Source organism: Nymphaea colorata, chromosome 1 (assembly GCF_008831285.2).
Source record: "Nymphaea colorata isolate Beijing-Zhang1983 chromosome 1, ASM883128v2, whole genome shotgun sequence".
NCBI classification, from domain to species: Eukaryota; Viridiplantae; Streptophyta; class Magnoliopsida; order Nymphaeales; family Nymphaeaceae; genus Nymphaea; species Nymphaea colorata.
The window spans coordinates 43876081-43948169 of record NC_045138.2 but is presented as its reverse complement, the minus strand read 5'-3'; the positions used below and the strand labels follow the sequence as shown (position 1 = coordinate 43948169).

Sequence of the window (72089 nt, the reverse complement as noted above, 5' to 3'; positions counted from 1 at the left end):
TTTCTACATATTGTGGGTCATTTAAATCATATGGTTGCACATTTCTCTATAACTTCCTTATTAAGGACATCACTTTCCAAGAATGTGGCATCACAAGAGTCTATCTTATTGACACTCTCATCTACATTTTATCATAAGAATACATTAACCATGGGGCTATATGCAGTGTCAAATAATGATATGCTTCTTCCCTCTTGGTTCCAAATTAGCGTACTGGTGAGAAGGATCATTAACATATGTTGCAGATGCTAAAGTTCTTGAGTGGCTTAGGTCAAGCCCCGTGCTTATCCACAGTTCATAAAAAGTTGATGAGACAGATTTAGTGGGTACATAGTTAATGATATATATCACGTTTAACAAGCAGTCTCCCAAAAGGAAATCATTATTGTACTTGCACAATCATAGTGCTAACTATATTCATCATGGTTCTATTTCTCCTTTTAGTGGCACCATTTTGTTACCATTTATGGGGAGTTGTCATTTATTTATTGTACCTTTTTGGTCACATAATTTATTGAATTGTTAAGAGAAATATTCTCTACCTCGATCTATATGAAGAATTTTAATCTTTCAAGGAAGCTCGAGGGGCAAACATAGGTTTAAGCACTGTAGAAATAATAGATGCACAAGAAACGAAGATCGAACATAGATATAACGTGGAAAACCCTCAACTAGAGGGAAAAAACGACGAGTGAGGAGATCTGGTGCCCACTAGCCACCAGACTCTCTCTCTCTTAGAAAACTTCATTAACATGCAAGATTAGAGTTTACAATGGTATAAGTATGCCCAAACCAGGACTCACTAGATCGGGTCCAGACCCGGACCCATACATCAAGATCTGTCAACACTCCCCCTCAAGTTGGCCATACATATCAAACATGTCCAACTTGGATACATTTCTCTCAAATGGAGTTACATGTAAAGCTTTAGTCAAAATATCAGCAGTTTGATCTTCAGACTTCATGTATGGTAATGTTAACTCCCTGGCATCAATTCTTTCTCTGATGAATCTCAACATGCTTTGTTCGTACATGAAGCGTTGGATTATTAGCCAAGTTAATCGTAGACTTGTTATCACAATATATCTTTATAGGACCTTCAGTCTTTATCCCAATATCAGTCAGCAAGATCTTTAGCCATAACATCTCTGATACTCCAGTAGCAACAGCCCTACATTCAGCCTCTGCATTTGAGCGGAAAGAAACGTCTTGTCTCTTGCTTCTCCAAACAACTAGATTTCTTCCCAAGTAGACGCAGTACCCTGAAGTAGATTTTCTGGTGTCAACACAGTCTACCGAGTCTGCATCAGAATACCCTTTAATTTCAATGGACCTTTGTTTCACATATAAAAGTCATTTGTCGAGATTCTTCTTCAAGTAACACAGGATTCTATCTACAGCCTTCAATTGTGCATCCGTAGGTGCATGCATAAACTGGCTCATCACATTTACGGCAAAGGTGATATCCAGTTTAGTCAGATTGAGGTATATCAGTCTACCAACTAGATGTTGATATCTCCTTTAGCTTCTTCACACAAAGGTTCTCCATCCTTGCTACCGAGTTTGTGCCCAGCATCCAGAGGAGTAGAAGCTGGTCTGCATCTCAGTTTTCCTGTCTCCTTCAGTAGATCCAAGGTATACTTCCTTTGATTAAGTACAAGAGTCGTACCTGATCTGGCAATTTCAATACCAAGGAAATACTTTAGCTTGCCAAGGTCCTTGAGATCAAATTCAACAAATAGTAAACACTTTAATCTTGCTATCTCTTTTTCATCATCACCTGTAACAATCATATCATCAACATAGACCAACAGTAGAGTAACTTTACCCTCCATCCTCTTTATAAATAGGGTATGATCTCTATTTCCTTGTTTATAGCCATGCTTCTTCATAACAAGTCTGAGACGTTCAAACCATGCTCGGGGAGACTGCTTGAGCCCATACAAGGCCTTCTTCAGTTTACAGCATTTTCTAGGTCTCTCAAAACCTGGGGGCATACACATATAAACTTTCTCTTCAAGATCTCTGTTGAGAAATGTATTTTTAACATAGAGTTGGCACATCTCCCAACCCTTCAGCACAGTTAAAGAAATAATAACTCTAACGGTCTTCATCTTCGCGACAGGAGCAAACGTCTCTAAGTAGTCGATCCCATATTTTTGACTGAACCCCTTGACCACCAAACGTGTTTTGTACCTCTCAACATTCCCATCTGGTTTGTACTTAATGGTGTAGACCCACTTTGACCCAACCAAATGAGCTTCTTCAAGAATCTCTACTACTTCCCATGTCTGATTTCTATCTAAGGCTTCCATCTCTTCTTGCATAGCATGAGTCCACTTGGGGTCACTCTGAGCCATTGTAACATTCGTAGGAATCACAGCCACAGACAAGGAAGATACAAAACATTTGTAGTCAGTGCTCAATCTAGAATAAGACACAAAGTAATCAATAGGGTGTTGAGTACATGACCTAACACCCTTTCTCAGGGCCATGGGAAGATCCTCCTTTTCATTTTCTGTCTGACTCTCTCAACAGGTTGCTTCTGAGCATGACTTGGGTCATCCAAGGAATAAGTAGGATTGGGTCATCCAAGGAAGAAGTAGGATTGGGATTCGGAGTGGACTTCTCCCCATCAATCACATTGTCAATACAAAATCTTCTCCTAGAATACACCTGCCCAAACAGACGATTGCATTCTCTTTCTGTCTCCATAGAACACTCTCCCTCCTTTTCCTGTTCTTGTACCTCAATAGACGTCTTATCTTCTTCTTTTCCAAGAACGTCAACCGATGGATTTTCTTCGCGCCTGTAATCCAAAAAATCTGTAAACTAAATTTCCTGACTTGGAGAAGAATACTCTTCCTTAGACATTGACTTCTCCCCCTGAAGAGAATTCTCACCAAAATAAGACACATGTTCCATGAATGTGACATGCTTGGTAATGTGAACTCGACCAGTGGTGGGATCTAGACATTTATACCCCTTTTGAGTAGGAGAATACCCAATAAATATTCCCTTAATTGATTTGGGGTCAAGTTTTTTCACATTCGGGCTGTGGTCATGAATGAAACACACACATCCAAAGACACGAGGAGCAAGGTGAAAAGGTTGGCTATTCGCTGGAAGCATGGAGTAGGGTGTATGACCATTTAGCACTCGGCTAGGCATGCGATTAATCAAATAGGCACTAGTAATAACCGCATCTCCCCAATAATATTTTGGAAAATTCCTTTGGAACAATAAAGCTCTTGTGACATTAAGTAACTGACGGTTTTTCCTCTCAGCAACTCCATTTTGAGGGGGTGTATAACTACATGATGTCTCATGAACAATCCCCCTCTTTCGAAGGAATTCCTCGACAGTGAGATACATATACTCACGAGCATTATCGGGCCGAAATGTCTTGACATACCCAGCATACTAGTTTTCCATTAGGAGGATGAAGGTTTCTATAATATGAGGCACTTCGCTACGGTCTTTCAACAGATAAACAAAAGTATACCTTGAATAGTCATCTATGAAAGTCATAAAATACTGAAAACCACCACGAGAATGAATGCCTGAGGGCCCCCACACATCAGAATGAATCAAGGAGAAAGCTTTATTAGCACGACTATTTGAAATTGGATATGAAGCTCTAACATGCTTCGCAAACTGACACACATCACAAGATAACATGGAAATGTTCAAACTGGAACATAATTCAAGGAACAATTGTTTCAAAATCCCAAAAGGAAAATGACCAAGGCGTTCATGCCAATACAAAAATAACTGACGACACTCTTCCTTCTTCTTCTCTGTCCTGCTAACTGCTGACATAAGAGTTGTGGCAACGTGTATAGGAAGCTGATACAAACCATCAGACACCAAACCAATCCCAATCTTCTTCCCTGTCACAAAGTCCTGCAAAACACATTTTTTAGAAAATATAAGTTCACAGTTCAGTTCCTTGGTAATCTTGCTAACAGATAAAAGATTTAAGGGAAGATGGGGAACATGCAAGGCTCCATGCACTAAAAAATTGTTCAACAAAGAAAGACTCCATTTTCCTGCCACGGAGGTAAAGGAACCATCGGCAAATGATACACGTTCCTTTCTCGAGGATAGCTTGTAGTCATAAAAGAGTTTGGGGTTGCGAGTCATGTGATGAGTGGCACCGCTATCAACAATCCACTCCCCCATGCAAGAAGTACCTTTTTCACCCGAAACGGCTAGTGCCTGATTGACCTTCACCTCATCTGACGTGTCTGCCTGACCAACATCAATCTGGCTCAAATATGCTCGCAGCTCACGAATCTGTTCCACAGAAATAAAAATTTTACCGTCACTAAGGTTCATTTCATTCAAAATAGGTTTCTTCCCACCATAAGACCTCCCCCTACTATTCTTCTTCTCTGGTTGTAGGTCCCAACAAAACTCTATAGTGTGACCTAGTTTTTTGCAGTGAGTACATTTACGGGAAGAACGAGCAGTTCTCATAGAGGCACGACTAACAAAGGCTAACCGTTCATTGTGAGACATGTGATCCCCCTTTCTCCCATTTATGATCAGCCACCTTTGCTCTTCAGCTCCAACACGGGAATAAACATCTTCAATATTGAATGATTCTTCAGAGTTAAGAATATGACCCCTTATATTTTCGAAGTTATCGTTTAGTCTGGCTAAGAAAAGGAATATCCTATTCTCCCACTCCTTGGTTATATAATGCATCTGGTCTTGAGGACAACTCCAGATATCATCAGAATGGTAGTCAAGATCCTCCCACTTAGATTTTAATGCGACGTAGAAATCAGCGACCGAGAGATCCCCTTATCGAAGAGCATACAAGTCCTTCAATAGTTGATACACACGAACTTTTCCCTTCTTTTGACAATACATCTGTTCCAAAATAATCCACATATCTCTCACAGTCTTCTTACGAAGAATGAGAGGTTGAATGTCCGAGGATACTGAATTAACAATCCACGTTTTTACTTGGTTGTCCTCAAGATCGAACACAGATGTAATGTGGAAAACCCTCAACTAGAGGGAAAAAACCACGGGTGAGGAGATATGGTGCCCACTAGCCACCATACTCTCTCTCTCTTAGAAAACTTCATTAACATGCAAGATTAGGGTTTACAATGGTATAAGTATGCCCAAACCAAGACTCACTGGATCGGGTCCAGACCCGGACCCATACATCAAGATCTGTCAACAAGCACAAAAAAAGGTAGGGGGTCTTTAAGGGGTTGGTGTAATATGAGTGGCTATGGTGGTGAAAATGATTATTGTTATAGGTAAGTGTTCATTGCTATAGCTCAGCATTTACCAAGAGTAGTTGTCCCTACTATATACATGCTGATGTATCTCTCTCTCTCTCTCTCTCTCTCTCTCTTTGGTATCACTGCTAGACTAGGAAACACATGTCTATACAAAACACCCTCCTATATAGTGTGATGTAATTCTTGTCTTTGAAGTGTCAATTGCACCTCCTATTTGTTCCATGAACACAAGCATCACACTTTGCCATTTTGAGGGGCTGAGATATGCATGTGATCACCACAAGCATGGGTTTACTAGAGCATCTATTTTGCTTAGTGCTTGACCTTGAACTCAATATCAATTGCTGTTTTTATAAAAGTTATCTCATCTTCATGCATCTATGAACATTCTTTCTCGAACAAAGCCCACTCATTATCAGAAAGGAAGCACAACAGTAAGATTTTACACTCCGTCTCCTCCTTTAGACATATGTCATATATGAATCTTGTTTCTCATATATATTCATACACATGCTAAATATGGTCATAAATGCTATGAGCTGGTTTTTTTTTGCAGTTTAGAAACTCACTGACTTTTGGTCAGAATATGCATTGCCTACGATCTCAATTGGCTCACCTATGCCATCCATAGAATGCATAAGTCTAATGGGCTGGGACCATCATCACTAAAATCAACATAATGGTGCAATTGATCTCCTTGATTAGACATGATCTATAGTGGATACACAAAAATATTAGATATAAGTCCAAGAATATTGGATCATGCTACATATATCAACTCATGCTTCTCATAACATGAATATGTATAATAAAATTTAATACTATACAAAGTATAGGATCCCACTTATGCATTATAAATCCAATCATATGTAACATAAATTTATATTATCAAAATGAAACAATGGATTCATACCATGATGTTAAATATTTCTACATGTGTTGCATATAAGCATGAGAACCGATAATAAACATGGACATAGATGGATCCTACATGAGATCTGAATAACCAACTCATGATGAAGCATTCAACCAAATCCTATTTATGCAAAAATAAACTTTAACACCTATAAAATAAAACCATCTCTCATCAATATGGATCCAAAATATGGCGTCAAATATGCATCACATGAGTTCCAATTAGAAATTAAAATCCATTGAGGCATATTATATTTATAAGCATGGATGCCAATGTGATATAAGCATGGACCTGACTATAAATACGACATGCAATCAGTTCTGGATTAAAATACTATGAGACCTGAAATTTAAGTCTAGTAACTACCTTTAATTTTTAATTATATAAAGTTAAATCAGCATGACCTAATATCTGAATCTATATCAAATAATACAAATCAGACATAAAGAATTAGTGGAACCATATCCGACATGCATGTCAGATCCAAGATTTAAGATAAGGACCCAAACAATATTATAATTTATATGTTCAAATCTAAAAAAAATGTACCAAAAGAGTTGTACAAAATAGCCTCATTCAAAACATTATGGATCATGCATGAATAGTTCATACCCATGGTATACCATTGTCAGAAAATCAAATTGCATGGCATAGCTATATGGACATGAAAGATGCGTGCTGACTTTTAAAACACTTGTACGTTTAAAAAAATAACAGAAACTTTGAGAAAGTTAATGACCCTTCATGGTGCCTGTTACAACAGCAAAGAGGAAGGGCTACCCCAGTTGCCCTTGATCTCGCTGCTCGTCTTCTCTGTGTCCACATCCTTAGAGGGCAGAAAGAGGAGCAGAAGAGCAGGGTTTACGGTCGGCCTCCGATCAGACATTGATGGTCAACCAGGAAAGGAGGAACACTTCCCTCTTTGCATATGCTCAATCATCTTCTCCTTGTGAGAAGATTGGCACTCACGTTTTGATTAAAATCGGGCCATTTTGATTTTTAGCACCACAACATTTGCCACTACCCCGACAGCATAACAACTGCTCTTTTTCAATCACTACCTTGTGTGCTCAGAAAGGAGACATTTCCGATCTTGAAGGACTCAGCCGTGGCTGTGAGTCCAGGTGGTTGTGCATAGTTTCATATCTAAACCCTTCTCCTATTTTATTTATGTATTTTTTAATTGAAAAAAAATGAATATACACAATGGCATAGTTTCTATCCTTGCAAGCCAGAGGCACAGCAATAGGGTGCTTACCAGCCATTGCAGGTGCTCTACAGGACACCAAACTCAAGCCAAAACCTTTTTTTGGTTGTAGGGAAAATCATACCTGATACATACATGCATCTTAAACCAAAAACATAAGTTTAGCATTCATTACCTTTGATGTGTCAACAATCTTTGTTTACAACAAAAGATGAAGGCTGAATTTGACGACTTCGGCAACTCAGTGGGGATAGCCTTCTCACATGAGAAGTAAAGTAGAGTTCCACAATCCTTTTCACTGAAATAACACATGGAGAGATGAAGTAATAATTTTACTTTTTTATATACCCCATCCATTCGAATCATTTTCATTTTGTAGGTTCATGCTCATATGATCTACATCTTGTTTTAGATGAACATCATAGGTGGATGGACCAAATATGTATTGGTAGTTGCCAATTGCCTCTCTCATTTGGATTTTATTTAGATTATACCTCGCTCCAACTCAATTTGAGTGGGATTTATCTATATCCAACAACATTTTTAATTTTGATTCAGATGTGTTAGTTGAAGCCTCCATCAATTTCGGTTATTAAAAGAAGCCACTTCCAACATATTACTTCGGCTTCTCCTTAACCACCCATATCCACAATCCAGCATTTGGACATTGATGGTTTTTGCCATTCAAGACGAAATCCAATCTTGGAAGTCTCACTATTTATCTCTGGCGGGCAAAGTTATGAAGATAACACACGTTCTATCAACCACATAAGGTCATTATATTTACTTTTTGAGAATGTCATCCTCTATTCAAAAGAAGATCGACATGACATTTAAATCATTACTTTAGAAAGGCTTTCTAGAACTAGCAAAAAACATCTTTCTAATAATATATCGCTTGCCTACTATGCTCTATAGAAGACCAGGAAGAACATTGCTGCCGAGGATCTTGCTTGCTTACCAAAGTGGGTCGTCCTCCTCCTTCAATTCAATGAGCCATGGGCTTATTTCTTCAAGGTGAAATATGAAGTTTCTATCTCTAACCTGGCTTTAGGTGATAAGGGTCCCCTCTCATATTTGCAAAGCATGGAACTTTGCACTCAAACACTATTCTGCATGATCAGGTTGGTGTATGAATTTGCATGGAACCATCTCTACTCAGAAAATATATAGAGCTTTGTGCCCCTTTCACCAAATTTGATTCCTTTGAAAGCAATTTGTGACACAACTCCACACACATCACACACCTAGGCTGGCTTGCTTGATGTACCTTCATCATGGCAAGGCACAAGATGTCCTCAAGCAATCTGGTTTTTTACCTATCCAATAGGAGCCTACTATGTTTATCAACTAAAGAATCCATTAAACTTATTTTTTTTTTCTGAATCTGCCCATTTACTCGGATGCACATGAGTGGGGGAGGAAGAGAGAGATTTTTCTTGGATGTCTCCTTTTTTAATCTGCTTCTTGATCGTGGGGCCGCTAGGCCTGTTGTGGGTCACAGGAGCATGGGGGAAATGATGAGCTGGATGTGGAGATGGAAAACTAGATGGGTGAGGGATTGGTTTAAAAAGAAGAGGGGAACAACTGGACTTGGAAGTGAGAGCTTCGGTTAGAGAGATGTCAAAGGATGCTACTAAACCACATGGATATCTATTGTAAATGGGCATGAAGTGCCATAATGGAACAATAATGACATTCTTGAGTTGTAGATGACAAAAATAATTGGGCAAAAAAGATTGTTCATCACCAAACATGTGCATGAGATGATGAAGAAGCCCTTCTAGTTTTTTGCAATTGCTGCATTAGCTAGTGGTTTGGGAAATAATCGTTTGGACTGCGTATATTTTCTAGTCCCTTCATTTGCTTTGTTTATGAATTCAAGGATGGAAATTATAGCTATAGGGAGGGGTTACTTTTCATTCATGCAACTAATGCGGAAGACATTAAAATGATAACCACCCTTAGAAAATGAACGGTGCGGGCATATATTCATGGCTAACATATGGGAACTTGGTTCCCCCACCAAAATTGAATCCTCTAACCATATATGTAATTAGGTGAGACTGCCTAAACTTCCCACCTTGCTCTTGAATAATTTGGTGTTTAAGGATGTCATGTGTATGCATGGTTCCAAATTCATTGAAGCCAATGCCTTGGCACGTGAAGTTGCAAGGAATGTATACACAAATATCACGTCTAGTGTCAAAACTTTAAGGACATGATTTTCACGTCTTTAAAAAGAACAAACAGAAAACGTCAAAACTAAATTTTAGTGACATTTAATCTTTCACGTTAGTAAAAATCAATTTATTGTTGTGGAATGAAATAATTAGTAAAAATATCAGTGACACTACTTTTACTAATGTTCATATGAAAACATCAGTAAAGACTTTATTGATGTTTTTCTTATTTTTACTGGCATTTTTCTCACATCAGTAACAACCACTTTTTGTAGTGATACCCTTGGATTTTAAACCAGTTGCAGAAATAGAGATAGAAATTAAAGAAGGACTAGTTAATTGGTCCAGTGTGTGGAACATGAGGTGTAAATTATTGTTGCCTTCATGTAGAACTATGTGGTACTAACAAAATTTCATCAAAGGTTGCCACTGAGCAAAATGAATGGGAGATGATCAAGACCACTAGGGAAAGAGCTTGGCCTATTGGAAACGGTCAATCATTGAGTGCAATGCAAATAGATTTCAGTCCCTACAAAGATAGTTGGGTGCAGAACCAAATGTTGAAGACGAAGTTGATTTGGAGAATGGCACCATGATGAGGATCATTTGTAAATGTATGGAGAGACTCAAGAACAACCTTTTCCTAGCTAGGTGGATCCTTCTCTAGAGGGAGCAAAGCAGCATGAGGATTGCATGAGCCTGGATGGAATAGGTTTGTTTGACTGGAACAAATGGCAGAGAAGTAGAGGCTGCTCCTAACCCACCAAACTTGTATGTATGCTTGAGCATGAGAGAGCATAAATATGCTCCCAAACTTCAAGAAAGAAAGAACATGCTGAAATGTAAGGCAGTTAGTGGAAAGAAGAAAAAGGCAAATCATAGTATATCCTATAGCTAAAGAAATGGTGATTATCATTCCAAAGGGGGAAGCTTTGGACAGCCAAAATGGTGTTGGAATGCCTAGCCAAAGAAATCTAGTCTCTTGTCTAGTGGTGAGAAGAAACCCCTTGCAACAAGTAGTAAAAAGTTTTCATACTCAGAAAGGCCTTGCAAATAGAGGTAAGGAGAATTGTAAGAATCAAGTCAACCCCAGCCTCGGTTATGAGGTTGATTTCTCTCATGCTAAATGAAGATCAATGTATAGAATGCTCATGGGATAATAGGTAAACCAGCTCAAAGCATCCACATGGGCATAGTTAATCAAGTGAAGCCTAAGATTACTACAATGGTTGACTCTAAACTTTCTTTTCTAAATCTTAGGAGTTTATACTAAAGTTTATGAACCTAGAAATGCTCTCTAATATTAATTGTGGTGGAGTTTGGGTTTCGGAACCTAGAGCAATTGGAATTGATTAATTGGGAGACTCACCTTATTGGATTAGCTGCAAGTCAAAAATCTTGATTCTAGTTAGATCAACGAAGTTAGGAGTTTATCTTGATCCACACTTCGGGATAAGATTGGGATTGTTCCATAAAGTCTCAATGATGCTAAGAAACATGATAGTTCCTGCAGCATAACTTAGAGATTTCAAATCTCTCCACAATCCCAGTAAAAGGACTGGTAGACCCCTGTGAGTTAGTGCTTCTGTCTTGCTTTTTCTGTCTTCACTGAAGGAAGGGAACTCAAAGATTTCTAACCCTAAATGTAAATTCACATGTATTAATTGTCGGATTGATGAGGCAAATGTCATGTGCAAGCTAGATCATTGTTTCATGCCCAATGATTGGGCAGATGATTACAATATTGAATTGAGGCTGACTGTGCTTTTTAAAGTGGTCTTGGATCATAACTCCATTATTTTTTAGTCAATCAGGCATCATTCTTACACAATGGTAATGTATGTTTTCTACTTCTTTAACTATTGGGATCAATTGGCAAGACATAAAGATATTGTTAGTAAGTAGTTGAAATCAAAGAGTCATAGGTTTTGCTATGATCAAGCTCATTACCAAGCTTAATCTATAGAGATCAGGTTTCAATGAATGGAGCACAAAAGGCCCCAACAATGTGTGCACCTTGATTAAGAATGTGAAGAATGATATATGGGAGATTCAATTGGTGAGTAAAGATAGTCATGTACATGACGTCATGAGAGAAAGAAGTGTCCAAAATGAGATGAGGAGGCTTCTCTGTATTGAAGAAGACCTATGCCACCAGAATGAAGGATCACTTGGCTCCAAGAGGGAGATCTCAACACCAAGTTCTACTATGCAATGGTACAAGGTAGAAGGAGAAAAAATTGCATTACCTCCATTATAGAGGGTACTCATGTCATCTCTGACTTGGAAGAAGCATTTGAAGTGGCCAAAAATGAATTTTATGACTTGTTTGGCCAAGATAATGCCTCATGTATGATACCCCAAGAGATTGTACATGTACCCACGATTTCTCAATAGGCAAATGAATTGCTTTGTAGCTCTTTGTAGCTCCATATTGGAGTGTTGACAATACCTCACATGGGCTTAGAAAGCAAGAACTTTTTTCTTTGTTTACTATGATGTCATTATGTTCTTTGGGGATGGCAGGAAGAAGTTTTTAAGAAACCTTGATTTCTATTGGAAAGATCATCTCAAAAGTGCTGTCAAACTTAAGTGAATTCTCAAAAGAGTTCCATGTATGTTTTCAACATAACTGGTGAGGAGATGGACAATCAAGTAAGGGAAACTATTGATGTGTATTAGTGGACGGTTCTTTGTCCGGGTCTGGGTCTGGACTCAATCCAGTTTGTGTTACAGTTGAGGCTCTACTTAAGTCTTTGTAATTCCTACTTTCTGTGTGAATGAAATTTTAAAAGTGACAGAGAGAGAGTCTAGCTGCTAGTGGGCGCCAGATTCCCTCTATCATGGTTTTTCCCTCAAGTTGAGGGTTTTCCATATTAAGTTTGTCTTCTTGCTTGTTTCTCTCCTTTCTACATGGTATCAGAGCCGACTGGTTCTGATTTTACTGTTCGGTTTGGACGAAGAATTTTCTACCACCATTTGGATAAAGAATCACTATCGCCAAAGTCCCCCAACGTCTTCCATCATTGCAGTGTGTATCGTTATTACGATTGAGGTCCAACGTAAAGCCTGTCATGAAGTTTCAGCGGAGATCAGGTTTTTCTATTTGTGGTGGTATGTTTGCCTACAACCACTTCACCACTGCTGTTGTATGCGCCTCTGCTAGATTCCCGACAGTGCTTTCCACAGTCGTGACTCCCTTTTCCATCGTTGCTCTCTGCCCTTAGGGTACTGTCTACTGCGGTGCTTCGTCTGATTCTAATGATCTACTGGCTGCCGCTGATAGAGTCCTCTTTCGTTGGCGACCTTGCGGGAACATGTTTGACCGTGCCTGAGCTCCCTATCACCAGGAACCTGTTGCCGCTGCCTGAACTTCTGTCGTCAATAGTACTCACCATCGCCAGTACTGCACGTCTCTCTTTCAGTTGTCGCTTCCGCCTTCTACACAGCGTTTCAGCCTAAGCCTCCGCCTGTCTTCTAGCATCCCAGATCATCTACCTTTCTGCTGCATCACCTCCCAATTCTCTTATTGGTATTATCCTCTGCTGCAGTTGTTGTTTGTTCTGTTGTTGGACTGTTGTGTGTCATAGGCGTATCCTCTACGTGTTTTATTGTTGGGTTACTGCATTGGGATGGCAGAATCAACCTCCTGTGCTGTTAGTAATGATCAAGTAGATGCTGGGGTCTCTAGAACTAAAAATATCCGTGTTCAAGTCACCACTATCCGTCTCACCAAGTTCAATTATCTTCAATAGTCTGCTGCCACCACTATGGGGATCGTTGGTCGGGGGCAAATTGCCTATGTCAATGGGAAGAAGGTTGAACCACCTGAGACTAGCCCAGCATGGGATACATGGTTTCTTGAAGACATTCAAGTACAAACTTAGATAGTTAACTCTGTATAGTGTGATATTCAACCTCTTATTCTTCGTAAGAGGACTGTTAGGGACATGTGGGACATTTTAGAACAAATGTATGGCCAAAAGAAAATGGATGTTCATGTGTATCAATTAATGAAGGATGTCTATGCCTTACGACAAGGAGAACTCTCTGTGGCTGATTTTTATGTGATGTTGAAATCAAAATGGAAAAAACTTGACTACTACTCCGATGATGCTTGGAGTTGTCCTCAAGACTAGATGCGTTATTGGACCAAAGAATGGAAGAACAAAGTGTTTGTATTCTTAGCAGGGCTCAACGATGATTTCAAAGGAATAAGGAGTCAAATTCTTAATTCAGAGGGATTGTGTAACATTAAAGATGTTTGCTCTCGTGTTGAAGCTGAAGAGCAAAGACGCCTTGTAATTACAGGGAGAAAAGAGGCCCATATCTCATACACTGAGAGGTCTGCCCTTGTTAGCCGAGCTCCTATGGGAGCCACTCGATCTTCCCGAAAATGTTCTCACTGCAAGAAATTAGGTCACACCATGGAGTTTTGCTAAGATTTGCATCCTAAAAAGAAGAATGGTCGTGGAAGGTCTTCTAGTGGGAAGAAGTCTAGTTCTGGTGTGACTGAACCTAATGGAGGAAAAATGTCATTTTTTGCTGAACAGATTCGTGAGCTCCATGCGTACTTGAGCCAGATTGAAACTTGCCAAGCTGAGACATCAGATGATGTGAAAATTAATCGTGCCCTTTCCATTTCTGGAGAAAAAAGTAATTCTTGTATGGGAGAATGGATAATTGACAGTGGTGCCACCCACCACATGACTAACAATCCTAAGTTTTTTCATGCGTATAAGCTCTCATCAGGAAAGGAACGTGTTTCTCGTGCCGATGGTTCTTCTCTCTCTGTGGTCGGAAAAGGGAGCCTCTCACTTTTAAACAAATTTTTAGTACATGATGCTTTACATGTTCCGCATCTTCTCTTGAATCTCTTGTTAGTCAGCAAAATTACAAAAGAGTTGAATTGTGAACTTTTTTTTTTCTGCCAATCGGTGTGCTTTGCATGACTTGGTGACAAGGAAGAAGATTGGGATTGGTTTGGCGTCTGAAGGCCTATATCGATTACCCATGCGTGTTGCCACAACTCTCATGACAGCAGTCAGCAAAATGAAGAAGAAGAGAGAGGACTTCCTTCAGTTGTTTTTGTATTGGCATGAACGTCTTGGGCATCTTCCTTTTGGAGTTTTGAAACAATTATTCCCTAATTTTTGTTCCAATTTGGATATGAATATGAGATCTTGTGATATATGTCAGTTTACTAAACATGTTAGGGTTTCATACCCTATTTCCACCACTCGTACTAATGAAGTTTTTTCTTGATTCATTCCGATGTGTGGGAGCCTTCGAGAATCCATTCACGCCATGGTTTTCAGTACTTTATAACCTTTATAGATGATTGCTCTCGTAATACTTTTGTATACTTACTGAAAGACCGGAGTGAAGTGCCTAATATAATGGAGACTTTCATTAGTCTTGTGGAAACTCAATATGGTGGATCTGTTAAGACCTTTCCATCTGACAATGTTCATGAGTATGTGTGTCAATTCGTTGATGATTTCTTTCAAAAAAGGAGGATTGTTAATGAAACGTCTTGTAGTTATACTCCCCCCCCCCCCCAAAATAGGGTTACTGAGAGAAAAAATCGCCAGTTACTTAATGTCACCAGGGCCCTCTTATTTCAAAGGAATCTTCCAAAACAATATTGGGGTGATGTTGTTCTCACTAGTACATATTTGATTAATCGTTTGTCTAGTCGTGTGCAAAATGGATGGACCCCCCATTCTATGCTACTAGGGAGTCGTCAACCCTTTCCTCTTCCACCTCGTGTCTTTGGATATATCTGCTTTATCCATAATTACAATCCTAATGTTAAAAAACTTGATCCAAGGTCGATTAAGGGTGTATTTGTTGGCTATTATCCACTCAAAAGGGGTATAAGTGCTTTGATCCCTCCACTAGTCGTGTCTATGTTACCAAGGATGTCACTTTCCTATAATATGTCTCCTATTTTGGTGAGAATTCTCTTTAGGGGGAGAAGTCTATGTCAAGAGGAGAGTATTCTCCGAGTCAAGAAATTAAATTCACATATTTTCTGGAATACAAAAGGGAAGAGAGTCAAGTTGCAGTTATAGTTACATATGTGCTTGAGCATGAGAAGTATGAAGATTGTTCTAGAGGAGGAACATAGCCACTTGTTTGGGCAGGTTTATTCAAGGCGAAGATTGCCTACAGATGAAGTGATGGGTGGAAAGAATTCTACTCCCAATCCCAATGATACACCCTCCCTGGATGATCCAAGTCGTGCTTGTGAGGAGTCAGTTGAAAAAGAGTTTCAAACAAAGGTTTCTAATGAAGAGCTACCCATCGCCCTGAGAAAGGGTGTCAGGTCATGTACTCAACACCCTATTGGTAACTTCATATCATATTCTAAACTAAGCAACAACTGCAAATGTTTTACATCATCAATTTCTTTGGCTGTGATTCTCAGGACTGTCATTGAGGCTCAGAGTGATTCCAAGTGAGACTCTTGCAATGCAAGAAGTGATAGAAGCTTTGAACAGAAACAAGACGTGGGAGATGGTAAAGATCCCTGAAGTGGCTCATCTGGTTGGATCCAAGTGGGTTTACACCATCAAGTATAAACCAAATGAGAGTGTTGATAGGTACAAAGCTCGCCTTGTTGCCAAGGGGTTCAGTTAGAAATGTGGAATTAATTATTTAGAGACTTTTGCTCTTGTTGCAATGATGAAGATTGTTAGAGTTATTATCTCTTTAGCAGTGATAAAGAAGTAAGGCTGGGCATCGGGCCGGGCCGGCCCGGCCCGTTAAAAATGTAAAAAATGAGGCCCGACATTATAAACGGGCCAGCCCGAGGCCCGGCACGTTTAGAAATGGGCTGGGCTGGGCCCACCTAATATTAGGCCTCGGGCTTCAACTTATGCCCGAGGCCCGGCCCGGCCCGATTATTAACGGGCCGGGCCGGGCTTTTTCAGGTTAAAAGAGTTGAAGAACATGGGGAGGGAGACAAGTGAGCTTGGCACTGGCGACCCATAGAAATAGAGGCTTAACTTGTAGCGGTTTTCAGATGACAGAGGTGGAGAGATATAGGGGAATGGTCATGTTCTGGTAGACCTCGGGCAATGCGCGTCGCTCGGCTACCTCAACATTCAGTTTTTTGAAAAAAAAAAAAAATGATGTCGGGCTTCTCGGGCCGCCGACGATCACAACGGCAGGCCCGAGCCCGACTCGTTAATTACCGGGCCGGGCTGAGCCCGTTAACCTCAACCCGGAAATCATTATTTCAAGGCCCGGGCCCAGGCCCGTAACGGGCCGGGTACCGGGTACCCGGCGGTGGCCCGGCCCATTGCCCAGGCTTATAAAGAAGTGAAAGATATATCAATTTGACGTTAAGAATGTTTTTCTCAATGGAGACCTTGAAGAAGGTATGAGGAACAAAAAAAATGCTGCAAACTAATGAAAGTTTTATATGGGCTCAAGCAATCTCCCCGAGCATGGTTTGAATGTCCTAGACTAGTTATGAGACAACATGGTTATAATCAAGGAAATGGAAATCATACTCTCTTTGTGAAGATGAAGGAGCATAAAGTTACTCTTTTGTTAGTTTATGTTGATGATATAATTGTTACAGGTAATGATGAAGATGAAATAACAAAATTAAAGGAGTCATTGGCTGTCGAGTTTGATCTCAAGGATCTTGGTAAGCTAAGATATTTTCTTGGAATTGAAATCGCTAGGTCTGGCACGAGCCTTATGTTGAATCAATGAAAGTACACTTTAGATTTACTAAAGGAGACTAGAAAACTGGGATGTAGACCTGCCTCTATTCCTTTGAATGTTGGACACAAGCTCAGTATTAGAGATTGAGAACCTCTTTATCTTTATGAATAGGCCAAGGGAAGGTATCAATGTCTGGTTGAAAAGTTGATCTATCTTATTCTCACTAGACCTGATATTACCTTTGTTGTGAACATGATGAGTCAGTTCATGCATGTTCCAACGGACGTTGGCTTGAAGGCAGTTGATAAGATCTTGTGTTACTTGAAGAGGAATCCTGGCAAGGGGCTCCTATATGTTCGGCAAGGCCCTTTCGAGATTGAAGGGTATTCTTGTCACATCCCAACCCTTTGACCCTCATTTTTTTCTGTCAAAACATAAAACATTGAGGTGCGACAACACAACGATTTAAAAGAGAATGAGCTATGCAATTCAAAGATAGTGGGGAAACTTTCCATTAGATGATAAACTCAGTTCATACAAAATCACAACATATTTTTCCAATAATACATATGACAAAAATGTCTCAAACCACATGATGCTTAAAAAAAACAAGACATCAGTAAGACCAAAACATGACACGCCGACACTACAATCGACCCAAAATCTCCCCTGTAGGATGTGAGTAGAGCCATCTGATCAACCTGCTGCCTCGGGTCTGCCAAAACCTGAGAAAGAAAAACAACAGAAGGCTTAGCCTTTGCAGTATGGCAACACTCTGGATAATTCCCTAACCCTCTTAAGCAAGGGCTCAAATCTAGGATAAACAATTACGAAAGCAAATCACTATCATGTCATGATAATACATATAGTCACATGACTTGTCAAGAAGGCCCCTCACATATACCATAACATGTAAGTGATACTCAATGGCCACAATAACACATTCAAAAGTCACATGCAATTCATGCATAAACGCATCATTCACATTCACTTCATTCACATTCTTTTCATTTACATTAGCTTTAGTGAATTGACAGTTTTTGTGAGTGCAAACACAATTACGTGCACACCACAGGTGACTAGGAGACAAACCCCATTGTGGCCTGAAACGATATATATTCATTCACGCTGTAGTGATAGAGCACTCGTCCATGAATGTTTGAATTCCAAGGAGAGATGCTCAGCCTTCCCTATGACACCCAGGATGGGAAGGAGGGAGCTCAACGCTCCAAGCACATCACACAACGATATCCTGGGGCTTTGCACCGCCTATGCTCCGAACACACGAGACCAGTGGCGAAGGCGGGACATCTCCCATACACATTGCCACAACCCACTGACCTCTCATCTATTATTCTTTTTTACTTATCATTATGAAAATACATTCACAAAATGACCGGCAAGCTCATGAGGTTGGTTCACTTCATGAGTGCTCCCATACCTCCAAATGCCTCCACTCGAGGGCTACACATATACTTAACATTCTTAGCTAGCCATCATAACATTACGAGTACAACTACCCTTCAATGTCATCCATTTGCATTATGCCCACGACAATGCATATGAAACATATTACAACACTTACATTAATCAAACACATCAATCACATCTTTCAAAACTTAGCCAAACCATAGAGAGTAGTCTCGATCCGTGATTGGCTCGTAGCTGTCTTATGCAATTATCATTCTACTATGTTTTTTAATGCACAATCGGGGTCAATGAGATACTCGACTCGATACCTCACCTCATATGTCCTAAGCAGTTATCATTTTTAGCAAACACATGCAATTGCGTAGTAATTTTTAAAACAAAACTTATCTCATAATGATTTAATTACATGCATATGTTCATTCAATCACATCACAATCATAGGATCCAATGATCTTAAAAACACACATTCAAAAGTTGGCCCCAGGCAGGAATTTGTCTGGAACGCCGCCTTACCTATCGCGTGTCGCCAAAATTTTCAAAATGAATCGAGCTTCAAGTCTTGCTGCTCAAGGTCTATTCGACATGCCCACTGTACCTACAAACATAAGCAAGTAATAAGCTCTCTACTCGCTTTGCTTTACATTCCATACAAGTATGAAATATAATCACTGAGGCAAAGGTCAGGCCTGAAGAGTGTGTTGATGGGTAGTATCGACCCAAAGCCCTCCAATAGGTCTCTTCCCAACTCTTTGAGGTTGTCACCAAACGATTTAAGTTTCGCGCTTTTGATTTGAACCAATCACTAATATGTTTCTCCCTTACTTCCTTAGTTGAGGCATCTTCCTTATATACATACTCTTTCCCAACAAACGACGTGCATGCACATCAATAAAAGTGTACTTCATGAGTTCGCTAAAATGGTTCTAAACCTTCTCCACATTATCACAATCTCTACCATGCTTTGTAATTGCTTTGAATATTAACTCATCATGCTAAAAAGTTCATTGTATATATGAACCATCGCCCCCTCTAAAATAGTACTAGACTTTCCCTAAAATAGCAATGTCGCTAATATGCATTCTAAATCTTCCAATCTTAAGTCTAGCATGCTCAATCAATAATTATACATGCGATGACATAAAATATTAAATAATTTAGGCTCGATTAGGCCTCGCTCACCCCAATCTTAGAGTCGAAACTGTCATAGTGTTCCCAGCAGCCACCTCAAGTGTTCGACCAAGCACCAACGCCAATGATTGCTCGTTACCGTCGCCACCAACACCTTCAATTCGCTGTTACAAGGGGAAAAACACGTCCCCAAGCTGCAATCTTATCCCACGGCCACAAAAGAGTGAAAATCAATGAAAAGGGATTTTAAGGGAGGGGTTTGTCATTAGAAGGAGGCAGTCGACTGTGAGTTAGGTGGTGATCCGGTTGAGGGAGACATGCTCACGACATAAAGACCGCAATGGGGAGAGAGAGTGGAGGAGACAAAAGAGATGGGGAGAGAAAGCAACAGCAGAAAGAGAGAGTGTGTGGGCAGAGAGGGATGCGAGAGTGAGAAGGGGGCTGTGAGTGGGAGAAGCAGCACACGGGGGAGTGAGAGCTTGCAGGAGAGAGGGAGTGTAGACCAAGAGGGGTGGGCGGTGAGAGAATGTAGACAGAGAGGGGAAACGGACGGAGAGTGCCGAGGGAGAGAGGGCAGAAGACTCGGGTCAAGGGAAAAAGCAACAAAAACAATGAGAGAGGGAGGAGGAAAAGAAAGAAAAGAGAAGAAGGAAGAGGAGAGACCTATATGACCTAATACAACACGAATAAAAAAGGCACAAATGTGATATCAAATGTGAAAACGGAAAACCCCAAATCAAATGCAAGCTCATCAAAAGTCCAAAATCAAAACAAGAAAAGGGGGAGAGAGTAAGAGAGGGAGAGAGAGAGAGAAAGAAACACTGACCTTGTGAAATCCCAATGGCCAATGGGCAAAGCGCCACTCAGAAACTTAGAAATGGCCTGGGCCCTGGGCCTTTGAGTCGCTGCTTCACAGTTGTCGCTGCTTCGCAGTTCATCCCCACCCTTCCCCTTTCTGGTGAATGTTTGGGCACAACAATGGGCAGGGAAACATTTTTTCGGTTTCGCGGCTATCGCATGGGGCTGGACCAGTGTTCACTGTGGGGCCTGATCTAATTCTGGCATGGGCAACACTGGCGTGAAGCTCCATTTTACACAAAACTTTATTGGGCTGGCATGGGCCCCTCCGCTACTGGCTATGGTTGTTCACTCTATTCTCTCAAGTTATCAGCAAGCTATGGATCTAAAATGGAAACTACTAATGCAAGTGCAGATGGATGCATTGATGTCCAAGAGCACATGGAAGTTGGTGGATCCACCTCCTTCGTAATGTTGTATGGTCCAAGTGGGCATTCATAGTCATGTATCACTCAGATGGGCCAAGTGAGCGATATAAAGCTTGTCTAGTAGCCAGAGGGTTTACTCAAACATATGGGGTCGACTTCTTCTTTGAGGGTTTGTCATCAGTGGCCAGGCTTGGGACCATTAGACTTATTATCTTCATTATCGTGCAGCGCAAGTGGGCCATGTATCAACTAGATGTGAAAAATGCATTTCTTTATGGAGATCTATACTGGTTGTCTATATGCAGCAACCATCTGGCTTCGAGAAGTTATGGAGAGTGTTCGAAGGTGTGCGGGTTAAAAAGGCTTTCTAGGAACTCAAACAGAGCCCTACTATTTGAGCTTATGTAGAAATTTGGGTTTCAGAGGTCTTCATTGGAGGTATTGTTCTATCGCGAAGACAGTATGTACAAAATTTGTTGCTATGAATGCTTTGAGCAAAAGCTGCTAATCTCCCTATGAATCATCATCTACACTTCTATGAAGATCAATATGAAATTATAGACTTGTGATCATGTAGATCTCTCATTGGTAAACTATTATATGTCACTATTACTCGACGACATGAGTTTTGAAGTAGGATGTGTGAGCCAATTTAGAGAGAAATCGAGGAAAGTATATTGGAAAGCAGCATTGATGATTCACAAGCATTTAAAGTAATCTCTAAATAAAGGGTTGTGGTTTAAAAAGGGGTTGAACCTCTGAAATTGAAACATTTAGTGACGCTGATTATGCCGGCTTAGTAGAAGATAGGAAGTCCACTACATGCATCTTTGTGGGATATAATATTATATCCTGGTGAAGCAAAACCTAGAATATGATGGCTAGTTTTAGTGTTGAATCTGAGTATAAGTTTATGGTCCAAGCCATTCAAAAATGACTTGAGTTCGATCTATGCTCACTAATTTAGGGATTCCGGTCTTCCTTCCCATGAAAATGTATTGTGATAACATGGCGACTACGTACATAACTAACAACCCTGTATTTTATGAGTGGGTGAAGTATATCGAGGCTGATTGTCACTTTATTAGGAACTTGGTGCAAGAATGAGTTATATCCACAATGCATGTATTTTCAGAGAACCAGGCGACAGACCTACTCATCAAGGCACTTCCTATTGGTGAGTTTATTAGAGGTTATGACAAGTTGAGCATGTTTGAAATTTATGCTCCAGCTTGAGGAGTGTTATAAAATTATGTTATTGGTCTTAGGTAGCTTTATGAAATTATAAGAAATTCCATAAGTCATATTTTCACATTTTATTTTTCATGTGGACTTTCTGTGTTTTTTTTTTTTTGCAACCCCTAATCTCTTTTAATTGGAGGTTAGGGTTAATGAAGTTAACTAAGTTCTCCCTCTATCATGGGCTGAAACAGGTCACAAGGCACATCAGTCAATGTTCATATTGTATCCTAGCAAATAAATTCAAAAGTTGGTGTTGCAAGACTTCCAAGAGATGATGAAGGCATGCATAGATTAGGAGTAGCTGGGTGGTAAGGGTGGAGCTAGGGGGTTTGGCAGGGGTGATGGCCTCCCCTTAAATTTTGAGAACATAAAATTTTGTACTCAAATTTTGAAATTGGGTGCTTATGAAATGTCTTGTGATGAGGAAGGCTGATGGAAGTAAAGCAGGGAAGATTGTTCTTCAAACTAATGTTGGCAAACTGCCGGACAGGATCGGGAATGCATCAGAAGTCGCTTGCAGCCTTGCTGGATTTCAGCCTCTGCTGGACACCTGTTTTTCAGCATTTTGTGATCAAAGGTTGGCCTGCTGTTGAAGCCAGGCATTTGCTTAGTCTTGTGCCTAAAAACTCAGGTTTTAATTGTCAGAAGCGAGGCAAAATCCCTTTGATGAACATTATGTGTAGATTCAGGATCAGACAGGATCCCATTTTTGTGATGTACAACCTTTAATTTTTGGTTGAATAAAGGTAGGGGGCCTCGTCCCCCAGCAGCCGTTCTCCAGAACCTGCCCATTCAGTCAGCAAGTAATCTCCAGCATGCGGAATAAACCGCAGCCTATACTTTGTTCCCCAATCCAAGTTGCAAAGAGCCTCACGTGGCATACTCTGCGCGTATCAAATTTTCCTGAAATTGACCAGTGCAAAACGTTTGCTGTCTACCCTTTCTCCAAGCTGATTTCTTTCTAATCTATTTCAAGCTGATCTGTACCGTTTGCCCGTTTTGTTTCTTTTCACAACGATCTCTGCAGGGGTAGAGATCGTAGCTAGGTAAAGAACAGCAAAATCACATGCTTACGAATTGATGAAAAGGGAAATAAAATTATCAAAGTTTTCACGAATACAAGTAATACATATGAATAGCAACTTTAAAAAAGATTTTCGTCAGTAGGTATGATCACCCATTGCATTAAATAATCAAAATTGGGTTTTCACAACTACAAGACCAATATGTTACATGAAGCTTCACTCTTCCTGGGCAATGAACAGAGAAACCAATCTTGTGAAGTTTCACCAGCCTCTACGAATATGAGTTATGTACACAACCTGAAATTCGCCAAGGGAGGAGTGACAAAGAATAACTGCTACCAGCACCAAGTTAACTCTATTTTTCATTCAGTGTTATCGTTCACCACCTTCATTCTCGTCTTGATCTTCTAATTGGACGTCCTTCATATTTGTTTCCACTGCATGTGCTGACATTCTGGCCTGCTGAAAAAATTTGCTAGATATGTCATCAGATTCTTCCAAATCCTCTTCCTCATAACTTTCTAAATGTGACACTTTGCTGCCATTCATCCCTTCCGGGCATCTGTACTCAACTCCCATCGCAATATTGTCCCGAATATTTGTTGCATTTGAAGAACTATTTTGAGATAAGTGTGAGGACCTCCTAATGCATAGACATTCGGGAACAGGATGGGACAAGAAGGATAACGGTTTTGAGTTTGCTGCAGCTTCTGTCAAACCTTTGATCAAAGAGTCCGTGAGGTGCTTTCTTACTGATGCTACCCAAGTCCGATTCGCTTGATACAGATGGCTGCGAACTTCCTCCAAAAGCAAGGCAATTGTTTTCCTAAGTTCAAAGATAGGAATGAAATGTTAACTTTGCCAGACAGCAAATATCCACGTAAAAAGAACCCAAAGGTCATTTCCCCGTGCTTAGAAAGGCTGAGTATAATCTTGAAAGCTTAAACCAAGAAAGAGAAAATGATTATAACTAAAACGCAAAATAATGAGTGAAATTCTTAAATTCAACTAGCATACGATGGTAGTACTCATAAATATTAAATGAGAATTATAAGATGCATGGACTTTCAACAACTAACAGCAGATATATGTGCCTATCAAATAAGAAAAAGAAAGATGACATGTTGGTCATTGTCGGAACCCGACAACAAAATGAACACTTCAAAGGTATAACATGTGTGAGCTTTCACCTACATGGCCCGTGCCCAGTGTCAATATAGATGAGGAATAAAATTTTTTTATTTAACACCTACCTCTGCAATGATATGGAAAATACCTCATCCCAGTGCTTGCCGATATTTATTACACAAACTAAAGAAAAGTAGAGAATATGGTGGGATCCTATATGGGGTCCAATGGACTTACTCAATTATAGAGGTTTTAACATTTTGGGCTCTACCATGTTGCAAGTATCACACATATTGTAGAATATGTTATGATTCATACCATGAATATAAAGGAAGGAATACCAATTTTGACATGCCTATGTGACATACTCTAGAAGCAAGTTGGAGAGGTGTAAATATATTGTAGCATGTATAATCGACAATTATATCTTATGGCATCATATGGAGTACATTTTACACCTTTAAAAACACAAGAGACAGAAGAAATGCTGTCACACACCCCTCCTAAGGAGGAGTACCGGCACGGAACTGGTACGACACCGGTACCGGTACGGGTACGTTGGTGGGTACGCCAGAAGTGCGGCGTTGACCGTACCGGGTGCGGTCAATGCACCTAGGGTCATATTCGACCGTTTTCAGACTCAGTCAACGTTGTCTGAGTCTAAGGTTGTCCATTTTCATTTTAACGTTTTTTTAATATTTTCACATTTTAAACCATTTTAACGTTAAATATATCAAAACCCTAAAACCTTTTTTGTTTCATTTCGTTTGTTTCTTCCTCTCTCATGAATGGCGTTCCTCTCTCACCAACGACCACGCACGGCGATGGGCGAAGGCAGGGGCAGAGACCGGCGGCTGCAGGCGACGAGCAGCGATGGCAGGCGGCGACCAGCGACGGTAGGCGGTGACCGGCAACGGCAAACGATCTCCGGCGACGGTAGGCAGCGACCAGCGACGGCAGACGATCTCCGGCGACGGCGGGCGGCGAACAGTGATGGTATTTGCTTTTTTTCATCGTTTTCTCTTTTTTTGTCGATGGGCTGAGCCTTCCATAGTCTCCTGTGTCAGCAGACGGCGCTTTTCACTGGCGGAGCCTTCCATCGTCTCTAGTGCCAGCAGACGGCACTGAATCCTTTTTCTATTCGTCGCCTCCAGACGGTTCCTTCTTTTTTGTTCATTGCCTGCAGTCAGTTCCCTTTTTTTTGTTCCTTTTTTTTTTCTGTTCCGTGTTCCCGCTTTTCTAGTCGGTTCCCTTTTTTTTGTTCCTTTTTTTTCTCTGTTCGGTGTTCCCTCTTTTGTTTGTTCTGTTACTTATGTAAAAGTGTATGTTATTTTGTTTGTGCTTCTGCCGTGATTGCCATTGCCATTGTCATCAGTTAATTTTTATAAACTTGAGGATGTTGTAGACACCTTCCCTTTGATGAAACTGATTGCTATGTAGTTCATGGATTGTTTTTCACTCCAAACTGAAAATTTTCACTGCTTGTAATAAGCACATTAAGCAAATTTCTGCAGCCACTTGACCGTACTTACTTTTGTAGAGCTTCTGTATCTAGTTCCTTGTTCGCCCCTTAGTCTCTCGTCAATTCATTCCTACATCTTATTATTCAGGTGGTACTTTATGTGACTGAGGAGAATGAGAATCAAGACTCATAAATTTTGGATTATGAATTATAAATAATTTCTGTTTGTATATATGTATATGTGCATGTGTGTGTACGGCCGTACCCCCCCGCACCCAAGTTTTTTAAAAATGGTCCGTACCCGCACCGGCACCCGTACCCGTACCTATGTGACATATGTAGAAACACACACCAAGATGGAGAGAAAGAGAAGGAACACACAATATACGTGGAAAACCTCAAAGAGAGGTGAAAAACCACGGAGAAGCTCTAACCTAGGTGCACAACCGCAACCCTAGGAGAGAGAAAATGTTATTCCACTTAATCAACAATTACACTATAAGTGGGATTAAATAAGAGGAAAAAACGCCTAGGGTACCGAGCCACTCTCGGTACCCGTGCCCATGGGACCGGGTCTGGATCCAGACCCGGTTCCCTACACATGATATGTTAACACTCCCCCTCAAGCTTGGCATACATGTCAAACATGCCTAGCTTGCTTACATTTTTCTCGAATTGAGATGTACATAAGGCTTTGGTTAGAACATCTGCAATTTGATCTTCAGACTTCTTATAAGGTAGGATCAACTCCTTTGAATCTATGCGTTCCCGTATGAAGTGGCGATCAATCTCCACATGTTTAGTTCTGTCATGCAAAACGGGATTATTCGCAAGATTAATTGCAGACTTGTTGTCGCAGTACATCCTCATCTTCTCTTCTGTTTCAACACCAATATCTGCTAGGAGAATCTTTAACCATAACATTTCTGTAACTCCCATAGCCACAGCCCTGTATTCAGCCTCAGCACTGGATCTAGAGCAAACTTTATGCCTCTTACTTCTCCATACAACCAGGTTACCTCCCAGAAAGATGCAGTACCCTGTGGTAGACCTCCTAGTATCAGTACATCCGGCCCAATCTGCGTCAGAGTATCCTTCAATATTAAGTTGGTCTTGCTGAGTATAGAGTAATCCTTTTCCTGGGTCATTCTTTAGGTACCCTAACACTCTTTCTGCACTCTTCCAGTGACAATCAGTAGGAGCATGCATAAACTGACTCAACACATTCACAGCATAAGTAATATCAGGGCGAGTAAGAGTAAGATAGATGAGCTTACCAACCAGCCTCTGATACCGCCCTTTTCCTTCCTCATCTAGGATGTTGTCAGTTTTGATGCTTATCTTTGTACCAGACTCCATTGGAGTTTGAAAGGGTCTGCATCCAAGTTTGTCTGTCTCCTTTAGAAGATCCAGAGTGTATTTCCTTTGGCCCATAACCAGCCCTGTCTCTGACCGAGCAATCTCTATCCCCAGAAAGTACCTTAGTTTACCTAAATCTTTAAGATCAAATTCAGCAGCTAACCTCTCCTTCATCTTCTTTTTCTCTTCTTCATCGTCACCTGTGACTATCATATCATCAACATACACAAGAAGAAGACTCACCAGACCATCTCTCTGCTTAATGAATAGGGTGTGATCACCATTTCCCTGTTTGTATCCATTTGTCTTCATCACTATCCTCAGTCTTTCAAACCATGCTCTAGGAGACTGCTTTAATCCATACAAGGCTTTCTTAAGATGACAGCATTTTCCGCTTTGAACATATCCAGGAGGCATACTCATATAGACCTCTTCTTCTAGATTGCCATTCAAGAATGCGTTCTTAACATCAAGTTGATCCATGCTCCACCCCTTTTTCACGGCAAGTGCTAATATGACCCTCACAGTTTTCAGTTTGGCAACAGGGGCAAAGGTTTCAAGATAATCAATACTATATTTCTGACTGAACCCCTTTGCAACAAACCGAGCCTTATACCTTTCCACAGTACCATCTGGTTTGTACTTCACATTGAACACCCACTTTGAACCAACTAAATGAGTCCCTTTGGGAATATCCACAACTTCCCAAGTGTCATTCTTTGCCAAGGCATTCATCTCCTCTGTCATGGCCTGTAGCCATTTAGGATCCTCTCTAGCATCTTCCACACACCTGGGAATAACAGACTTAGACAAGGATGTTATAAAGCATTTGTAATTCTTACTCAATTTCGCATAAGAGACAAATCTCTGAATAGGATGAGAAGTGCAAGACCTGGTGCCCTTGCGCAGGGCTATAGGAAGCTCTTCATTGATTAGACTTGGGTCATCCGGGGAGCTCACAGGATTGGGATTGGTTACATCAACATTTTCAATCACATCTGTCTTCTTCCTTCTGTACACCTGGCCAAACAAATGATCACGGGCTGTAGGCTGATTATCAACAAGACCCTCGTCCATGTGACGGTCTCTATCATCTCTGACTGTGTCTGCCACACTGTCACTGGCCTTGTAATCCAAGAAATCCGTAAACTGAATCAACTGATTTGAGGAATACTCTTCACTACTGTGTCCTAGATACTCCCCCTGAAGAGGATTCACATGAAAGTATGCCTCATGTTCATGGAAGGTGACGTCCCGGGAAACATAGACTATAAAGGTGGTAGGATCAACACATTTGTATCCCTTCTGAGTGGAGGAATACCCCAAGAAGGCAGCCTTGACAGACCGATGATCAAGTTTCTTGAGGGTGGGACTATGGTCATGAACAAAACAGACACACCCGAACACCCGAGGAGTAAGAGGCCAGGGATTCTGAGTAGGCCAAAGCATAGAGTACGGGGAATGGCCCTGCAACACACGGGTAGGCATACGGTTGATAAGGTGGGCACTAGTGAGAAGCGCATCACCCCAGTAGCGCTTGGGAACCTGTCGATGGAACAGAAGAGCCCGGGTAACATCAAGCAAATGGCGATTCTTCCGTTCAGCCACGCCATTTTGGGGAGGTGTGTAACTACATGACGTTTCATGGACAATACCCTTGCTCTTCAAGAAATCATCTAGGGATTGAGAAACATACTCTCTAGCATTATCGGTGCGAAAAGCTTGGACAGACGTCTGAAACTGAGTCTCAACAAAGACCACAAAATTTTTGACAATAACGGGAACTTCACTACGTTCTTTCAACAGATACACGAACGTACAACGGGAGTAATCATCAATAAGGGTCATAAAGTAATGAAAACCACGACAAGTGGGTACTCCCGAAGGACCCCAAACATCAGAATGAACCAAAGCAAATGGACGAGTGGTTTTATTGAATGAAATAGGGTACGAGGCCCTAACATGTTTAGCCAACTGACACACTTCACAGGTGAAGGAGTCCATGGAAACAGAATGAAACAAACTAGGAAACAACTTCTTAATCAATGGAAACGGAAGATGACCAAGCCACTCGTGCCATCGCATAATAGTAGATCTGTCTTCCATGCCTGACAACTGTCCACTAGTGGCTGAAATAAGAGCGGACGCAACCTGCACAGGCAGTCTGTAGAGTCCATCAATAGCCGAACCAATCTCAATCTTCTGCCCCGTCACCAAGTCCTCCAGAAAACACCGATTAGCAGAAAAGATCAGATTACAGTTGAGCTCTTTAGTAATACTGCTGACAGATAACAAATTCACAGGAATATTGGGAACATGAAGAGCATTATGAAGACAGTATTTATTTAACAAGGACAAACTCCCTTTCCCAGCCACAGAGATAGAAGAACCATCAGCCATAGATACACGTTGCTGCCCCGAAGACAATTTGTATTCTTGGAACATCTTAGGGTCCCCTGTCATATGATGCGTAGCACCACTGTCAACAATCCAATCACCATGTGAGGAATTACCTTGGTCACTAGTGGCCACGAGAGCTTGGGCTAACTTAGCCCCCTCAGACGTGGAAGTATCCTCCTGAGTAGTAGACAGCCAGCTGATATACGCTTGCAGTTCTTTGATTTGATCGGAGGAAAGCTTAGATTTGGCAACATTTGAAGGACTACTCTGACTAGGCTCAGGCACAGAAGGACTCCGGCGGCTAGAAGGAGGACGACCCCGGACAAGCCGCCTCTGAGGATGAAGATCCCAACAAAAATCAACAGAATGTCCTGATTTGTTGCAATGGCTACACCGCCGAACAGGACGCTGTCCAATCCCAGAAGCACGACTAACAAAGGCTGAAGGAGAACTCCCCTGACTGGTGTCAATATGCATCACCTGTCGACGCTGTTCCTCAGATTCCACACAGGCATACACCTCTTCAATTCCGGGGACCTCGTCACAATTGAGAATTTGGCTCCTAATGGATTCAAATTCATCGCGTAAGCCTCCGAGGAAAAGAAACGTCCGATCCATCCATTCTTTGTCCCAGTACAAGGCATGATCAGACCCACAGTGTCAGTCATCATTCACCTGGTAGTCAAGTTCCTCCCACTTAGTCTTTAGGACTGCAAAGAAAGCGGCCTACGTTTGATTTGGTACGTACGCAATACTCTCTTCTTACGGCCATACATCCGTGCAAGCACAGTCCACATGTCGTAGGCAGTCGATTTACGCAAGATCAAAGGCTGAATATCTGCAGAAACAGAACTAATAATCCATACTTTAACCTGACTATCTTCCAACGTCCAAGTAGCCCATCGCGGATCGGTTTTTGAAGGTGCAGGCTTCTCCCCAGTAATGTAGGGCAGGCGACCACGACTGGTTATCCCAATTTCTAGGGCAGCCGACCAAGAGAGATAGTTATCCTTGTTCAGCCGGATGGAGGTGACTTGAACAGGCAAGATCTCGCTCTTGGTATTGCTGCCCGAGTCTAGGGCATCATCGATCTTGAGGGACATCTCCTCGGCCATCACAATCACCAAGGAGAAAGAATACCCAGCACCAGAGACGACAAACAAGAGACAGCGGCGCTGGACGGCGGCGGTGCGGGAGAGAGCGACGGCGGTGGGCAGCGGTGGCGCGGGACGGCGGCGGCGCTGAAGCGGGCGACGGCGGCGCTGGACAGCGGCAACGCAGCAGAGAACAACCGCGCTGGACGATGGCGGCGCAGCTGGCAGCGCTGGACGGTGGCGGCGCAGCTGGCAGCGCTGGACGGCGGCGGCGCAGCAGAGAGCAACGGCGCAGCAGCGGCAGAGAAAAAAAAACGGCGGAAACAACAGCGGCAAAGAAACGGCGGAAACACGACTATCACACCAACGATCTCTCACGCGTTGGCTCTGATACCATGTAGAAACACACACCAAGATGGAGAGAAAGAGAAGGAACACACAATATACGTGGAAAACCTCAAAGAGAGGTGAAAAACCACGGAGAAGCTCTAACCTAGGTGCACAACCGCAACCCTAGGAGAGAGAAAATGTTATTCCACTTAATCAACAATTACACTATAAGTGGGATTAAATAAGAAGGAAAAACGCCTAGGGTACCGAGCCACTCTCGGTACCCGTGCCCATGGGACCGGGTCTGGATCCAGACCCGGTTCCCTACACATGATATGTTAACAACATAGAAGAAATGTTTTTAGCCTGCACTTAAAACTCCTTTTGGCTACTTTCACATGTAAAGTTAAAGACAAAATTTAAGGATGATTGCATGCACCAAAAGTAGGGCTTGTGTTGTTTCCTGTGTAGGATCCCATTTCTAACCAGCAAAATAAGTTTTGAAGTTTTGAACATTGATATATTCAATACTTCAAGGAGTCCGTCATACATGAAAAAACAATATGTGGCCATCTCAATGTGAACTTGTGATTTCATTCCATAGATAACGTAGTTTTTAACAGACCATCTCTTTCATATGTTTCTAAATTTTTAAAATTTTTTATTTAAAAAAGTTTATTTAACACAGTAGAACAGTTTGAAGATATGGTACCTTAGGTTACACTATGTATATTGTTCTGGACAAAACCAATATGCTGTTCATATTGCTACAGATTTTTACCAATTCATTCTGGATTCAACTCACTATGTATCTTCTCTCCAGTTTTGACTTGTTTGGAATCAGAAATCCTGCTCATGATCATTACAAGATAGTAGATAATTGGGGAAATTACCTATCTGGATGAAATGTTTTTGTCGCAGCATTCAGATAAAGTCTGTGACCCATAACCAAGCTTGCAAAATTAGGGTGTCCCATGCCATCGCGATCAAAACCAGGGATGAAGGCATCTGCTTCAATAGAGACTATGTAATCAATGGCATCCCACAGCAGCTTGTGAGCTTGTGTTCTCAGCTCCATGATTGTTGGTTGTGGTTCCCTCTCACTTTGAGCAACCCAGCCCCACCATCCTTCACTATTATATTGATATTTGAGCCTTGATGGTGGTGGAGGAAGAGGCCATGGGCGTGGACCAGATTTTTTCCAGGCAGCAATCCTCATTTCCTCTGAAACTACTGGAGGCAGAGGATGAGACAAGGAACCTGAGAAATCCTCATGGCCATATATAGCAGTCAATTCTTTGATAGTAGTGAGGGAAGTCCTGTCAACAACATTATCAAACATGGAATGTAAAGGAATCATCAATCTCTGGCCACCAAATAATTCTCCTTCAGCAACATATATTATTGTATCCTGTGGATACCCAAATGCACGAAGAACAATACCAATCTGCAAAAGAAAAATCAAGAATGTCAACAAGAAAAAGACAATTTTTCTGAACTTAGTCTCATGTTTCTTATCAGGTTGCTTACCTCTTCTGGCATCAAAGGACATGTGCCATTCAGATGCCGTTGCACAGAATCTACAGAAAGGTTTCCCTTGATGACCCCATGCTTGATCATCCATTTCCTTTTATGCTGCATTAATTCAGTGTGCACATCCTAACAATGAAAGAAGTTATTAAGATTTAAGAAAAGCAAAAATTTTTTATCTTCCCTCCTAGAAACTTTGAGAAACATCCCAACTAAATTAGAGAATAATATTAAATGGTTTCCATGCCTTTTGTAAGTGCAATCAGGACACTGTTACAAACTTAAACCATGAGACAGGAATAGATTCTCAATGGCATTATTGGGAAATCATTAATTTGCTTGTCACAAGTCAGATGACTGACAAAACATATCACAATACACATGATAATTCAACAGTAATAGCCACATGCCTGGAACTGTTCAGCACAACCATGATAAGCTAAAGCATCTTTGGTCAATCCAGGATCAAATACAATAAACGGCCTCCCTGAAGATTGTAACCTGAAATGGTTTGACAGAGCACATTAGCCAGTAAGAAAACACTACGCTGAACCTTGGTGAGAAGATCACTCTGATATACCTACCTACGTACTATTTTGGTACCAAGTTCTTGAACTTCACGACGAAATCGAAGGGCATGGAATGCAACTCTACATCTTAATCTTTGGTATTCTTCAAAAACAGGTGGAAGAAGAGCCTGGCTTGGTGACAAATGCAGTAAAAAAAAATTATTTACTTCAGATAACCAATAAGCTATTCAGAGAATCAGAAGCATTTTTAACTTGCTAACAGAAATAGTGAACAAATCTACAGAAATAATAATCAGTGGCTAGAAATAAATAAGCAAGTACATTTACTTCTAAATTTGGTGCACAGAGACCAGCTATTCTCAGTAATGACTTATCTTGGGATATATGAAAAGTTGTTCCTTCACAGAGAATTTTGCAAAATTAGTTTTAAAGAGAAAAACATCAACATGTAATGTCCCTGATTCTTTCAACACTCAACACCTCATCCAAAGATAGTATCTTTGGTGAATGTGCTGAACCTATTTAAGCACAAAAGCAACAAATACTGAATAATATCTCCTTACCAAAGTAGCTGAAATTAAATAACCAATGTACAATAAGGTAGCGAATTTGAGAGAATCTGTAAAAGAATCGAAAAACAGGTGGACTTGGTTATGCCACAATTATTTCTTCAGCAACAACATAATTTAACAATAAATGAACTATGGCAACTTTTTACAAGACGTTGCCAAAATTTATTCAAGAACAGCTGAATTGCATATAGGCACTTATCCACATTGATTCTGACTGGATTAACAGCAAAATGGATCAAATCAAGCAGGGTAGTGGGGTAGATGATTAATTCATAGGAGCATGGAAGCAAAGTGTCTGAAGTTCAGATACCAGTTGCCTATTAGATGGAGCTAGAAATTTAGAAAAGCAGAGGGAACTTAGGTAAATCTTTAATTGAAAGAAGGCAGAAAGGCCGTCATCTATTTGGGATGTATGCTGTCATGCATGCCTCTTTTAGTGGTCGGGCTCTACCCTGAATGGATTGGCTTTGTGGAAAAACTGAACATGCTTATAGACTTAATTGTCCACCAACTCCGTTAGCATCTGCTATTTATTATTTTAGGCCGGACTATGCAATTCAGCTGCAAGGAAGCAAAGGAAGAAAGTCCAGAGCCACAAGCATGCACACATATAGATGTAGATATACACATTACTTTATGACAAATAACTTTGCGCACCTGCAAGCACCCACCATCTGGAACAAGTATTTCCACAACTCTGTGCTGCTTTAGCATCGGAAGAACAGACTTAAGGTAAAAATCTGGTGACGTTGAAAAGCGAACTGTAAACACAGGCACATCATTATTTTTCTTTGCAACTTTCAGCTGTTTAGGAAGGGTTTTCACAACCATCACATCTTTTGCCAATGCTGCTACAAAATGATCCTCATCATAAAGGTAGTTGAAGCTTTTAAAACCAGAGCTGCAAAAGCATTAAACGTAAAAAATTGAAAACTAAAAAAGAGAGAACTATGCCTGCCTATCAAATTTCATAAACCAAAAATGAAAATCACCTTACTCCTTTGGAGCTTGTGGTCGATTGAAGCTCTGGAATAACTAGAGCAGCATTAAGAAGTCTAGAAATTGCAACTATATCACTTATCTGCAGTAGCAATATATAGTCATGTTCTCTGACAAATAGCCTCCTAAATAAATGCATGCAACAGTAGATACAAGAATAAGATCATGCTTACAGCATTCCTGATCTCATGGAACCCTCCTCGTATCTTCACAAACACAAAACCATTGTGCTTCAGTCCAGGAGCTGACATTACCAATGCATTAGATTAAAAAGATCTCTTGCTCCAGATTTTGGCAACAGCACCAAATGTATGACAGGTTAGGCATGTAACACGTATAGTATAAAAGCTGAATACCATGCTCAGTCGATTAAGATGATTCTTGAATTTGGTTAAAGAACATACCAGAGCTGAATAGTACATAAAGCAAAAAAAAGTAAGAAGCAAACTCACAAACTAATAACGTTTAAGGAACTTAGCATTATTTGTTGAGGATGCCGTAATGTTTTATTGGTATAAAGTCCAAACAGCATATACGAGGAGTATGGTTTGACTGGTCTTTACATTTTGATGATTTCTATAGCCTGTCATATAGCCTCGTGGTGGTATGAAGAATGATCGAGCATTACATATAGGATTCAAGGCATGGTAGCAAGGAGACATGGAATGACTTCTGTATCCTTGTTAAAAATCTATGTAGATTGCCTCCGGATTTACCAGAAATTAACACTATCCTGAAGGCTCCAACTGTTATACTGTCAGAAAGGATGCTCTAAAATAGTAAAGTTCTCAGGAAGTTGAGTTGAGATTGCAAACTATGACAGTTACAAGAAATTTTTCTTTGTTGTCACAACTAGGAGAGAACTAAAAAGAAGACTCAAAGACATTTTTAAAGAGCAAATAATTGTCTTGTTTCTGTTTTAAATAGTTGACAAGAAGAGACATGAAATAGGTGCTGACTCATCCTATAGTGTGATGCTTAGCCTATACCATTTGTTACTTTCCTGCAACCAGATCATTGACTGAGAATTTGGAACTATGTTTTAGATTTTCTAACAGTACATGATGGTTCTGTGAATATTCAAGGTTTGGTGGTTCAGCATGAGCTTTCTGGCCAAATTGGGACACCAATCAGATGCTTGTTAAGATGCTGGGCTTTTGGTCTTCTATGGTTACTCTTGAGTCTTGACAGAGGAGATCTTGAAATCTCTTTTGTGCTAAAACTGTAAATAGTTTTCATGTGTTAATTAAACATTCACTAGGAACTAGTCTACTAGATGAATCCTATTTTGGCCCCAAGTCAATTTCAAGTATAATAGGTCAGTGATATTGCTTATTGTGATTTGGTGTTCTTCATAGGTTATCACACTTTACTGTTGGTATTGAGAGGTATATCACTTACAAATTAAATATGGGAAAGCAGGTTCTGAAGCATGTGCAACAATGTACTTGAATGCATATCTTCATTTCAGAAACTACATGATTTATGTGCATTGTGAGTTACGCTTGCTAGTCCTGTGATTTCACAAGTGGCTCCTGTGAATACTTATCAGAAGCACAGGAAGAGACTCTTTGTGGATGAGGAGAGTGCAGATTGTGATTCTTTGATACCCCATTCAAACATAAACACCTTTCAAGTCTGTGATTAATAGGTGCAAACTCGTGACCAGAAAAATGCAATGAGGAAATCATTATGTGTCATTTTGAGATTGTGACCTAAGGGGTCGGTTTGGTAATAGGACCACCATGTCAGGGTTCCATGAATATGTCCCAAAGACTGGGGCTAAGGATTCACAAGACATTGGAACGCACTGTGATCTATAGGTGCAAACCCGTGACCAGAAAAATGTAACAAGGAAATCATTAGGTGCATTTTGAGCATGTGACCTAAGGGGGTGGTTTGGTAATAGGAACACTATGTTAGTGTTCCATGAATCTTTCTCAAAGATTGGGGCAGATTCACAGAACATAGGAACGCACTGTTCCATCAATCTTTCCTAATTTCTGGGATAGATTCATTGAATACTAATACAGTGTTCCTGTCACCAAACACCCCCTAAGGGTACCGAAGACAAAACTAAATGTTCAAAACCAATAATTCAGCAATGCCTACATTATTTACAGTTATTTCCCCTGTTATTACGATATCATTTTCACTATTATCACAAGAGAAAATCACACACCCACATACACAAAAGAATCTACAAGAATATAGACTAAGTTGTACAGACAATGAATGTACCAGAGAAACAAAAAAGCTTGCCAGATAGAAAATGAATAATGCAAAAGATAGAAAACAAATCAACAGCAGAAAACCAAAGACGATATTGCTTTCTCAATATATAAATTAGATCTGATAGAAAGTTAGTAACTAGAAATCTAAAGAAAGAATGAATGAAGAATCTTGAAACCAGAAAATGGGGAAATAAGTCTTCATCTTAAAAAACTATACCAAAGAAAGGAAAATCTCAAAAAGAATGGAAACAAAGAATTTCTCTGTTAAGGAGAAAAAACTTAGACGGTTGGAGAAACATATCAAAACCACAATTGACGTAAAAAAACAAAAAAAAATGGAAAAATAATAGCTACTTACCCAGGCACTACCAGTCACTGGAGTTGATCCCCAGCTGATGCAGTTGATTGCCAGCAGCCAGAGGTTTAGTGTAAGTCTGTAGCGATGAGGGATGGATAGGGCGGATAACAGTTAAAAAATTTCAGGGTTAAAGAAGTTAAGGCATTAAAAGGTAAAGGGTGTTCTTTAAAAACCATATCCAATTTGGATGTTACCCAGAACTAATCTATGGTGTACCGGGTACGTGAGAAATACCAGTACCCATGGGAACATGTAGAGACATGTGTGTGGCCAAATAGGAATAGGAACTGTTCAAGGTAATGTTAATACCCATGGGGCTTACAGCCTTGGAAGATTAACTAAGTTTCGGAACCATGTGCAACAAATGATAAGGAAAACTTCATGTGCTGCTTTGGAGGTCCCACTAAAGATTGACCTTCTGCTAATTCCTACAGCTATCTGAATGACTTCCTCATTTCTTGCAAAAGCAAGAATTATAAAAAAATGTGTTGTCCCATAAAGTACTGTACATGGTAATTCTGTAAGCTACAGAAGTGCTGGCCCTGATGACTCCAATTACAAAGAGTCAAACTTGTTAGAAGCACTTCATTTTGTTTCGCAACTTGTGTAAATTCACATTGCCAGAAAATGGGAGTTTCATAAGTGTGCAAACAGATAGGAGGAAAAACAGAAAATCATCTTCACATTAATCCTAGAACAATGACAAATTACAAAGAGGTCCTTCTTATTACAGCTTATCGCATAAAACATTATTATATTAAAAATTTTAGTAATTGCAACTAATTACCCAAACTAATAAATATTTCTCTCAACACTCCTCAAGTTAGAGCATAAACATTTATCACGCTCAGTTGCCACCACACTTCAAAAAGATAGAACTTGAAACTGGTTCAGTAAGTACATCTGTCACCTGGTCATCTGAGAAGACATGCATTATAGATATGTATCCTGACTGCACCATATCGTGCAGGTAATGACAATCTACCTTAATGTATTTTCTCCTCTCATGAGAAATTGGATTCTTAACAGTATAAGTAATTCCTTCATTGTCGCACTTCATCACCATAGGAATAGGAACTTTAAAAGTAAGATTTATTAATATAGATTTTACTTACATCACCTCAGCCTGTGTTTGAGCAATAGTTCTATCTCCCAATTATGCACAAGATCAGGCAACAAGAGTTTTTTTCTTGTTTCTCCATGTGAGCAAATTTCTTCCTACAAATATACAAAATGCAATGGTCGATTTTTCATCTTCAACAGACCTTACATAGTCAACATTTGAATATGCTACCACATCAAGAGGAGACCCTTTTTTGAACAATAGTCCTTTTCTTGAAAAAAGGCAACTTCAAATGTTTGAAAATCATCATGGCAGCTTCTCAAGCTACTTTGGTAGATTTGACTATAAATTAGCTGATTTTACTCATAACCAGAGATATTCGGACTTATTAACAATCACATATAGCAACTTATCAACAAGAGATCAACAACTTCTGGTATCAACTGGCTCATGTTATCCACTAAACAAGTGTATCTTGGGATCCATCAGGATGTAGACTGGTTTAGCACCCAACATGTTCATCTTCTTCAACAAGTCCACTAAGTTTCATTGGGATAGAACTACACCTTTACTCTTGGCCACCTCATTATCTTAGTGGTCCAAGGTCTTTGCTGATCAAGTGCTTTTGAAAATGTGCCTTGACATCTGAAATATCCTGCATATTACCCCCCTATTAGTATCATGTCACGCACATGTACTACCATAACAATTCCAGAACAAGTCTTCTTAATGAAAAGTGAATGATCAGATGCAGATTTATGAAAACCAAAAGAGGACATTACTTTAAACAACCTCCAATGCCACGCATGAGAACTTTGCTTTAAACCATACAAAGCCTTTTTCAGATTGCAGACTTTGTCACACTCCCCCCTGAACCCCAAATCCTAGAGATTGTTGCATATACAGTCTTTGATACATCATCATATAAGAAGATGTTCTTCGTATCCAATTGACACAATGACTAGTTCAAATGAATTGCTACAAAAATAACCAAATGAATCATAGCAAGTCACCACAAGAGAGAAGTAAGGAAAAAATCAACTCCATATGTTTGTATGAAACCCTTGGCTACCAACCCAGCCTTATATCACTCTATGGACTCATTTGCATCATACTTAATGGTGAACACCCACTTACAGCAAATAACATCTGCATTTGGAAGATGAGAGATTAACTTCCAAATTCCTTGCGACACAAACACATTGATCTCTTCCTGCATGGCCTATGTCCACTGAGGGTCCAATAGAGCTTAATGGTGTTTCAATGGAATAAAAGTACCTGATAAAGCAGAAATAATCTTCTCCCTGTGATTCCTCAGTCTAACACCTGTGACAAACTTGGAGATAGGGTACAAGGTACATTGCCTTTTACCTTTCCTTAATGCAATGGGCCTATCATCATCAACTTCAGGAGCCTCAATATATCTGTTCTTCTGAATCTACATCATCAATAGTGTTATCAGGACAACTTATCTTTAGAGAAGCAGACATGGCAGATGGTGACTCTTCTGGTGGTTTTCGGGTGTATACTAGTGAAGGATCATAAGACCGAGGAGGATTAAAAGAGCTAGACTCATTTGGCATTATAGAGGGAAAGGACTCCAAATGAAACACAAGGTATAGGAAAAGGTATACTTTGACTATAGTCCACAGGAAGCAAGGAAATGGATGTAGATTGGTATGTGACTCACTCAAAGAATGACACATCTACACTGACATACTTTTTTGATAATAACGATATCCTTTTTTATTCTTAGGATATACAAGAAAAAATCATTTTATGGTTTGGGCTGCAAGTTTGTCATGGTTAAACCCATATTTACGAACAAAGCACATATGTCCAAAGACTTTAGAAGAAACAAGGAACAATATAGAATTGAGAGAAAGGACATGATGAAGAATTTGCTCTTTCACAGAAGAGGATGGCATATAGTTAATCAGATAGCATGCTAGAATTATGAAGTCAGAGTAGTAGATTATAGCACTAAGGTACAGATAACATCAAGTAACTGTCTATGTTTTCATATCTACACCATTTTGTTGAGATATGTGCGCGCAAGAAATATGGGGTCGAATGTCATGGACACAATAAAATAGAAATAAAAGTGAGAATAACTTTGTCAAATTAATCAAACTAAGGTATGGGTAAGACTACTTGTCTTATGCTGTCATACATCTGTTTCACAAAGAATCTGTTGTGTGTGTATGTGTGTCTGTGTGTATATCAATCATGATATGTAAGTAAAAAAAATTACTAAAAAATCTATTATATATAAAGTTACTAATCTTTATTTTCTTAACTACTTTGAATATTGATTAATAAATTATTGATTGATTACTTAATAATTATTATTAGTTTGTCTTGGATAAATGATTTCTTTTATATAGATGCACTAACAGGTTTGTTTTAGCCTTTTAAGCTTTTAGCTTAACATTGTTAGGCGCAAGTATTTCAGTTTCTTTTAATTTCTGTCCGTGTGTTTTTGCTTTAGTAATTTCTTTTGTACGGGTCGGGTCTAGTTAGAGTGTGCAACCCAACCCAGCACGTCATGTACTTAAACCCTTTTAAGGGTAATCAAACCCTAATGAAGATTATTGTTGACGTGAAGAGGAGCTGGGCTTCCTATGGCTGTGTGTGTGAGTGCTGCAGCGAGCGGCTGTAGTGGTGGTTAGCCAAACCGAGGCTAACAAGGTATCAAAGCTCCAGCAACCATGGCGGAGAGAATCACTGTGCGTGATGCCTTTGCAGCAGTGGAACAACACAAAAATCAAGTGGAAACGGTGATCGGCGGCCTAGAAGGGCGGATGCATGGGATGGATCAACGCCTGAACGCAGTGGACGCACAGTTGGAGGCCATGATGGTGGAGCAGCAGGCGATGTCAGCGCTCTTGCGTGAAAGCCTGCGACAAGGCTCTCAGCAACAGTCGCCTGATTCTGATCAAACACAGTCGGACGAGCGCAGGGAGCAGGGTTGGCTAGGGAACGGAGGCGCAGCCTGGCGCCCAACGAAGATGGATTTTCCACGGTTCTCTGGAGACGACCCTGTCAGTTGGGTATTCCACGCCGAACAGTACTTCGATTGCCAAGGGATCGTGGCCGACGAAAGAGTACGTCAAGCGGCGGTTTATTTTGAGGGTGTGGCGATACGCTGGTACCGTTGGTTGGTGTCGTAGCAAGGAAGACCAGACTGGGCAACCTTCGTGAAAGAGCTCACATCACGCTTTGGGTCGTCGGCATACCTCGACTACAATGTAGAGTTGTCGAGCATTAAACAATCGGGTACGGTATTGGAATACCAAGAACATTTCGAGGCGTTGACGAATATGGTGCGTGGATGGCCCCTTCCAGCCCTCATCGGCGCGTTCCTAGCAGGATTGAAGGATGAAATACGCATCGAAGTCCAAGCGATGAAGCCACGAACATTAATGGACTGCTTCGAATTAGCCCGCACGGTGAAGGAGAAAAACGAACGGCTGCACACGTTCAATCGGGGCACTTTTAGCAGGACGTGGCAGGACGTGAGAACCAGCCCGCGCGACACTTTCCATAAGGCGTGCCCGGATGCGAGGACCAGCCCACGAGAGAAGCCGAAATCTGACATTTTTCCACCTGCCCCAGAAAAAATCAGAAGGGAAATGTATCACACCAAAATGTGAGACATTTGACGACTGAGCAAATCAAGGAGAAGAGACGGCTGAACCAATGTTTTCACTGCGATTAGCCGTATGTTCCAGGGCATAACTGTAGACGCTTCCATATGTACCTCGTCGAGGAGAGCGACGAACCACTAGAGGCCGATGCGGATCTGCCCTTGCCCATGGAACCAGAGGTGATGGAAAACCAGACGATCCCTGAAATTTCACTGCATGCATTGGCTGGACATGAGGTTCCGCATCTCATGAGTGTGGAAGGCAAGTTGCGAGGCCGGCCAGTCAGCGTGCTGATCGACACGGGCTCGACTCACAATTTCATTTGTGAGAAAACTACTCGGGCCCTCGGCTGTCATATCGAGGTTCAACCCGCCTTTGACGTGGTGGTCAGAGACGGGAGTACCCTGAGGTGAAGGGGTAAGTGCCAGATGGAAAGGTTAGAAATCCAAGGTTTTCACTTCCTTGTACAGTTATACATTTTAGCCATGGCGGGAGCCGACCTGGTCTTAGGCATCCAGTGGTTGCGCGAATTGGGAGAAGTGGTATGGGATTTCATGGGCATGAGAATGCAGTTTAGGGGCCCGCGAACGAAAGATTTACGTTGGAGGCGAGCCCCAGGCAACCTTGTTCAGAAGCACCAGCTGTCCGCCTGATGAAGGGACCATCCGCTTCTTTTCTCTTGCTATCCACTCAAGTGCAGGCACATACGGAAGAGAAAGAGATCTGATTCGGCTCCGAAGAGTTTAGGAAAACGTTGCAGGAAATGCTATAGGAGTTTGGATCAGTTTTTAGCACGCCTAAGGCGCTGCCGCCAAAGAGGGGATATGAACATCGCATTGAATTACAACCGGGAACCGAACCTATCAAATCGAGACCGTATCGCTACAGCCGAGTACAGCGAGAAACCCTCAAAGAACTTGTGCAGGAAATGTTGGAAACAGGGGTGATTCAGCCAAGTCGGAAGGTATCGTTTCTGCATAGACTATTGAGTGTTGAACGCCATCACTATCAAAGGCAGGTACCCGATCCCCAATGTGGAAGACTTACTAGATGAGTTGTATGAGGCCTACGTTTTCTCCAAACTAGACCTGTGCTCTGGGTATCATCAAATCCGTGTGGTGAAGGACGACATTCCTAAGACCGCTTTCCACACGCACGACGGGCACTACGAGTTCACTGTCATGCCTTTCGGACTGACGAATGCGCCTTCCACCTTCTAGTTGATGATGAACGACGTGCTTCGCCCCTTCTTGCGAAGGTTCGTATTGGTATTCTTTGACGACATTGTGATTTACAGCAAGGGGGAACAAGAATACCTCAACCACTTACAAACTGTTCTAGTAGCTTTGCAGCGACATAAGCTACACGCCACACTTTCTAAATGTGTTTTTGGCACTCCCAAGATCTCTTATCTAGGGCATGTGATAAGTCATCGGAAGGTGAGCATGGAACAAGAAAAAGTCCATGCGGTGAAGGGATGGTGTACACCTAAAAACGTACAAGAGTTGCGTGCGTTCCTCGGGCTCACGGGTTACTATCGTAAATTTGTCCGAAATTACAGTCTGGTCGCAGCGCCTCTCACAGCCCTAACTAAGAAAGGTTGTTTTGCATGGAGTATTCAAGCTGAACAAGCATTCCAAGTTCCAACAACTCAAAGAGGCGGTGACTACAGCCCCGGTTTTACAGATGCCTAACTTTTAGCTTTCCTTTACCGTTGAGTCACATGCATCCGATTTGGGGGTGGGAGAGGTCATGAGCCAAGAGCAACACCCAATTGCTTATTTCAGCCGAGCAATGGGCTCGGCATTTGCGAGTAAATCATCATACGAAAGAAAAGCAATCGCCATAGTCCTTGTCGCCCTCAAATGGAAGCACTATCTTCTGGAGCAACAATTTATTTAACTGATCATTGCAGCCTCAAGCATTGCCTGCAACAGCCCACCCTATCTTCATCACCGCAAAAGTGGATGCTGAAACTGATGAGCTTTGATTTCAAAATCTGCTATCGCAAGGGAGAAGAAAATGCGGCAGCAGACGGGCTGTCCCGATCCCACGACCAATAGGTTAGTAGCTTATTTTCAATTTCAAAAGTCCAGGCTCACTTGTGGGATGAGATTCGACAGGTGCAAGAAAGAGCCACCTCGGTAAAGAAAATCAGGGAAGAGTTGGAGCGGAATCCCCTTAAGGTGTATGGGTATGAGTGGAAATCACCATATCTATATCACAGCGGACGCATCTTCGTTCCACCCGAGTCCACCCTACTGCAAACCCTTATACAACATTACCACAATGAGCAGACGGGCTACGACCTACTTTTTATTGGTCGGGGATGAAAAGAGCCATCACCGATTTTGTAAGGAGATGCGACATCTGTCAACGGAACAAATATGAGACCATGAAGCCAGCTGGACTGCTTCAACCCCTTCCCACGCCTAAGCTTATATGGGAAGACATATCACTGGATTTCATAGAAGGCCTACCCTCATCCCGGGAAAAGTCTGTTATTTTGGTAGTGGTGGACCGCCTATCAAAATATGCACATTTCGTGTCATTGCCGCATCCATATTCAGCAAAGACGGTAGCCCAGGCCTTCCAAGATCATATTGGGAAGCTACATGGAATGCCCAGGTCGATAACCAACGATAGAGATCCCATATTTATCAGCGCTTTCAGGAGGGAATATTTTCAATTACAGGGCACCAAGTTGCAATTGAGCACAACATACCATCCACAGACCAATGGCCTAACAGAGGTAGTAAACAAGTGCCTCGAAACTTACGTTGTTTTGCAGGGCAACGCCCACGCCTTTGGGCAAATTATTTGTCATGGGCTGAATTCTCATATAACACAAGTTGGCATTCCTCTACCGGTGTCACACCGTTTGAGGCGGTGTATGGGCGTCCTCCTCCTACTATACGTCGTTACTAGCCTAACACAGCGAGAGAAAAGTCAGTGGACACTCAACTCCGCTACCGGGACGCCATTTTGGGAGATCTCAAGACACATCTCGCAGCGGCGCGCAACCGCATGGTACTCCAATACAACCGCAGACACCGGGACCAGCAGTACAACATTGACGAGTGGGTGTACTTACGCAGGCCGACCCACGCACCAGGGTATTGTCGGCCATGAGGGTACAATAAACTCGTCCCCCGCTATGTCGGCCATTTTCGCATCATCAGACGTGTTGGCCCTCTTGCTTACGAGTTGCTACTACCGGCTGGAAGTAATATACATCCCGTCTTTCACATCTCAAAGCTTAAGTCGTGTCCCCAACCACCGGCTAAAGAAGACATAATTTCTGAGCCCATTAACGAAGATCAAACCAAGGTTGTTCTCTTCCACCGACTTGGCACTCGCACTATCAACTAGGACAGGACCAAAGCTGTTGAGTGGTTAATAGAGTGGAACAATACCGAAGAAGGTATAGCAACGTGGGAAAACGCGGAAGACATTACTAGTCGCTTTCCAGATTTTGCACCTTGAAGACAAGTGTTGCTGAAGGGAGGAAAATTGTTAGGCGCAAGCATTTCAGTTTCTTTTAATTTCTGTCCGTGTGTTTTTGCCTTAGTAATTTCTTTTGTACGGGTCGGGTTTAGTTAGAGTGTGCAACCCAACCCAGCACATCATGTAATTAAACCCTCTTAAGGGTAATCAAACCCTAATGAAGATTATTGTTGACGTGAAGAGGAGCTGGGCTTCCTATGGCTGTGTGTGTGAGTGCTGCAACGAGCGTCTGTAGTGGTGGTTAGCCAAACCGAGGCTAACAAACATGCCTTACCATACTTATCTGTGTTATTTATATGGACTGACAGATCTGTTTCAGGTTTTGAGTTTCTTTAGCTAAAGTCTAAAGCAAATTACATTTTATACATATAAATATTAATTTTTTATGTTTTCTTTAGCCTTTTAAGCATACAGATAAGCTAGATTTGTTTGTCATTTTGTGAATCTAACTTTCTGATTTAATTGTTTTATTTGTAATATTGCCAAATATTAAAGACAAAAATTGCACGATGGCTGATAAAGGAAAAGAAAAAATACGCTTCAGACTCTTATGTAATCCTCCTCTAGTATGAATAGTAGCATTTCAAAGACTTAACTCCCAACCTAATGTTGTGTACATAACTAAAGAACAACCAATGTGGAAGGCATTTAGCGTAGTATCTAGTGTAGTACTAGTATCAAAGGATGTATTCAGTGGTGGTGGGAATGTGTGCTTTTTTAATAGTTTTTATGACGGTTGTTTGTTGAATCATATGCAAGAGAGAGGGCATATCTACCAAAGCTGTCCTCTCATGAAATTCAAACATGTAAGAACATTCCCACAGAAAAGGATGAAGAATTCAAGAATCTGGAAGCACATGAAGATTTAGTTCAAAGAGAAAATTGGACCAAGCAAGTGCAGCAAATGTTCTCATGTCCCTTACGAATGATAAACTTCACAAGAAAATAAAATTAGCACTATTGGGAAAAAGTACCATAAATACGTATTACGATACTTGTGGAAGAGCAGAAATAGAGCGAAAAGTAGGAAAAATCTTATTGAAAAGGATGCATTCAGTTAAATGTCAAATAAAAGGATACATTTAGTGGTGGCAGAAATCTGTGTTTTTCTTTTTACAGTTTTTATGATGGTTCTTTTTTGTATCATACACAAGATTAAGGGCACACTACTGAAGTTGTATGATTAAAATCTCGGGAAAAATCGCAAAAAAACTCATGATAAAATCATATGATTTTTGTTTTGGCAAGATTTTAAAAATCTCGCAACTTTTTCCCCATTTTTTTGTTTTATTTCATTTTCTCATAAATATCATAGGATTTTGAAAAATCTCTTGATATCTATGAAACTGCCTCCAAGTTCAGAAAGACTATTGATGAATTTAAGAGAACTAATCTTTGATTAACCTCGAAAGAATCCCTAACTCCTCTTTATATAGACTAGAGGAGAGGGATAAGTTACAAGAAAGTCATTAAAAAGAAACATTATTACACAAGTGCCCTCTCAAGCCTAATACTGAATATAAACACGTCTTAACACTCCCCCTCAAGTTGGAGCGTATATGTCAAACAAGCTCAACTTGGAACAACAACTTTGGAATGGTCCTCTTGCAAGAGCTTTAGTAAAAATATCAGCAGTTTGCCCTGTAGTTGAAATATGGGAGGTACTTACAAACCCCTTTTGAATCATGTCTCTGGTATAGTGACAATCTACTTCAACATGCTTAGTTCTCTCATGGAAAGCAGGATTATTAGCAATAAACAGAGCAGCTTTGTTATCACCTAACAATTGCATAGGAAGAGGCACTTCCACAGTAAGATCCAACATCAGAGATCTAACCCACATAACTTCAGCAGTAGCCTGAGCCATAGCTCTATACTCAGATTCTGCACTTGATCTGGCAACCACTGTCTGCTTCTTACTCTTCCATGTGACCAAGTTGGATCCAATAAACACACAAAACCCAGTAGTGGATTTTCGGTCAAGGTGACATCCCGCATAATCAGCATCAACATACACAGATATAGTGAGAGATGTACCATTTTGAAAGAAGAGTCCCATTCCTGGTGAATTTTTTAGATACCTGAGAATCATCATAGCAGCATCCCAATAGACTTTCTTGGGCTTATCCATAAATTGACTCACTCTGCTGACAGCATAGGCAATATCAGGTCGAGTAACAGTGATATATAGGAGCTTCCCAACAATCCCTCTATATTGTCTAGCATCAACATCTTCAGTATCATCATCATACAAGCGAGTATTGATGTCCATGGGTGTAGAGGCAGGTCGACATCCTAGCATACCTGTCTCTTGCAAAACATCAGTAACGTATTTCCTTTGGCACATGATAAGACCCTTCTGATTTCTGGCAAACTCAATACCTAGGAAATAGCGTAGCTCACCAAGATCCTTGGTGACAAAGTGTCGTCCAAGGACGCCCTTGATGTTGGAAATCCCCTGAATATCGCCGAAGAACGTCTGAAGCCCTCATTCTCAATATTCTCTGATAATTTTTGGAACCAAGCTCGAGGACTTTGTTTCAGACCATAAATTGCCTTTCTCAATCTGCACACTTTCTGACACTCCCCCTCAGCAACAAACCCTGGTGGTTGCTGCATATACACTTCTTCATGTAGGTCACCATACAGAAAGGCATTTTTGACATCAAGCTGTGATAGAGACCAATTCTTGCTGACGGCAACAGCGAGAAGAACCCGTAAAGAAGCATGTCGTGCCACAGGAGAGAAGGTATCATAACAATCAACCCCATAAGTCTGAGTATAGCCTTTAGCAACCAGGCGAGCCTTATATCTCTCAATGCTGCCATCTGCTCTGTATTTAACAGTAAATACCCATCTGCAACCAACAATAGCTGCATCAGATGAAGGAGTAACTAGTGTCCAGGTGCCTCTAGACTGAAGGGCATCCATCTCTTCTTGCATTGTTGCGGCCCATTTGGGATCAGAAAGAGCGTCCATGGGAGTCTGTGGAAGAGCTACAGCCGACAGTCCCTTGACAAACTGTCGGTAAGTAGGAGTGAGTCTATCCATGGATAAATGACCAGAGAGAGGATGCAAAGTGCAACTGCGTTTGCCTTTCCTTTGAGCAATGGGCATATCAAGTTCATTAATATGAGGACCAGGAGCATGCTCTGGAGAGTCCCCTGTGTCATCATCACATAAAGAATTGTCAGCAGGATTTGTGTGTTCAGGAAGTACCTTGGGCATGCTGGGTGAAGGCACAGGAGCACAGTGGGCAGGTTGAACAGGTTTAGTGCGACGTTGGTAGATAGCCCCAAAACGCGAAGCAACGGGTTGTGGATAACTCATGAGAGGTAAAGGAAGGTGGACTTCATCACTAAATTCAGGCACCCTTAATTGAGTTCCATTTGGAGAGAAATAAGAGGTTGACTCAAAAAATGTAACATCAGCACTCACATAATATCGACGAGTAGAAGGATCATAACAACGATATCCCTTTTGAGTGCGGGAATAACCAACAAAGATCGTTTTGATAGCCCGAGGGGATAACTTATCTCTCCCAGGACCAAGCAACTGAACAAAGGCAACACATCCAAAAATACGAGGTGCAACAGAAAACAATTCTCTGTCAGGAAAAAGAACAGAGAAAGGAATAAGATCTCCCAACACAGATGACGGCATGCGATTAATAAGATAGCATGCTGTAAGAACAACATCTCCCCAGTAAGAATGGGGAACATGGCTGTGTATGATAATGGTTCTGGCAACATCAAGAATATGGCGGTGTTTTCTTTCAGCAACCCCGTTTTGTTGAGAGGTATAGGCACAAGAAGTTTGGTGAATGATACCCTTATCCCTGAAAAATTGTTCTAAAGAGGAAGCACAGAACTCAAGAGCATTGTCAGAGCGCACAATCTTGACACAAGTACCAAACTGAGTCAGAATTTCATTGATAAAATTTTTGATTACATGACCCGCTTCAGATTTGTGTTTCATAAGAAAAACCCAACTAACACGACTGTAATCATCAACAGCAACAAGATAATACCGATGACCCTGAAGGTCAGGAGTACGACTCGAGCCCCAAACATCAAAATGAAGTAACTCAAACACAGAGTGGCTACTTCTACTGGACCGCGGAGGAAAGGATGACCGATGGTGTTTGCCTAACTGACAAGACTCACATTGAAAAGACGACTTATGAGACAGCTGAGGGAGAACATGCAGCAGTTTCTGAAACGGGAGATGTCCAAAACGTAAATGCCAAGTATAAGCCGAGGATGAGGACGACCCCGACGAGGTAGATCCAGCAAAGGGAAAGGAATGCACTAGCCTGTAGAGACCTCCCTGTTCACGGCCACTGCCAATCACCCTGCCCGTCAGTATATCCTGAAACACAAGAGAGGAAGAGTCAAATATAGCACGACAATTTAATTCTCTGGTAATCTGACTGATAGAAAGTAGGCTATGGGGGAATTCTGGTGCATGAAGAACGTGCTGCAGCGGCAATGATGAAGTAAGTTGGACCTCTCCATGTCCAACAACTGGTGAATATTTTCCATCTGCTAGAATAACCGAACGACCCGGTGGAGTAGGGACGTAAGAGGTGAATTGTGCCTTATCCCCACAGAGATGTGTCGATGCACCAGAATCAATAAGCCAATCTGTAGTGTCAGTAGCAGAGCAGACTGTACAGGCAGAATACATACCAGATGAAGAAGCACTCGTAGCGGTAGGAACAGTAGAAGTGGTCGGACCAGGGGCTTGATGGGCGCTGTCGCCAAGCAAGTTCCTCAACTGAGAGAGAATGTCATCTACATGCAGCTCACTGGAGGAGGCAGTGTGCTGAGGCTTAGGCTGCTCAGGAGAATCAGTAGATACAGTCTGATTTGCAAAAGCTGGACGGCCATGTTTCTGCCAACACTTATCCACAGTATGACCAATGCGGTGACAAAACTGACATACAGGGCGCGAAGGGGTATTGCCACGGCCACGGCCCCCTCGTCCTCTGGCAAAAAAGGGTCCACCTCTGCCACGAGTAGCAAGCATAGCAGAAGTGGTATCAGGAACAGTCGATGCAGAGATCGGAATTCTGCTGAGCCTACTGTAAGCCTCATCAATAGGAGGAATCGAGGGACTAGTAAGCATTTGGTTCTTTGCGGATTCATAAACAGAGTCTAAACCAGAAAGAAAGACCCCTACCATAAGCATATCTCTGTATGCCTTTTGTTGTTCACACTTGCATGCGGGAAAGTAGCTATTCAGTCTCTCAAACATGGACTTGAGACTCGAATAATAAGTGTGAAGAGGTCGGCCATCTTGTCGCATCTGATGAATATCATGATGAAGCTGCATAATGTGCGTTTCATTTCTTGCCTGTGAATACGTGGCAACAAGGGAATCCCACATATCCTTTGCACTGTCCTTGTGCAAGACTTCATTTGCAATTTCTTGAGAGAGAGTACCAACAATCCATACCATAACCAACGAATTATCTTTAAACCAAGTAGTATATTTTCCTACCTTCTGTACGGGCTCGGGTTCCAATATGAGATGTTCCTTCTCATGAGCGATCAAGGTTCTTTTTACTTGCATGGCCCACATCTCGTAATTACCCCCATCCACTTTGGTGATAATGCTGGAAAATGGGGAACTCTTCATCTCTCCCGACGATACAAAGGAAGAGGTATTAGCGCCACTGGTAATTTCAGACATCTTTCAACACAAAGGAGGAAACCGAGCCACGGAATAGGAAGTGCAGGCAAAAAAGAATACAATCACATATCGAAAGACAACATGCTGATCATGAAGCAATATGCAGTTAACGCATGTAGCAATCCAGAAGTCTGATCGGCGGGAAGAGGCAACAGCAGAGCTGAACGAAGAGAGATACCAGAGACGACGCTGAGAAGAAAATCCGCGTGCAGAACCACGGGCAGAGCAGCGGCGGAACAGCGGCGGAGCAGCGTGCAGCGGAGGAGCAGCGTGCAGAGCAGCGGCGGAGCAGCATGCAGCGGAAAGACGCTGAGAGGAAAATCAGCGTTGAGGCGGCGGCGAAGATGACAGGCGAAGATGTGGCGGCGAAGATGACAGGCGAAGCAGCAACGGGCGCAGGCGTTCAGTCTGCTGGGCGGAGCAACGGCACGCGGCGGCGACGCAGGCGGACGGGCGCAGGCGGCGCAGGCGGAGGCGGCGCAGGCGGAGGCGGCGCAGGCGGACAATGGGTAGGGCGACGAGGGGCAGCAGGGATGGGTCGGGTGGCAATGGACAGGGCGGCAATGGGCAGGGCTGGGTCGGGCGGCGGCAGCTGACGCCGATCAGGCGGCGGCCGGCGCCGCTCAGTCGGCGACAACTCGCTGAGTAGGAGACGACTGGTGCTCTGATACCATGATGAATTTAAGAGAACTAATCTTTGATTAACCTCGAAAGAATCCCTAACTCCTCTTTATATAGACTAGAGGAGAGGGATAAGTTACAAGAAAGTCATTAAAAAGAAACATTATTACACAAGTGCCCTCTCAAGCCTAATACTGAATATAAACACGTCTTAACAACTATGAACATCAATTTTTAAAGACAAGAAAGATAATGTTGGTAAGTAGTTAGTTGTGAAAAAATTAAGCAGGATCAATCTAATGGATCAACTGTATATGATGGGTGGACATGCATTCAAAGGTGCCTACTAGCTAATGTTATTGCCTTTGCATGTGAAAAGCGCAGGTTTCTTAGAGCACTTGATGTGTCTATACAGTATAAGGATTGAACATTTGAGGTGGTTATTGGTAAAAGTGCTCAAAGAAGTTGGTCTTATAATACAGTAAACATCATCACAAATACTGCTTCTGTATGTAACAGAATGCAGCATTAATTTGAGACGTAATTTTCCTCATATCTTTTGAACTCCACACAGTTTTACGCACTTTAAATGTAGCACCCAAGAATACACGTAATCCACTAAGGGAAGAAGAAGATCCTTGTGCATATGACTTATTTTCATGGATTGAAGATTTAAATGAGATGTAAAGAATCCATTGTCCTCATGGTGGCTGACAAAAGTCATAAATTTTATTGTGTTTGAAGATGAAATAAAAATCCAAGCAATTAAAAACACCATTTTCAATTTATTTGAGGGGGGGGGGGGGGGGGGGGGGGGGGCGATAGACTGGCATACTTTTTGGAGTTCATAAAGCCAAGTTGAGATATGTTGAGGAAAGTTGATAAAGATAAGCCTGTGCTTCATAAAATTCAAGTGTGGGATAATATGATTGAGCAATTGCAATTTATAAATTTGAAGCATGAAAAAAAAAAAGCGCTTGATTATCTATGTCACATAGGTACGGGTATGGGTACGAGTGCGGGTATGGGTACAGACCATTTTCAAAAACTTTGGGTGTGGGGGAACGGCCATACACACACACACACACACACACACACACATATATATATATATATATATATTAGAATTCAAACAAACAGAATAACATATTCATAAATCATGATTTATTGATACTACACATAAGTGCACAGATGCAGCTCCAACGATGTTGACTGAAAAACGAACAAATCAGGTTATCTCCAGCAGACCAGAAAAACACACAAATCAGGAGACAACGGCTGATTTTCAGTGTGTGAACCGCAAACAGAGCAGTTCAAATTGAAGAAAGGGAAAGTGGCATAAATAAAGAAGTCGACAGAGGATGAAATACTTGCCGCCGGTCGATGGGAAAGGCTGTCGGACGACGGGTGAGGCTGTTGGAGATGGAAGAAGCTTAAATGTTGGACAGAAAAAAAAAACCCAAATCAAGCGATGGAAAAGAAGATGACGAATGAATACCACAGCAAAGGCGTCGTCCTTCGCCAGTGAAGTCGCTGTTCGCTGGAATACTCAAACACGTGCTAGAAAATGATGGACAGAGGTCGCCGTAATTGCCCTTACTATTCGCCGGCGCAGTGAGCACCACTGGGCACTGTGGGTGAAACGTAGATGTTGTGTTTTCTTTAAAGTAAATAAATAAATAAATAAACCCTAACCTATGGACAATTTTGAACTCGATCAACTTTGACCGAGTCTGAAAATTGACGAATACATACTCAGGTACATTGACCATACCCAGTAGTGTCAACGTTGTACCCAGGACATACCCAAGTACGTACCGGTATCCATACCAATATTGTACTGGTACAATATGGGTACTGCTCCTTACGTGTTACATAGTCTATTATTTGTTGTTTTATTATATACATTGAATATTAGTGGAAAAATGGGATAAAAGTAATACTCCCTTGCATTATGAATCCAAAATATTATTCTAAAAATGGCTAACAGGAGCTCCTAGACATGTCCTTCCAAATCGAGATCATGACATATCTAAAACAAACTAGTACGCATGGAAAGACTTTATTTAGATCCATACATAAGAAAAGAAGGTTAGTTCTAAATATGCAATGTTGGAAGATTTGAATCTTTAGATACAGTGCTAGCAACAGAAGAGGAAGAACAAAATTGCTTGATTTGTAGGTGTTTTCTAGATCAAAAATACCTACACTCCAAAAACCTGCTGCAAGATATTATCTCAACTTACTACATCATGTTGTGAAAGAAATTGAAGCAGATATTTTTAAGTACCAGCCAGCGTGCAAAGAATTTGGTTCTTGTGCACTCTTAACATGGTTTTAGATTATCATGCTATCCCCCTTTTGATGATTTTTAGTGATCACATTCAAAACATGGAAGATATTGATGGAATGACAAAAGGGTGATGAATATGGCTAATGAAGTATGAACTCAAAACTGAAACTTTATTACTTGATGACATAACAATTTGTTGTTTCTTACCACACCTGCAACCCAAACCTACATGACATAGACATTCATAGCCTGTTTTTTTCCATTCAAGTGCTCAGTGGTTTGACAACTCTAGGATCATCCATGAAGGATTCGAGCAGAGAGCTTTTCAATTATTATAGGGCTATTTCGTACAGGAAAATACTGCATAGCTAAATTTTCAGTATCTTGAGTTCAAAAGACATCAATCGTCAATGTCTGTCTGCTATAATTTTCTGTCTTATGGTCAAATAACAGATAAAAATTTAAATAGGCCAATGCGCTCATAGCTTTTCTAGGATCCTAACTACAAAATACAGTTAGATTGCGAGTGTATGAACAGGATCCACACATCTAAGGCATAAACAAACTAACAATTTACAACTTTACAAGATTCAAGAGAATTAGTAGAAGAATGAAATCCAGAAGATCAGAAATCATTTTGCTCACTAAGTAAAAGGTAAACATTCTTTCACTTGGAGGGAGAGAATCCTGGCGATATTTCCTGTTCTAAACATTTATAGAGTCTAGGTACAACTATCACAATTCGAAGCAGGGAGACACAAATCACAATCATGTACATGGACGCAGTGCTAATGAAATTATGAAACCCGAGAAAACTCTTACCTTTGTATGTTCCTCTAGGATTTGCAAGTGGCATCAGAGATCCAAGAGACTTCACAGGACCCCATAATCTCATAAACTTGGCGTTCTGCCTCAGTCAGACCGACGAAAATAACATACCAACATGGAAAAATTTTAAAATAATAATAATAAACAAAAACATTGCTGGAAGAAATTTATAAGGCAAGGAGTAAAGATAGCTGCAAACAACGACGGAACCCCACAAAGCAAAATCGACAAGCCATAACCTTTACACAAAGAAAAAGAGAAAAAGTAAAGACAAACGACCGGAAAAAAGAGAAGGCACAATATCCATGATGGGTATGAGGTTTTACAGTGTGGAGAACATCAGACGTCTCAAAGATGGGTCGCCATGTGAAGATGGTGATCTGAGGCCTGTGCTCAACCAAGTACCTCCCCGTATATCTTGCAAGGAAGAGATGGGAGACGAGGGAAAATATGGACAACACCAATCCCAGTAGTGCTGCCCATTTCATCTTGGACTTGAACACAACCGTTTTCATTTCACATAGGCGGAGCCAAATATCCGGACAATCACACTACTACACTAAGGACACCACAGAAACGGTGAACTCAGAAGACCCAACAGAATCCATCAGCTTGATTCCCCATCATGTTATCTCTTTCTTCCTTTCTTTCTTCTCCTTCCTCCTCTTTCTTTTCACAAGGGCTGCTGCTGCTGCTGTCCTCGACAGTGCAGACCAGAAATGTGGCCGATCAAGCTTAATGCACGTGGGAAGCACTCCAGTGCGGCTCCAGTGCTGAGGTCGCACGTGCCAAAGGAAAGAGGGCGGGTTAGAGAGAGCACAGACAGCACGTGCAAGCGCCTTTGCCCCGGAGAGAATCTAAGGGAGCTTTTGGACATGGAAGCTAACACCACGGGATTCGGAATTTGGTGGTTCCAACACGTCGCGAACTCCAGTAACAGTAAGTTCCATTTAGTCCTCTGGTCCATTTCTCATCCAATAGGGTCATGATCCAAACACAAATTATTCGGATTTTGTTTACACATGATGTTGTGTTTGTTTGACTGCGAACTTGAGATCTAGGGTGATTAGAAACCTTAGGATCTTAGATCTATAGAACAAAAGTCAGACCTCCTTTTATTTGATATTAAATTCATGGTCTTCAACATGTGCATGCATTTTCCCTCCATTCAACTTTAAATTCATGCTACTCTTGTTAAACTCATGACATTCCAAAACACACAAGTTTATACATCCTCGGATTTTATCAAACGCAACCTGAATGAATTTGGTTATTCAAACATGACCTTTTAGACTAGCTGAATTCCACAGTTTGATACAACCATGGATTTCAGCTATCACAGATTTGAGATTCCCTCAAATCTGAAATCCATGGAGAATCAAACGCAACCTTAAATCTTAAATAATCCATGGAGAATCAAACGAAACCTTAAATCAAATTATAATGTCAAAGTTGCGGTTGGATTTGCATTCCTAATGGGAAAGGAAATTATTTAGATATACACAATTTTTTTTTCACTTTGGTCCATCAAATTTGGATCAGTCGGTTCATTTATGGAGTGGCGTTGGTACAGATTAAAGATAAGGTGCGTTGGTTTGGGGCTCAGTGGTCCAATGAAAGAACAAGCCTATGACCCACCGCGAGATTTAGTTGAAAAATTTATCCTTCGCATAAAAAATTGATCTAATATATTAATGTTCACCAGCGTGTACTGTCAGATACTCTGCAAGAGAAATTATTGGTACCTTATATTATTATCGTTCTGCTTACCTGTTTGGTAATTCTAAACTGGAATTTTTGTAGTTCACGAAATTTATGTACCGTTCTGTCATTTTTTTCCTTCTTGGTCTCCAGGTTAGGTCGATGTCCCACTACACTAAATTTTGTCAAGCGACGCATTTTGTCTAGAGATGTTCAATATGTGGACTTGGAGCCAACTCTACTCGAACTCGAACTAGTCGTTTAATAAATGAGTTGAGCTCATGTTAAAAAAATCAACCCGCTTAAATGAACGAATCATTTCGAGTTAACCGGGCTCGGTTCGTGGCAGGAGAATATGTGGGACGTGTTGCACAATAATAATATTACAAAGAACAAATAGTCTTTTTCTTAAGCTCAAGCCGACCCGAGCTCGAGTTTAACCTGTTGAGACTTGAGCCGAGTTCGAGCCACGAACTTTTACCCTGGCTTTTCATGTCTGTAGGTCCACCCTCCGAGTTCGCGGAAACAAGGATGCAAGATAAAAGCTTTTGGGAAAAAGTATGCTATTCGAGGCAAGGTGCGGTTCCACTAAGTTTTTTTTTTTTAGTTTACAACCATAAACGTATTCAGTATCTATTGAATTCATTAATTATATAGTTCTACAACGGTGATGTTTTTTGCTTTATACCAATGATCAAATCACCGATACAGGTTTGCGTTGTTTTTTTCACTGCTATGGCCGTGTTCTGTTTAAATAATTAATGGCATGTAATATTACAGATCCTTGAGGTGCTTATTTTGGAGATTCAAAAGAATATTTCCTAATAAATCAAATCTTAATACCAAACAATAATTGTTTTTTTTATTGATAATTGGTCAATTATCACATTAATGACTTATATGACAAGACAAAATGGAAAAAAAAAATCTTGGAGACCGTATCTTTTCTCTAATAGCAACAGCAAAATGATAAACATCCCCGTCCCATACTTCGGATATTAAGACATGACCTCATTAGCAAAATAATGAGAACTCAAAATAGAGAAATTCCCAGAAAATAAGGTATGAGACCACTAACTGTATATGAGCAACTAATTAATGCAAATAAGTAAAAAAGAACAAATAAAAGCATTTATCAAATATAGATTAGCCAACTTACTGTTAAGAACTAGATAAGGATCTACAAAGGTATTTGGATATGGTCTCAAATGGGGACATGCTGATGAAAGAAGGCATTATATATACATACATGTTGCCAACGAAATATTGCAGTCCCAAAAACATTAACCCCACTTTTTTGGTTCAAGGGCTCTTACACCTATATCTGTTTAGAAAAACATCACTAGGGCTGCATCAAGCCAAATCGGGCTCGACTTGCCAGAAAAACATCACTAGGGCTGCATCAAGTCAAATCGGGCTCGACTTGAACTTGCTTGAAAAAACTTGGCTTGGCATGACTCGTTTATACGATAAACAAGTTGAGTTCGAGTCTCAGCAACTCAACTTGTTTATACTCGACTCGACTCGTTATTATAAAACTGTCAAATCTGGAACGCTGCTGAGGGTAAAAGTTTTTAGCCTTAGTTACTTCCTCGTGTCGGCTGAACAGATGAACAGATTGCAGGTGTCTATTTACCGCACAAAGGAGGGGGACCAAAACTACATTCCACAGGACATGGGAACACTCGAGTGTTCATCCTGCATGCCATATTTGTTAGGCAATGCATGCTGTGGAATGGGAGAGTTCCTGTTCTGCCGTTCCGTGGTTATGCAAACGCCCTGAAATTCGCCATTACCTGAGTAAGAAATTCAGTAACGCCATAGTGTACAGCTGGCTAACCTTTGGAGTTTAAAGGTTTTGAATGAAAAGAAGCTTCGGTTAAATGAAGGCTAGTTGAAGATTTGACAGCTACAGCTAACCATTTGGAGAACAAGATATTAAAAAAAAAAAAACATTTAAGATATTTTCTGACCTCGGTGAAGTAAGAAGTATCTGAGGTTCATCACTTGAGAAACAGAAAACATGTTGGCAGATGTATCCTGTAAATATCCCCACACGGATGAGGGCTAAGACAATAAGCAATATGGGGCTACTTTATGCTCTACCAAGCACCAGTTTAGATAACATGTCCCAGGTGGAGAAGAAAAACACACACACTCTCCCTTTCTTATGTATATAAATAATTACTGAACATGCAAAATAAAAAGCTGCTAAATTACATTAGATGTATAACTTGATCTAAACTTTCTTTCTTGTAATGTATTAATTAATAACATTATTCTTATCCATTATGACACCTGCAACAAAGTAATTACTATTAACAATGTCCAGTGTGAAGACGACTGAGGTTACCATGATGTTTATTCCCATGATCAAGCATATTTTTTTCTGATGTCCTTTGCTTATATTTACATTCTACACATACCTATTATGTCAGAAACCATATTTTAGAAGCAGCCAACAGCACCTAACCATCACAGACCCCCAGAATGGCGTAGTCATGGCTTTGGTAGTGCCTAGACTTGAGTAATTGGTCTTAGTCAGGCCAAAGGGAATAAAGAAATGAGAGGGAAAAAAAGAAGAATACATTCTAAACTTACCTAAAAAAATAATAATGCATGGGTAGCATAAGCTTCATCAAGGAAGGACTAGAAATTATAAACAACTTGTCTACTTAGTCATTCCTCTTGTGTCCATCTACCACTATGTATGGACTTTTTAGGATATACACTGATATTTAGTTTTCAGAAACCCATAACTCCATTAATATCCATGTTTCACATGATTTAACATACTTTTCTTCAATGCTGGGATATGACTATATGTGAATTCCCAAATCCTCCAGTATTAAGCCTGACAGATTTCTACTTAGTTTTCAGAAACCCTTACCTCCATTAATATCCATGTTTCACATGATTTAACATACTTTTCTTCAATGCTGGTATATGACTATACGTGATTTCCAAAATCTTCACGATTAATCATGACAGCTTTCCACTTTTAGTTAACATACTGTTTTCTGTTTTTATTCGTCTTCATGAAATTATGGTGTTTTAGTCCTAGTTATTTGGCTTTTCTGGCCTTACCTCCAACTTGTTATAGACCATATGGGGCACATATAGCCATGCTACACAGGATTCAGATTGTCTTGATCACATTCCTTTATAGTACTAGGAGTGGCAAATGGAGAGATAGATAGTTGATCACATCCATTTGTAGTACTAGGAGCGGCAAAGAGAGAGATCCTAAGAGGCCGTTTGGCAAGGGACACAGCAGAACGAAATGAACGGGTTCCGTTTATGCCAACCCAACACAAACGTTGGACCCTTCACGTTTCGAATGGACAGGACTGAGAACACGAAGTATAAAACGACCAGCTGTTTCGGGTGTTCCATGGTGAAGCACGGAACACCGCTTGCGGAACGCTGCTCTCTCTCTCCTTGTTGTGTTTGGCTTGGGTTTGAACGAAACAAACTGCATTCCATCTGCCATGAACATGTGATTCCGGACATCCGTCAGCTGTCGGCAACCATAAAAGGGGCTTAGAGAGAGAGAGAAAGAGATAGAGAGAGAGATTAGAGAGGAGTCTAATGCAATATGCGTTAAGGGGACTTGGAGGATTTGAAGTTGCTTCCATCTGTGTATGTTCGAATAATCGACTAGTGCTGCCTTCAACGATCCAAAATCCTCAGCCGGCAGCTAGGCATGGGACCATGATTGGCCTTCAACAGGTGACAAGGTATCATCATGGTAAAGGATTCATGTATGTTTTGTTGCACATGTTTGATCAAACGACTATGAGACATAAAAAAATAGGTTTTTTTTTTTAAGGGTGGGCATCGGGCCGGGCCGGTAAGACCGAGCCCGATATCCCAGGTCCCAGCCCCGCCAGTTTGAGGTTCATCCGACGCCCGACGGCCGCGCGACGGAGGGGGAGCGGGGGAGGGGAGACGGAGGGGGAGGGCCGGAGGGGGAGAGGGAGACAGAGGGGGAGCACCCGGCGGAAATGCAGCGGGAGACGGAGGGGGACTGGGGAGGGGGACTGGGGAGGGGGAGGGAGAGTGAGCCGGATCAGGCCGGGCCAATCCGGGCTGCATCATTTGGCCCGGGCTCGGCCCGGGACCCAGTTTTCCTGGCCCGGATTCGGGCCTGACCGGGCTTGGTAGCAGGTACCCGACAGTGGCCCGGGCCGACGCTCACCCTTAGATTTTTTTACGTGAACCTGTTTTTCCATATGCAACGGAGACAAAATTGATTTCTTCTATTTTTCCCTTATTACTTTCATATTTTTCATAGGAAAACTGTCCTGATCAAATCAATGACACATGCAAATATGTGGTCACTTCTTGCATATTATACATGTATGCAATACCTTTCCATCATTTTGGGTTAATGTGGTCAACACTAATTTTTGATGGTCAATACTAGGATAGAATCGTCCTTGCTTTTTAAATCCACACCAACGTCATGAGCAAAGCCCACAAAGCACTCTCAAAGTCACGAGCAATCTTTGCGAGTGCTTTGTGGCTCCTCTTTCGGCGTAGCAGCACCCCCTCGAATCGTACTAGAGCAATCCGAGAAGAGCGATTAGGGTCATAGTTGATCCTTTCTACAATGCCGATAGACGAAGTGCTTCGTTTAAGATCAATTCTTCACAGCAATCACTTCGATCCACCCCCTCGAAGATCTGGCCAAAGAAGGTGAGAGCCCTGTAGATTCGTTCCCATGGTTCGATCCTTCCTAGTAAAACGCGGCATGTTTCGTGCAGCATTTCCATGATATCGTTATGATCAATCAATGGGACTTGGCCGGAAAGTGTTCATCAAAAATTAGTGCTGACTCTGACATTAACTCAAAATGATGGAAAGGTCAGGACTAATTTCTTGAAAGGTGAGGAAGTCGCCTATTAGATGCATGAGCAAAAATGATGTATAGGAGTGTAAGACCATCCAAAACATTCTACAAAAGCTGCAAAGCATGCTACTGAACCAGTTGTTAAATATTGTCATTGTTCAAAATATCTTTGAGTACCTTTCCCAATCAATGTACTATCAAACTTTAGGTGGTCACTTTCTTGATTAGATTGGCATAAAAATCGACCAAACCTTTTCCATGTTTTTCTTTTTTTTTTGAGAAATGGTACTCGTTTTGGCAGAACTTTTCTCTTTAAGCTGGCTTCAATTTTATTAATTTGAGGAAGTCCTTTTGCGCATTGCTGGGTTTTTCAGTTTAGCAGGGTGTTGGAGTGAAGGCAGCGGATCGTTGTCATATTCTCCTCAGCAGCGGATCATTTTCATATTCTCCAGATGCTCCGGGATGAGTCTTCAGTTCTAATGGCAGAGGTGACAGAGACAGAAGACAAAGTAGAAGAGGAAGTAGTAACCAATAGAATTTTTGGGGTTTCCTTCTAAGGGGCTCCTCTCATGTAATCTTCTTGCAAAATCAACTGAAAGTGTTACTGGATATAAATAGTCTGCCCCTTAGGTTTTTCCCAAATATAGCAGCGGTTAGCATGAGAGATTTTTAGGAATAGGTTGAGATAAAGATGAACTTTATTTCAAGATAACTTTTTGAGTAAAACTCATAGCTTTCTTGCAGTTACGAGATATTCGGATAGAACTCAATGGCCACTATTCAACATCTCCCACTTGGCCATGAGACCGCCAGTTTGTTTCCACTATATGTAGGCTTTTTTATTTAGTTAGTTACGTGATTTTTCATAACTGGTTTTTTCATTGTAACTTTGTTCAGGATTTACAGCGAGGTTTTTCATTCACTGGTTTTTCCTTCGCAACCTTTCTGATATATCTTAATTTCATATGGGCTACATGTTTTGAAAACAAGTTTTCAAATATTCCCTTAGTTAAGGGATCAACTACTATATCATTGGTAGGCAAGTAATCAACCGAGATTTCATTTTTCTCGATCATTTCATGAACATAATGGCATTTCACCATTATATGTTTACTCTTTGAGCTAACAGCTCCATTCTTCATAAGAAATATTGTTGTCTGATTATCACAATACAGTTGAATTGGTTCATGAGCAAGATCTAATTTCAAGTCTTTCAAGAACCGATTTATCCAGACAACAAAAGTAATTGCAACATTACAAGCTACTCTGCTTCCAGAGTGTGCTGAGCAGCACATTCTTGTTTTTTACCAGATCAGGCTATCGCACCACCTCCAAAGAGTAAAACATACCCTGAAGTAGACTTACTGTCATCTTTGCATCCTGCAAAATCTGCATCGGAATAGCCAACTAAAGTTAGGTCATCGGTTTGGTAGGACAATTTTAGTCCTTTCGTTCCTTTAGGGGCCGTTTGATGGCCTGGAAATATATTTCTGGAAATATATTACTGGAAATATGAGAAATGAAAAAATAGAATGGGAAAAATCTTTCCAATTCCAATTTTGCTGTGTGTGTGATGACTCAGAAATATATTTCCAATTCTATATTTCTGAGTTTGATGGTACAGAAATATATTTCCAGATTTCCAGAAAATTAATTCTAAGTTTGATGTCGGTGCTTCATCTTCGATCAGTCCTGGAAACATAAACATAAACATCACATTTTGACAGAGATTAAATCGTAATGAGCGTATATATTCTGAGTACAAAAACTAACAACAATATAACATAAACAAACCTCAAACATGTAGAGAATGTGATTTTGTAGTATGCAAAAGATTTCAGTTCCTGTCTCGTTCCCTCTCTCTGTGATATAAAATAACAATAACAATAATAATAAAGATGATAATAAAGAGTAAATGATCACTTCTAAAGCAGCATGATAACCGATCCATTATATTTAACTATTTTCATTAGATGCTAAATAGAGAAATTACACGGTGATTGGACTGATCTAGTTTTTTATATTCTCATTCAACTATAAAATACATACAAGCCCGTTCAAGATACACAAACATTGTAAAGCTGTATAAACACGACCACAGTTTCTTCTGGTTTTTTGCTTTTTCTTGGTTGAATATTTTTCTCTAACCCTTGAGGTTGTTACTGCGCAGGACATAGGTGAAGTTAGGACTCATTAGTTACTAAGGCAGACAGGTGTTGGCAAGAGGATTTTGCAGACTTTTATTAGTCATGTTATTGTTCTTCTTCCCACTGAGGTTGCTAATGCGCTACTGTCTGTGTAGGGAGAAGATTGTGTATTCTTTATCCTTTGTATGATTGGCTTTGATTAGTACAGGTAAGAAGCCAATCCTATCCATAGGCTGGTGATATAACTCAGCACAGGAACAATTGGCTTCCAAATGCAAGCTTTTCATGCTTGAATGATACAAGCAGAACTTGGCCTGGAACGGAGAGCACCAAGTTAAAAGCCCTAAAATTTGAACCCGAGAACATCCTTGTTCAGCAAATTAAAAAATCAACCTGGTTATTCTTTTTCCTTTTCTTTTCAACTCCGTTTTGCTTTTCCAAAGATTTTCAAAAAGACAAAAAGTATGCTTGCTTGCCCTGAACGAGCAAGAAAACGCTTCCGGACCAGAGGGAGGCCATCCATCAGATCAATTAGGTCCTGCCCTTACTCCACAATGAAATCAGTTTCAAAGTGAAGTTAGAACAGATCCTTTTCTAATATTTACTTAGGACAAACTGCCTTCAGTGTAAAACAATCAGTGGTCCCGCCCACCTCACAGAAACAAGAAACAAGAAACGGGAGCCAACATATGTACATCAGTAGGACGCTCTTTCTGCAAATTCTTCCACCCAGAGAAATTTTTGACATCTTCGGATGTCAATTGCACGCAGGATAAAGAATCAGAGATTTGGGGAAAACAAAAGAAACAGGATAAAGAACAGAATCAGACTGCCTCCCAACTTTACAATCTTACCTTGCAAATAATCAACAGGAACAGAGAAAAAGCAGGAGAGAAATATGACCTGAAACAGGAACGCGCACGAAGCAAGAGGGTCGTCTAGCTTCAGTCGACTGGCTCGAACTTGACAGAAGATGAATGCTGCTGAAGTGCTGACAGTGAGCACACTGATGAGGGGACGCGATTTCTGCAACCCTGCAAGAGGAAGACGATCGAATGGGCCGTGATTAAAATCCGTTAGGGCACGGTCATGGGCGGAATGGAGAAAAGGGTGCCACAGAAAGCGAGATTGAAAGAGGGAGAGCGAGAAAAAAAAAGAGAACAGCCGGAAAGAGAGAGAAATCGGAGAGAAATGGATGTACCTTTCACCGCCGGCCGGCGATAGATGCCCGACGCACCGAGAGTGGAAGAGAAGCCGCGGGAGAAATGAACCTCCTGCTTCACGGCGCGTGACGACGCACAGTCTGCATTGCGTGAGGACGAAGACGAAGAGGGCTGCGTGAGGACGAAGACGAAATGGCCTGCGTGAGGACGAAGACGAAGAGGGCTGCGGCTGCGAGAGGCGACTGAGGGAAGAAGCGAAACGCGCGACCGTGCCCCAACGGTCGCTTAAAAATTTCCGAAAAAAAATTTCCGTCTCTCCAGGTGGAAATTTTTTTCCGGAAAAAAAGTTCCGGAATCGACCTAGACGGTCAAAAAAATTTTCCTGCGTTTGTTAGGATGGAAAAATTTTGAATATTTGAAATATTTTTCTCAGTGAACAGTCTTTTTCCGGCGTAACAAACGCCCCCTTAATGTACCAAAAAAATCCTTTTGACTACTTGTCAGTGAGGTCATCCAGGATTACTTTGATAACGATTCACCAGACCGATGGGAAAGCTTATGTCTGGTCTAGTACAAAGCATTAAATACATCAGACTGTCAGCCGCTTGTGCATATGGAACATTTAACTTTTGTTGTCCTTCACCAGGATAATCACTTCTGCTTAAGTTTGCTCTTTTAGCTATAGGAGTCTCAATTGGTTTGCAGTTTAACATACAGAATTTCTTTAAGATATAATCAATATATTGTTCTTGGCTTAAACTCAGGATTCTTGAGTTTCTATCCCGAGTGATCTTTATTCCTAATATATAGGATGCTTCACCCAAGTCCTTCATTTTAAAGTTTTTGTTCAGCCAAGTCTTCATTTTGAATATCATATCGTTATCATTTCCTTTTAGTAATATATCATCAACATATAATGATAGGATACAGAAAAGACTCCTATTTTTTCAAATATATACACAGTGGTCTAGTTGGTTTGCAACGAACCCAAGTTTTGTAATTACTTTGTACAAAACAAAATACCACTGTCTAGGTGACAGATTCAATCCGTACAACGATTTATTCAACTTGTACACTTTGTCTACCTTTTCCTTGATGACATACCCCTGTGGTTGAGTCATATTTATAGTTTCCTTCAGCTCACCATTCAGGAAAGTAGTTTTCACATCCATCTTACAAATATCCAATTCATAGAATGCTGCGATAGCCAAAATTATTATAATTGATACAAACTTTGAAACTGGCGAATAGGTTTCTGAGTAATCAATTCTTTTCTTTTAAGAAAAACCTTTCGCCACCAGTTTAGCTTTCAATTTCTCGACTAATCCGTCAGCTTTATACTTCTTCCTTAGCACCCATTTGCATCTAATGAGTTTTCTATCATTAGAAAGATCTACTAACTCTCAAACCTTGTTCTTTTCTATGGATTCAATTTCTTCATCCATAGCATTCATTCAATCTGACGATTCATGCGAGCTTATGGCTTCGTCATATGTCAGATTGTCAGACATTTCATCAATATCTGCTAAATAGTATAACTTCTCTGCCAGATATACATAATAATCATTCAAATATGAAGGAGAAGCTCTAGGTCTTTTATGTCCTGATGACGTCTGAGATGACGAGGTACTCAGATCAGTTGTGTCATTGCCTAACTAATCTTCAGTCGGTTCATTACCAGACTATTCCTCAGACGATTCCTGCTCAGTTGGTTCATTACCAAACTGATATCCAGTCGGTTCATTACCAGATTGTTCCTCTGAATAAATTAAATCATCCAGCATATCATTTCGATATTCAACTCGATCAACATCTTTATTATTGAGTTCTTCTATGAACTCTACATCTCTACTTTCTATAAGTTTCATAGTTGAATGATACAATCTGTAGCCTTTGGATCCTTTTGGATATCCAATAAATACACATCTTACTGATCTGTTATCTAATTTATCCATTTTTAGATCTAGAATTTTCATGTGTGCTACAGATCCCCATCTCCTCAGATATCTCAGATCTGGTTTTACACCAGTCCATCTCTCATAAAGAGTGGTTGGGACTGCTTGGCCACTCGATTTATTATATACATAGCTGTTAACACAGCTTCACCCCAAAAATCTTTTGGCAATTTTGCACCTGCCAACGTGGATCTCACCATGTTCAAGAGGGTTCTGTTACACCTCTTAGCCACACCATTTTGTCGTGGTGTCCTAAGCATGGTCTTTTGCCTATTAATTCCAAGGTCTTTACAGTATTCGATGTCACGACCCAATTTTTTGACACCAAAAATTTTCTTTTCATTTCTATAATAGCGGAAGCAACATTGAGTCATGACCAAAACATAAACAAATGCACTGTATTAAAATAAAACATTTGGACCCAAACAACTAAAATAAACACATTCTGACATGACACAGATAACTTCTCTGTCAGAGTCCCATTGCGGCTTCATCCTGTTGTTGTTCTCCTGACCATTGCAATCTTTCTTATTCGAGAACTTTGTCCTGCAGTTCTTCCTGATGTGTCCAGGCTTTTCACATCTGTAGCATTTCACTATAACTCCTTAAATTTTTTAGTACCTGCAAAATTGTCCTTGAACTTACCATTGTTTCTATTTTTAAATTGTTTTGGTCTTACAGGCACATGACTACTAGCAGGTTTTTCCTGGACTATCATCAGTTCTGCATTCTTTTTCTTGATCAGATGTTGTTGCTGTAGAACTAAATGTAGAGGAAGCTTTTTTAAAGTAAGATTATCAAATTGGAGGCACAAGGCAGTGACTGCCACATCCCAGGAAGGAGGTAGGCTGTTCAGGATTGTGCTAATCTACATGTTGTCAGATATGACATTCCCCACCACAGCTAAATCTTTAGCCATGATCAACATTTTATTTACATGATCCATTACATTTGTTTGACTCTTTCATCCTATAAGAATTATACTGTTCTAACAGTAACTGTACGTGCATCAGAGTAGTAGTGTTGTATTTGGAAATCCTCAAATACCCTGATGTGATCATCTTCCATAAAAGCTAATATGATGGTTTTAGCCATCAAGTCATCAGAGGTAAATGACTCATATGCCCTTCTTTTCTCATTTGTAGGTTTATCTCTTAAAGCGGGAAAAGACTGGTTGATCACATAAATGAGTCTTTCCATAGTTAGGACCAACTAGATTTCTCAGTCTTGGTTAATTGAGAGGTTCCCACTCTTGATGTCATTTCTAAATTAATTTTTCATGACAAGTAAAGAACAGTAAAAAAAGAAAAAACATCACAATGAATATCACATCAAAAATCTCATATAACATTCTAAAACAATAACAATATTTAGAACAAGAAGACTTTAGATTAAAATTTAGAACATGCATCTCTCATCTCTCTTTTCAGAGTTTATTTCAGAACCCTCTTTCTCCACCGTTTAACAAGTTAGAGGGTGCTATACGTATTTTTGCATAAAAGCATGGTTTTTTGTTGAAATTGTAAAATATTTTTTCGGAACCCTCTTATAGCAATTTATAATAACTCTGAGGGTGCCCACAAGAAATTTCATATAAAGTTCCTGATGAAAATATCTTTCGTGAGCCTCTTTTTGAAAAACTTTTTAGCAAAAATATTGCGGCTTTAATTCCTACTAAGTCTGATAGCGTTTTAAAACATTTTGCTAATGAGGTGGTCTAAATTTGTAATAAATTTTGACTATAAAAGCAACCTGTCCCTCGTTCTTCCTCATTTTACGCTTGTTTTTCTCTCTCCTCTCGAGCTTCCTCTTTCCTCTCGTGGAACCCTAACAGAGGGTTTCGCCTCCCGCGTCACCAATGCTGCCTCTGCCCATCTACCACCACCGCCACTAAGAGAAGGCCGTCCTCCTCTATTTCCACCGCACTGCACGGTGATTTCGGCCGCAGTCTCCTTTGTGCTGCTTCTCTTTTCTTTGAGGAAGACAACCTCCCAAAAGTGGAAGCTCAATGTAAATGGCTTCCACAGTCTCTGTTTTTGTTGAGACAAGAGTGAACCAGCAGACTTCAAAAGAACGACAGGAGGAGGTCTGCAAGGCGTCCAACCAAAATTGCCTCTCTACCACCAACACAAAGAGAGGACTGGTTCCAGACAATCGGGCGAATGCTGCTCGTCGGCAGAGAAGGCAGGAGCAGAGGAGTCGAGGTTTTACAAGAAAGTGGGTTATTAGAGGTGAAAGATTTGAGAATGGCAGGAACCAAAAGCCCTCAACCATTGAACAATTTTCGTCGCTCTGTTTTAAAGCTCGTGGGCTACATCAGATAAAAAAAAAAGGCACACAAGGCAACAGGATGAAGCAGGTGCATTTAATCACAGTGTATTTCACGGTTGTAAGAGAGGGGTTAAAAATCCCAATCAAGGTATATGTTTATCAAGGTATATGTTTTTCCCTTCTGCTCTTGTAAGGTTCTCTGCTCCGTGAGGCCGACAACACTGACTGTTATTGGCAGCGTTGTCTCTCACTAGAGAGCTTCTCGTCTACGGCCCCATAGACCAGAAGTTCTCAAAGGGAGCAGAGTTAAAACAAATAACCTCCTCAAGAACTTTGTAGGAATCCATTCATACAGTTCGAATTCGTAGCCAACTTAACATAGCCAAGCATAATGTGAATAAACTGCAATGGGGCAGAACAGAGCAGAACAAAGTAGAGAAAAAGGAAACGCACAGAAAGAGGTGAGATATATTATTCACACAACAGTTGAGGGCTATGAACACTCTTTTATGGAGCATCGATACAAGAATAATGAATTATAATGAAAAACAGAAAAAATCAGAATATAAAACCAATTCTATTAAAACGTAACCACTTAGCTGTCTTCGCATAAGGTGAGAACCTTCTAGACTCTTGATCCAAAACAGCCTGCTAATAAATTCAGAATTAGTGGCTAGGCTGAACTTAATTGCTAAGAGCCTCATAACTTAACACACCCCCTTCAAACTGGTGCATGGAGATTGCTCATGCCCAGTTTGCCTCTTAGAAACATGAATCTGTCCTTTGGGAGAGCCTTGGTAAATAAATCTGCCACTTGCAAGTTAGAAGGTATATACTTGGTTGCTACAGTTTTGTTTTTCACCAAGTCACGGACTAAGTGACAGTCCAACTCAACATGTTTGGTCCTTTCGTGATGCACAGGATTGGCTGCCATTTGTATGGCTGATTTATTGTCACACATTAGCAAGACTGGAGAAGATTGTGTAACTTTTAGGTCTGACAGAAGATTTTTTAACCACAGAACTTCACAACACACATTGGCTAGAGACCTGTATTCAGCTTCAGCTGATGACCTTGAGATGGTGTGCTGTTTTTTGGTCTTCCATGAGACAAGACTTTGGCCCAGGAAGACACAATACCCAGTAATGGATACCCAGTAATGGATCGACGAGTGTCTTTGCATGCTGCCCAATCAGCATCGCAATAAGCAATTATCTGATCATTGTCATTGCTTGAGAAAAGAAGACCTTGTCCAGGACTGTTCTTGAGGTAGCGTAAGACCTTGAGTGCTGAGTTGAAATGAACTGTGGTGGGATTTTGCATATGGCGACTGAGTGAGTGTACAACAAACATGATGTCGGGCCTGGTAATGGTCAGATAGATCAAACGCCCAACCAATCTTCTAAATGTTGAGCCATCTTTTAGGGGTTCTCCACAGCTTGCTGACAGGTTCTGTTTGAACTGCATTGGTATATCAGTTGGCTTAGCATTGATCAATCCAGCTTCATCTAAAATGTCGCATGTGTATTTTCTTTGTGAAAGGAAGATTCCCTGCTTGGAGCGAGACAGTTCCAATCTAGGAAGTATTTAAGGGTACCCAAGTCTTTCATACGAAATTGTTGGTTCAAATAATTCTTGAAGTCATCAATTCTTCCTTGATCATTTCCTGCAATGATTAAGTCATCTACATATACCAGCACAACTAAGAACACTGACCTTTGATGCAATGTGAACAACGAATAATCACTTTTCGATTGCTTGAAACCATATGTGGCAATGGCTGAAGAGAATTTGGCAAACCAATTGCGGGGAGTTTGTTTGAGTTCATAGATGGACTTGTTCAGTTTGCAAATTCTATTTTCCTTTTTGCTGCCATACCCTGGCGGCAACATCATGTATATATCTTCTTCAAGATCTCCATTTAAAAAGGCGTTGTATACATCCATTTGATGAAGCAGCCAATTTCTCTTTGCAGCTACTGATAGCAGGCATCGTACAGTTGTCAATTTTGCTACGGGAGCGTATGTTTCATCGTAATCAATTCCTTCAATCTGTGCAAAGCCCTTTGCCACTAATCTGGCCTTGAATCGCGCTATTTCTCCATTTGATTTATATTTGATGCGATATATCCATTTGCAGGGAATCAGTTTGGCACCTTCTGGCAGTTGAGTGAGTGTCCAGGTATTGTTGCTCTCCAATGCTTTTAGTTCATCTCGCATAGCATTTGTCCACCTAGAGTCTTGTATTGCTTGACTGTAGGATGAAGGTTCGGTGTAGCGAGAGATATTTAAAAGGTAGGTAGTATGACAATCAGACAAATTAGAGAAAGATAATGAGTTGGAGAGAGGATACCTTGTGCTAGACCGATTTCCAGATGAAGATTGGTTGAGTGACTTTAGGACAGTTGCATTGCAGTAAAAATCTCTCACGAGTACTGATTGTCTGCGTAGCCTGGTGGAGCGTCTCAGTTCACAAGGTTGGGCAGTATTAGGATGTGTTAATGAGTTTGGTTCAGGTTCAGTTTCAGTTCCCACAGCTTGAGGGTTTTCGATGGAGTCGATATCATGATGGTTTTGGTTATGTAATTGAGAATGTGATTCTGATGAAGGGAAAGTTGTGTCATACTGAGGTGGTTGGGCCCTTGGGTTATTGGTGTCTAAACGACCATCAATTGTCTCCATGTGATCATCTGTAAGAGGCAGTGGAATAACAGGTGATACTTGTGGTTTTGCAACAAGTTTAAATGGGAATATATTTTCATAAAATATAACATCATGACTAGTGAAAACTCTTTTGGTTTGCAAATCACACACCTTGTAGGCTTTTTGTCCCTGAGGATAGCCCAAGAAAATGCATCGGATGGCTCTCGGATCAAACTTGGATTTGGGATAAATGTTAGTTGCATAGCAAAGACAACCAAAAGATCTGCGGTGAGAATATTCTGGTTTCTTTCCCATTAAGATTTCATATGGTGTTTTGTTCTGTAGTAACAAGGATGGTGTTCTATTTATTAGGTATACTGCTGTGAGAACAC

At 40.9% G+C, this 72089-nt stretch overlaps 2 protein-coding genes across 2 annotated transcripts; one reads left to right on the top strand and one right to left on the bottom strand.

Moving 5' to 3' along the window:
- Positions 1-23360: 23360 nt before the first annotated feature.
- Positions 23361-55779, bottom strand: LOC116253050 (O-fucosyltransferase 27). Its single transcript, XM_031627778.2, has 10 exons — positions 55290-55779; positions 54958-55042; positions 34886-34956; positions 34706-34794; positions 34371-34614; positions 33196-33308; positions 33022-33112; positions 32612-32740; positions 31975-32528; positions 23361-24134 (listed from the first exon to the last, which is right to left on the bottom strand). The coding sequence occupies exons 1-10, from the start codon at positions 55476-55478 to the stop codon at positions 23681-23683; spliced, it is 2019 nt and encodes a 672-aa protein (XP_031483638.1). The 5' UTR covers positions 55479-55779; the 3' UTR covers positions 23361-23680.
- Positions 55683-63718, top strand: LOC126409850 (uncharacterized). The gene is made up of 3 exons (XM_050076450.1): positions 55683-55902; positions 57167-57241; positions 63690-63718. Exons 1-3 carry the CDS (start codon positions 55683-55685, stop codon positions 63698-63700), a joined length of 306 nt encoding a protein of 101 aa, XP_049932407.1. The 3' UTR covers positions 63701-63718.
- Positions 63719-72089: the final 8371 nt, after the last annotated feature.

Excerpts from the sequence above, each read along its gene's own strand:
- LOC116253050 (XM_031627778.2), bottom strand. The coding sequence starts at position 55,478 with ATGAAAACGGTTGTGTTCAAGTCCAAGATGAAATGGGCAGCACTACTG. Across the intron at positions 34,957-54,957 it reads TCCTAGAGGAACATACAAAG|CTCCTGGACTGAAGCACAAT; the intron begins GTAAGAGTTTTC and ends TGGTAATGTCAG. Across the intron at positions 32,741-33,021 it reads GTTGTGCTGAACAGTTCCAG|GATGTGCACACTGAATTAAT; the intron begins GCATGTGGCTAT and ends TTTCATTGTTAG.
- LOC126409850 (XM_050076450.1), top strand. The coding sequence starts at position 55,683 with ATGTGGCCGATCAAGCTTAATGCACGTGGGAAGCACTCCAGTGCGGCT. Across the intron at positions 55,903-57,166 it reads CGTCGCGAACTCCAGTAACA|GTCCACCCTCCGAGTTCGCG; the intron begins GTAAGTTCCATT and ends TCATGTCTGTAG.